The sequence below is a fragment of the Cynocephalus volans genome, chromosome 10, assembly GCF_027409185.1.
Source record: "Cynocephalus volans isolate mCynVol1 chromosome 10, mCynVol1.pri, whole genome shotgun sequence".
Lineage (NCBI taxonomy): Eukaryota > Metazoa > Chordata > Mammalia > Dermoptera > Cynocephalidae > Cynocephalus > Cynocephalus volans.
This window is the reverse complement of record NC_084469.1, coordinates 33,326,888-33,398,976: the sequence shown is the minus strand read 5'-3', so window position 1 is coordinate 33,398,976 and position 72,089 is coordinate 33,326,888.

The window sequence follows — 72,089 nt, the reverse complement described above, 5'->3', positions numbered from 1 at the left end:
GAAATCAAAGTCCTGAAAAAAATGTAGCAGAACTTGCCGAACTGAAGAAGTTATTCAGTGAAATAAAAAACACAATGGAGAGTTTAACCAGCAGGCTTGTCGAAGTTGAAGAGAGAACCTCTGAACTTGAAGATGGGCTGTTTGAAATAACACAGGCAGACAAAAAAAAAAGAAAGAAAAAAGAATCAAAGGCATTGAAGAAAATCTGAGAGAGATATCAGACAACCTTAAGCACTCAAATAATCGAGTCATGGGTATTCCAGAAGGGGAGGAAAAAGGAGATTGCATTGAAAACATATTCAACAAAATAATGGGAGAAAACTTCCCAGGTATAGGAAAAATCACAGATCTTCAGATCCAGGAAGCTCAAAGATCTCCAAACGTATTCAACCCAAAAAGGCCTTCTCCAAGACATGTTATAGTCAAACTGGCAAAACTCAAAGTCAAAGAGAGAATCTTAAAAGCTGCAAGAGAGAAGCATCATATCACCTATAAGGGAGCCCCGATTAGGCTAACATCAGACTTTTCATCACAAACCCTAAAAGCTAGAAAGAAATGGGATGATATATTCAAAATACTAAAAGACAGAGATTGCCAGCCAAGAATATTCTACCCTGCAAGGCTATCCTTCTGAAATGAAGGGCAAATAGTATATTTCTCAGATAAACAAAAACGGCAGGAGTTCACTACCACACAACCACCCTTACAAGAAATTCTCAAGGGAGTACTGGAGTTGGTTCCTGAAAAATAACTACCACTGCCATAAAAACCCAAGAAAAATCAAAACCCACTAGTATAATAAAAATGGCATTCATGAAGAGAAAACAAACAAACAAAAAAGCTCTCTACAACCCAAGGAACCAACAAATACAGAAAACAAACAGTAAATCAGAAAGCAAGGATCAAAAGACACCTAAGACAACCAAACAATAATCAATAAAATGCCAGGAATAAATCAACACTTTTCAATAACAACTCTTAATGTAAAAGGCTTAAATTCCCCCAATCAAAAGACACAGACTGGCTGACTGGATTAAAAAGGAGGACCCAACTATATGCTGCCTTCAAGAGACCCACCTCACCCATAAAGACTCACATAGACTAAGAGTGAAAGGATGGAAAAAGATTTACCATGCAAACAGAAAAGAAAAATGAGCTGGAGTAGTGATTCTTATATCTGACAAAATAGACTTTAAACAAAAAACCATAAAAAGAGACAATGAGGGACAATACGTAATGATAAAAGGATTGATCCATCAAGAAGACATAACAATCATAAATATGTATGCACTCAATGTTAGAGCAGCCAAATTTATAAAACAAACTCTATTAGATCTAAAGAAGGACCTAAATAGACAGTAATACCATGATAGCAAGGGACCTGAATACCCCACTGTCGATATTGGACAGATCATCTAGGCAAAGAATCAGCAGAGAAACACAATATCTAAACAATAATCTAGACCAATTGGACTTGGCAGATATCTACAGAACATTCCATCCAACAACCTCAGAATATTCTTCTCATCAGCACATGGATCATTCTCCAGGATAGATCACAGATTAGATCACAAATCAAGTCTCAACAAATTCAAAAAAAATGGAATTATCACATGTATTTTCTCAAACCACAATGGATTAAAATTAGAAATCAATAACAAATGAAATTCTGGAAACTATACAAACACATGGAAATTAAACAGCATTGTACTTAATGACATATGGGTCCAAGAAGAAATCAAGCAGGAAATCAAAAAATTTATTGAAACTAAGGAAAATAATGATACATCATATCAAAACCTGTGGGATACTGCAAAAGCAGTACTAAGGGGGAAATTTATTGCATTAAATGCTCACCTCAGAAGAATGGAAAGATGGCAAGTGAACAACCTAACACTTCACCTTAAAGAACTAGAGAAACAAGAACAATCCAAACCTAAAGTTAGCAGACAGAAAGAAATCATTAAGATCAGAGCAGAACTTAATGAAATTGAAACGCAAAAAAACAATACAAAAGATCAATAAATCAAAAAGTTGGCTTTTTGAAAAGATAAATAAAATTGACAAACCATTAGCATGGCTAACAAAAAAAAAGAAGATAGAAGATTCAAATAACAAAAATTAGAAATGAAAAAGGTGATATTACAATTGAGTCATCTGAAATACAAGGAATCATTCGAGACTACTATAAACAACTATACGCCAACAAATTTGAGAATCTGGAGGAAATGGATAAATTTCTGGACACACACAAGCTCCCAAAACTGAACCATGAAGACGTAGAAAATCTGAACAGACCAATAACAATAAAGGAGATTGAAGCTGTTATCAGAAGGCTCCCAACAAAGAAAAGCCCAGGACCAGATGGATTCACAGCAGAATTCTACCAAACATTCAAAGAAGAATTGACACCAATTCTCTACAAACTATTCCAAAAGACTGAAACAGACGCAAATCTCGCAAACTATTTCTATGAAGCAAACATCATCCTGATACCAAAACCAGGTAAAGATATAACCAAAAAAGAAAACTACAGGCCGATATCCTTGATGAATATAGATGCAAAAATCCTCACTAAAATACTAGCAAACAGAATACAGCAACACATACGTAAAATTATTCATCATGATCAAGTGGGATTCATCCCAGGGATGCAAGATTGGTTCAACATATGCAAATCAATAAATGCGATACACCATATTAATAAAATCAAACACAAGGACCATATGATCATCTCTATAGATGCTGAAAAAGCATTTGATAAAATTCAACATTCATTCATGATAAAGACCCTCTATAAGTTAGGTATAGAGGGAAAGTATCTCAACATAATTAAAGCCATATATGACAAACCCACTGCCAATATCATCCTGAATGGGGAATAGCTGAAAGCTTTTCCCTTAAGAACAGGAACTAGACAAGGACGCCCACTCTCACCACTCCTATTCAACATAGTGTTGGAAGTACTAGCCAGAGTAATCAGAGAAGAGAAGGAAATAAAGGGCATCCAGATTGGAAAAGATGAAGTCAAACTGTCCCTGTTTGCAGATGACATGATCCTATATATCGAAAAGCCTAAAGCCTCTACAAAAAAATTCTTGGAGTAGATAAATGATTTCAGCACTGTAGCAGGATACAAAATCAACACACAAAAATCAGTAGCATTTCTATTCTCCAATAGTGAACATGCAGTAAGAGAAATCAAGAAAGCTCGCCCATTTACAATAGCCACCAAAAAAATAAAATACTTAGGAATTGAGTTTAACCAAGGATGTGAAAAATCTCTATAATGAGAACTATAAACCACTGCTGAGAGAAATTAGAGAGGATACAAGAAGATGGAAAGATATTCCATGCTCTTGGATTGGAAGAACCAACATAGCGAAAATGTCCATACTGCCCAAAATGATATACAAATTCAATGCAATCCCCATCAAAATTCCTATGACATTTTTCTCAGATATGGAAAGAACTATCCAGACATTTATATGGAATAACAAAAGACCACGCATAGCCAAAGCAATTCTGAGGAAAAAAAATAAAGCTGGAGGCATAACACTACCTGACTTTAAACTATACTACAAAGCTATAATATCCAAAACAGTATGGTACTGGCATAAAAACAGACACAATGATCAACGGAATAGAATAGAGAATCCAGAAATCAACTCACACACCTACAGCCATCTGATCTTTGACAAAGGCATGAAGCCTATACACTGGAGATGAGACTGCCTCTTTAGCAAATGGTGCTGGGATAACTGGATATCTATATGCAGGAGAATGAAACTAGACCCATACCTTTCACCATATACTAAAGTCAACTCAAAATGAATTAAAGAATTAAATATACACCCTGAAACAATAAAACTTCTTAAAGAATACATGGGAGAAACACTGCAGGAAGTAGGACTGGGCACAGACTTCATGAATAGAAGCCCAAAAGCATGGGCAACCAAAGGAAAAATAAACAAATGGGATTATATCAAACTAAAAAGCTTCTGCACCACAAAAGAAACAATTAACAGAGTTAAAGGACAACCAATAGAGTGGGAGAAAATATTTGCAAAATATATATCTGACAAAGGATTAATATCCAGAATATATAAGGAACTCAAACAACTTTACAAGAAAAAAATAAGCAACCCAATTAAAAAATGGGCAAAAGAGCTAAGTAGGCATTTCTCTAAGGAAGATATACAAATGGCCACCAGACATATGAAAAATGCCCAACATCACTCAGCATCCGGGAAATGCAAATCAAAACTACACTGAGATACCATCTCACCCCAGTTAGGATGGCTAAAATCCAAAAGACTCTGAACAATAAATGCTGGCGAGGTTGTGGAGAAAAAGGAACTCTCATACATTGCTGGTGGGACTGAAAAATGGTGCAGCCTCTATGGAAAATGGTATGGAGGTTCCTCAAACAATTGCAGATAGATCTACCATATGACCCAGCTATCCCACTGTTGGGAATATACCCACAGGAATTGAAATCATCAAGTTGAAGGTATACCTGTTCCCCAAAGTTCATTGCAGCACTCTTTACAATAGCCAAGAGTTGGAACCAGCCCAAATGTCCATCATTGGATGAGTGGATGTGGAAAATGTGGTATATCTACACAATGGCATATTACTCTGCTATAAAAAAGAATGAAATGCTGCCATTTGCAACGACATGGATGGACCTAGAGAGAATTATATTAAGTGAAACGAGTCAGGCACAGAAAGAGAAATACCACATGTTCTCACTTATTGGTGGGAGCTAAAAATAAGTAAATAAATTTGCACACACAAAAAAAAATCTGGAGGGGAAGAAGACATAAAAATTACAATTCTTTGAAGTTGATACCACAAGTGAACAGAAAGGACATTGTTGGGTGGGGGGGGGAGAGGGAGGAGGGAGGGAGGTTTCGGTAACGGACCACAATAATCAACCACATTGTATATCGACAAAATAAAATTTTAAAAAGAAAAGAAAAAAATAAGAAAATAGAACAATTATAATAGTATACTGTAATAAAAGTTATGTGAATATGGTCAAAAAATTTTTAAAAAAGAATTGAGACTGTACATACATTTTTAACAAAGAATGATAAATTGTGAAGATGTGAGAAGACAAATGGGTTTCCATGAGGGGCGGCAAACTGTGGGAAAGTGATAAGGAAGTACATGGGAAAAACTAATGAAGGATAAGTGTTGTTTTCTTAGATTTGTTTGTACAGATCCATTTTGACATTGACTTCTAGTCTCCAGTGATAAGAATGTTATTCTCTTCCTGGTACAGGGAGGTACATTTTTCATGGGAAATTTTATGACCTACCCATAGGTAGAAAGGGGAAAGTCAGGAGGGCCCTTCTTGCACCTGCTGCTTCTCAAGTGCCTCCAGCTCAAAATAATCAATATGCAAAAGTGGCATATTTGGGGGTGGTATGTTCTGATCCCCTCCATTTTTCCCATCTGAAACTTCACTGGAAGTTTCACATAAATGCTGAGCTGGTAGCTGAGGGGAGAAGAATCGGGTTAGTAGCCAAGTGCTAAGAAATCTGCAGTGGAAAGAATAACAGATTAGATTGAGATTAAATAAGCAGAAAATAACAAATCTAAGCACATTTCTTCATATCTATTAAACCAGTCTCCCAACCCACAGAACAGGTCAGTCCAACAGAATCGTTGAACCTCATTTATCTGATGAAGAGTGTTAGTCTCTTTTAAAAGGCATAAATTAGACATTACTTGTCCCCTCTGATTCACAGAGAAAAAGAAATTTTTGCCAGTGATTGTGCAAGCTCCTTCTTGCTGGGCAGTGTATAAGGGCACAATGATTTTGGAGTTCAACAGAGGTCAAACTATGAAATTTTAATTGGAGTGTTTCCAATGTTTGTAGATATTGAACTCTTGTTCTATCCGTGGAAAGATTTAGAACTGCCTTTTCCAAATCATAAATTCCAAAACTTGGGAATAACTGAAAAGAACTTGCAGTGACGATACACAAGTGATTTTTCTATGCTGTGTTTTCTGAAACATTTATGTGTCACTATCTTATGAACAAAGGAGCCCCAGTTTGTAAGATGGAGTACCTAGTGACAGAAGGAGCCAGGTATCCAAGTCCACACTGTCCTGACCATTTAGGTGGGAATCTTTTATATACCTTGTTGCCACGTAAGAAAAAAAGAGATCAGTGTGGTTCACAGACAAGGTCAGAGTGTAACCTGCATCTCTCCAGGTCTGATGAGTTTTGCAACCTTTGTCATTGATCATGTTGGCATCTGCACACCTCCATTTTCCATGTGCCCCTGTCAGTTTATAAGAGCAGAACAGGTTGAAAATATCTGATATAGGAAACCTGTGGCCTGGATTTGGCAGCTGTAATGCTTGGTTGTGTCACCTGACAAAGTGAGACCAGATTTTTGGCCTATGCATATATAATTTTTGGTGTTGAGCAGCCTAATCAGGGGAGTAGCTGAGCTATCCAGGTTTCACAGGGGTGACCTGTGAACCAAGTTAAACATGTAGTGATTTGGCAAAACATTTGTGCCATAAAAAGCAGTGCTAGAACCACTTATGACCTCCCTGAGGGGGTTGAGGATGCTGCTGGTGAGATCAAACCACAGGGTTTGATTGCAGTATTGCCTTGGTATTTCACCTAGGGTGGATGAAGCACCATATCTGTTTTCAACGTGAAGTGAAAAATTCCCTCCCAATAACTTCACCTGAGCAGAGGATATTCCTTGAGCTTCCATATAGAGATTTTTCCAGGCCCAATTAACTCACCAAAAGTAGAGATAGGGTGATTTTGTTTTTCTGGTTGTGGGTGGATATATCCCTCTTCCAAAGTTGATCCACTGGATGCTTGCATTGGCAGGAACAAAAATTAATTCGGGTTCTTTAGTTCTATATAGATATTGACATAATCAGCAATCAGCTTGATTAATTACTGTGGCCAGGGTTTGAAAATCTGCCATAAGGAGGTACTGGGTCTGTGCTTCACTTGTTGAGATGACAGTAAGGGCTAACTGGAGCAAGACACAGTTTGTGAGAGAGCTCAAGTGGGTTGGGAGAGTAGGACAGATTGAGATGAGCAATCTCCAGTCATCCTTCAGTAAATGGGAAAAAGTGAGGGAACAGGGATTGCTTAAACAGAGTTTTCCTCTTCAAGAGGGAGATAGACTTCATGGGAGGAAAAAGAAATAAGTAGAGAGGAAGTTCCTTGATCTGTGATCTTGGGAAATGCTGTCTACTTGATGATGTTGTCTGCTGCTGGGGCCCGGGAATTTGCTCTGGAAATCCTTACTTTGAAGTCACCTGTGGGAATGATCTTCCAATTGCCCTGGAGGTGATGATCAGGGTGTAGGCTTGGTGTGACTCACGTGAATCTGGGAGGATTTTTCTTTTATTTTGATGACAGCATAGATGGTCATCAATACTTTGTAAGGTCCTTCCCAGTGAAGTGAGAGTATGTGTTTTCTTCTAAAAACCTTGATGTAGATCTGATCTTCTGGTCAAAAGGGATGGCAAGCCTTGTCAGGTGGTGACAGCCACACCTTTTTACCTGTTGATAACGTTCTCTAAGTATACTAGTTAATTATTGTATATAGCTAGTCATAGCATCAAATTGTTTACTTAAATTTCCATAATGTTCACTCAGTCCAGGAATGAAAGATTTAGAGATGCCCGTAGGCAGAGGGTGACTAAAAATGAGTTCAAAAATAGTTCCATATTTCCTATTTGGAGTATTCCAGATTTTTATAAGGGCCAGATGTAATGCTTCTGACCATTTAAGTCCAGTTTCTTGACAGATTTTCCCTAAAGTACTTTTTATGCCCACATTTTTACATTTCACTTGCTCTGATGATTAAGAAGAGTAGGAAATATGAAATTTTATGAGTAACCTAGAGTTTTTGGAAGCAAGTGGTTCATTTCCATGTAAAATGAGTTCTTTGGTCTGATACAATTCATAAAGAAATGCCAGAATGAATAATAACCTCAGTTACTAATTTCCTTGCCACTGTCATGGCATCAGCCCATCTGGTTGGATAGTATTCAGTCCACCCACTAAACATGCAGACAACAACCAAACAGTGGGAATATCCTGAAGCTGGAGGCAAATCTAAAAAATTCATTTGGAGTGGCACAGGGGGCAATGTGGGCCTGGGAGGACTCCCTGATGTATGTTGGTTTCCTCCATAAATTTGGTGAGATTTACAAAGCACATTGGGAAACAATCTGGTCAGAAAGTTTGCTGGTGCCAGGGCTGAACCAATTATGATTTAGTTCCTTAACTATCCCCTGTCTGCACATTGTCCCATCTGATGGGACATAAGTGCAAGCCAAAGGCCAAAAGAAAAGGGGCTATGGAGAGTCCTTTTGGATTTATGTGTAATCCACTGATAATCGTTTGGCACCTCTTTGTATCCTTTTGTTTTTTTCAGATTGTGGGGCATTTGCCTGATAATCAGTAATATCAGTCAGGGCAAAGGCAAGTTTATAAATGGGGTGGAGAGAAGACAGAGAGGTTCATTTTCAGTTGCATATGTAATACTCTTGTAAGCCCTATTGTTCTATAAGGATGTAGCGTCAGTCTCAGTGTGGGCTGCATAGTGAACAGTATCAATTTCAGTGGGGAAGTCAAAAGCCTGTTATAGGGTAGCAATTATATGCCCATTGGAAACAGAAGTACTGGCAGAGGTTAAGAATCCATGGGATTTCCAGATTGTGCCAAGAGAGTGGCAGACTCCAAAGGCATATCTGCAGTCAGTATAAAGAGAAGCAATTTTTCCTTTGCCAATGTGCAAGCTCTAGGAAGAACTATGAGTTCAGTAGCTTGAGCTGATTTCATAGTGACCGGAGTATTTCAGGTGTTTCAGGTGGGAAAACTATGGGATAACCACTTATTATGTTTCCCCAGGAATTTCACTTACAAGAGCTACTACAAAATAGAAGTAAAATCTAGATTGTCTAAAGGGGTATCTAAGAGATCTTCTCCCTGCTTTGATACTATTTCTATCATTGCAGTTCATGTGGAATGGAGTGGGGCTCTCCGTCATCAGGGATAGGTGGTAGAATAGCCAGAGTTGAAGTGTCACAATGATGTAAAATGATGGAGAGACTGATTCATAGGGCTTGTTCATAGGTGGTCTGCTCTGTGCAGAGAGGTGTGAAGAATTTGTAAGACAGCAGACACAGCATAGGGAACATAGAGGTACATGGGGGAGCCTAATGTAAGACTGCTGGTTTTGTCAATTAGAGGCAGCTGTGGCGACTACATGCAGGCACAGGATCCCTGTGGCCTTATGCCACAGGTTTAATTAACAAGAGAAATATGCAACCGGATGTATCTGAGATGCAAAGGGTTGTCCTAGAACCCGTGCAGCAATCCCATTATTTTCATGGCAATATAGAGGAAAGGGTTTGTCACAATCGGGTAAGCCAAGAACTGGGGTGTGGATGGTGTTCATTTTAAAGATCCTAAGGAGGTCAATGCTTCTGAGGTCTAGGAAATGGGCTGTAAGGTAGCATCTGAGAAAAAGGCATATAGAGGTTTAGCAAGGGCAGAAAAATGAGAAATTCTCAGTAACAATTGCCACCTACCTCTAGAAATTCACATACCTGCTTTATTATTTGGGAGAGAGGAATGGATAAAATTGACACAAAGTGTTTTAGGGTGTTCTTTTGAGTGCCCTGAGATATCTCATGTCCTAAGTGGGTAACAACAGTCTGCAGCCACTGAAGATTAGATTGAAAGGCTTTATACCTCATTCAGCTGGTACCTTTAGGAGAATGAGGGAATCTATATGAGCACCCTATTTAGTTTGGTTACGAAGTAAGAGGTCATCAGCATGCTGAATAAGTGTGGAGACTTGGGTAAAGTTTACAGATTCTAAGACAGATATAAAGACTTGGGAATATATTTAGGAGGATTCACAATACCCTTGAGATATGGGAGACTATGTCAATTGTCTTCCTATAAATGTAAGTGCAAAGACAAATTGTGGCTCAGGGTGCAATAAAATTAGAAAAAACGCTGAGCAGAGGTCAATAATGTACACCAGGTTGCATCAGCAGGAAGTAAGAATAATGGTTGGATTAGGGACTATTGGGTGACAAAGAAATACAGAAGTTTATGGTTTTTAGATTTTGTACAAATCTGTAGATTTGATTCCTGTCTGAATAAAACTTTCCTTCTTTTTTTCACTGGCAATATTGGAGTATTGCAAGGTGAGGAAGTAAAGAGAATGGACACCCTTCTGTAATAGAGGGTCTATTATAGGTTCGATTCCCTGTTCTGCATATTGAGAGAGAGGGTATTGGGCTACTGATTGGAAAGGCACATCCTTTTCCAGGTACTGTGCATGGGCTCTGTACTCAGTAGTAATGCAAGTCCATTTGCATGTGAGACCCACAGACTAATTGGGATATCTTTTAAGATTGCATCCTCTTCAGAAGATTTTAAATCAAGATGGGTCTTCATTAGGGAAAAGTGTGGTCTGAGAACAGGGAAATAAAAACACCTTTCCTGTTATGTTGTATGATGGCATTGAATCTGCATAACAAATCACTACCTAAAAGGTTTTCCAGTGAGGAGTCAGAAACTGGAAAGATATGATGAGTGTTAAGCAGGCCTAAGGAAATTGGGGTATCCTGAGAATGTCCTGCAATAAAATGGGTTGCCTAGGGACAACAAAACTTGAATAAAATAAGAGGTAACAGGTAGAGATAAATCCTCTAAGCAAATAACAGAGAAAGCCACACTAGTGTCAATTTAGAAGTTAGTTCTTGATCATCTATTCTAAATTTAATGCTAGGTTCAGGGGTGCAGCTATGGATTGGCTGACCCCACCAACTGATGGAGAATTGACTCAAAACTCCTAATGCATTTAAAATGCTCCCATTTCAGAAAATACTTCCAGTTTAAGAACCAGTGGAAATATGAACTCTGATAATTCTTATTTACAAACAAAATTGAAAAAAAAATTTGTTTTATGATTTACAAAAGGTATTGTCCCCTTTCATAAAAATTAGTTTAGAAGATTAGCATCTAAAAAAGAGGCTTCCCATGAAAAATATTCCCCATTTGATTTATAAAGTACTTAAAAATAAAATAGTTAATATAATTTCTGTTGTTTATTATAAAAATGAATGCCAAGCTTTAAAAAATCAGCCTGAGATTTACAAGTTGGTCTTAGCCTGTCTGTCCTCTAACACTCATGCCCATTTGCCCCAAGTCTCCAAATACCAATTTTTGCAGTTTTTTGTACATATAGTCAGCATTTATATAAAGAGAAGCAATTCCAATTACATATTTTTCTTTCTTCCTTTTGACATATAAAAGTAACACGGTTTACACATCGATATATGCTTTGCTTTTCTGTTCAATTAGACATCAGTCCCGAAGCTGTTTTCATTACCAATAGGTGACTTCCTTCATTTTTATAAAAGTTAATAATATATGTTTATATAGCCAGTTATCTCTAAACAGACACTGGCTGGTTCTCTATCTTCTGCTACTCAAACCTGTGCAGATGAATATAGCGATAAATTTAAATGGACTCAGTACAAAAGGCTTGAGAATTCCTTCCAAACTAAGACTGATAGCAAAACTGGGGAGGGAGTCAGATAATATGGCAAAATAAATATTTTTAAATTGTACATTTTTTCACATATAAATAGGTCTTCAAAATTTTTTAGTGACGTATATCATACTTAGAAAAGATAACTTAGAATGTTTTTTTTTTTTTTTTTTTTTTGTCCTTTTTGTGACCGGTAAGGGGATCGCAACCCTTGGCTTGGTGTCGGCCCCACCGCGCTCAGCGCACCAGCCATCCGTATGTAGGATCCAAACCTGCGCGGCAGGAGCGCCACCGCTGCGCTCCCAGCGCTGCACTCTCCCGAGTGCGCCACGTGGTTGGCCCAACTTAGAATGTTTGAAGTCTAAGTATTAATGTCGTATAAACTCTGCAGACTGGACACCCAGTAGTGAAAAGACTGGGCAGATATTAGACTCCAGTGTGTCCATCCAGACCTCATTTCTCTCCTTTCCCCAGATGTAGCCACTATCAGAAATTTTACAGTTATTCTTTTTGTCTTTACCATCTATTGTGTATCAGTTTAACTGTGCCCCTTTTAACCTTTCCATGAAAGGATATTAATAGAATTACCCTGAACATGGTCATGGCTGGTTTCTCCGCCTCAGTCTGTTTCACACACACTGGTGTCCCAGACTTTGGGTCATACAATTTACCCACCCACCATTCCAATGCTTATAACTTTTGGGCTGTTTCAAGTTTATTTTTTGCTCTTGTGAAAATGCTGCTCTTATAATTCATGATTGTTTCCCAATGCCCACATATAACAAATTCTCTACACATTGGAGAGAATTTACTGGGTTGTAGATTATGTGTAATTTCAAACTTACAGGAAATGTCAATGAGTGTGTGAATAGACCCACCATCTCTACATGTGATAATTTATTCCACAAGATTGACAATATTCGGATTGCCTCATTATTAATTTTTGCCTATCAAGTGTACCTGCAATAGGATTTCCTTGTGTTTTTTTTATTGCTTTTTATTAATTACCAATGAGATTGAGCATTTTTCATATGTGGTGTTTTGTCTCCTACAAAATATTTATCAGTTATTTTCTTACTTTTAATTCATTTGTATCTTTATTGGTTTCTTTTGGTTTCTTTATATACTCTGGACATTAATCTTTTTCATTTGTAGGTACCGCAAATATTTTCTCCCAGATAGTGATTTACCTCTGCACTCCCTTTATTCTATATTTTAACAAGCCATTAATTTGAAAAGAATTGAATGTCTCAGTCTCTTACGCTGTGGCATACTACTTTTTCTTACATAAGAAAACTATCCCTATTCTGAAGTGTCAAAAGACAAAATTACAACAAATTTAGTTAAAGATCTCATTGTAATTCTATAATCATGCAACTGGTCATTCCATGAAAAACAATAAGTTCCAATGAGCCAAGCAGAGGAGGTTGGTTTTATGAACAAAAAAGGCTGAAGAAAGCAGAAACAAAGAACCAAAGATGGACTGGTCATTTCAAAGTTACTTTCATTGTAAGGTAGGGGACAGAGGGACAGAATAATAGACAAATAACTGATGACTTAACATCAGGTTACTTCTGGTTATCCTTTTTGTGTAGGAATTACAGCAGAGGGAACTTCATTCTTATACCTATTGAAGATTTAAACTGACCTGTTTGGGATATTGGCTGTTACTTCTCTCTCCTGATTGATTTCTCAGGTGATAAGACCACAACTTGGTTTAGATTTGGTGATGTAGAACTTAGCAGGGGTGACTCCATTTTGACTTTTAGTCTGGTCTTTGGAACCTAGCACAGGAACCCCATATGAAACAATGACCTATAATTTTGTTTAACAGAAGTTATTAAAACACTTGCTGCAACTTCTAGGAGTGTTGTAGTTTCTCCTTCATATGCAAACCTTCAATAAGTTAATTATTGTACATGGAATTGATAGGAGGAAATTCATTATTCCCCTATAGATAACCATTTGTCACTGTCCAATGTGTTAACAAGTCTATCACTTCTACCACTTCCTGGAAATGCCTGGTCTGTCATTCTCATTGTGAAATATGAGGATATTTGTATTTCATAATATGAAGACATTTTATCTCCGAAATGAGCTTCACTCCTTCATAGGTATCTAGTATACTGGGAATATTTTGTCTATTCTGTTCACTGCAGCACCTAGAACAGGATCTGTTACACAGGAACACCATGAAATACTTATTTGCCACCCAAGCTCAAGAGAGACACACATACCTGGATTCATACACAAATCTCATGATAGGGCCACTGCCATTTCAACCTCAGGGAATGAACTGTTCTCACATCCACCCCTTTTGGCAGAAGGATATCCCCCGCCCCCCAAATGAAGGTGCTTCTGCCATCCTGGTGGGGGAGGGGACTTCCTGGGCCGTCACATTCCACTTAAAAACCTGAGAACCAGGAGCCTGAGTTTCCGAGTGTCAGGGGCCAGACATGACAGGAGTTATGATGCTGGAGCACATTACATGCTCTAGAATTCTTCCAGGAATGGGCCCCTCCCTTCCAGACCCAAGTAGCTCAGTTAGGGCATCACTGGTGTCTGTCTCTTTGCTCAGCCACCATGTCCTCCTCTGAAGTCACCGCTGATGCCATGTGACACCCTGCATCACTGTAGAGTCAACACCAAAGAAAGTCTTAATCAGATGTGTTCCCTGGACTTCGGACTTCCCACCCTCCAAAAACTAGGCAGTACATTTTCTTTCTTCATAAATTACCAAGTTTCAGGTGTTCTGTTAGAAGCAACAGAAACGGACTCATACACTATATGGCCATGAAGCGAGACTCTTCATACCACCTTGGGAAGCTTCTCTGGAAGAAATGCAGGGCTGGGGAAGGACTTGTGCCTCCTCAGACCCTGTGTGGAACCCAGTCTGCAGTTAGAAAACAACCACAAGGACCACTTATCTTAACTTGTCCCTGCTCAAAAGTCCAAAGTAAAATCAAAACAAGTTATCTACTTCCAAGACACAATTGTGGGACAAGCATAGGGTACATATCCCTGTTCAAAAAGGGAGAAATAAGCCAGAGGAAAGGGGTAACAGGTCCTAAGCATGTCCAAAACCCAGCAGGGCAGGCATCGAACATCAAAGCTGGCAGATAACTTCCCTTCACTTTATATGTGGCATCCTCTGCATGCTGGTGTGGGAGTTGGGTCCCCAAGTCATTGGGCAGCCCCACTCCTACAGTTTTCCTGGTCTCAGACCATGCTTCAGCTCTCCCAGGCTGGTATCCCACTCTGACAGCTCTACAAGTCTGGGGTCTCCATGGTGTTCCTGCTCCCCTGACTCCATTAGGTGTGGTCCTGGTGGGGGTTCTCTGCTGCAACTCCAACCACACATTTCTGCTCAGCATTGCTCTAGCAAAAGCTCTCAGCAATAACTCTGCCCCTGTGACAGATCTCTTCCTGTATCCCCAGGCTTTTCTATACATCCTTTGAAATCGGGGTGGAGGCTCCCAAGCTTCCACAGCTCTGGCATTCTGCGAGCCTGCAAATTTAACACGACACGGACACCACCAAGGCTTGGGCTTCTGTCTTCCATAGCTGCAGTCCAGCAGCACCCAGGGCCAATTTAGCTACAGCCAGGGCAGCCAGGGTATGGGAAGCAGTGTCCCTAGGTGGCCCTGGGCAGCCAATCCATGGAGGGCTCTTTGGGCCTGTTCTCTGAAACCATTCTGTCTCCCTAGGCCCCTGGGCTGTGATGGAAGGGGCAGCCTCAGAGTTCTCTGAAACCCTTTCAAGGTTTTTTTTTCCCTGCTCTCAATGATCCCTTTCTCTGTCCTAATCTCCTTAGCCAACGGTCCCTTGGGCTACACCCTTGGTTTCCTCTCTCAAACAGACTTTCTCACTCTTTATGGGAGTTTTCCAATTTTTATCCTCTGCTTTCTTTTGAATTATAAATTCTGGCTTTATGTCATGCCTTCTCTGCCATAACTCTGGATAGGCAGTCACAAATAGCTGTACCGCTGGCTGAATATCGTGGTGCTTAGAAATTTCATCTACCTAAGAGTCTGGCTCACAGTTCCTAAGGTCTGCATCACATAAAGCTTCTGGACGTGAACAGAATACAGCCAGGTTTACACCACCACAGCAAAGGTAGAGAACATGCATTGCCCCAAAAGAACACTCATGTTCATTTGTACCCAAATCCCCCATCTCTAACCACTGATCTGTTTTTGTTTACTATAGTAATTTACCTTGCCTTCTCCATGTCATATAAAAGGAATGCAGTTATAGCCTTAGGAAATTTTTGGTTTTGATTTTGTTTTCTAAAGTATGATGCCCTGTTTGTAAACTTGAGTAATTATACTTGCCTTCCAGCATTCTAAATTTAAAGGTTTCTACAGTGCCCAATGCAGGTTAAGCACAGATTAAGCCTTCGAACTTCAGTAATTCCATTATGAGCTACATAAGTTTACAAAACTGTGCTCCCTGTACTTCACTTTCTTCATTTTGTGATAAGAGGTAATGAATGATGAGGGAGAAGGTTTAAATGAGATATAAATGATTGTCAAATCACTATACCCTACGCAGCGCTAGGAAAACATAAGTCAGCATGGAAAGTAATAGAGAGAGATTGTGATGTTGGAGGTAGGATCTGAAGGGCCCAACTACCCTGTCCTCAACCCACCCACCCTGTCCTCTTACCAGGTACTTGACCCCACCACAGGAAAGAATTCAAGAGCTGAGTCACAGTACAAAGTGAGAACAACTTTAATAAAATAGATAAGAAATACAGGTTCCTCAGAGAGAGTGCGGCATAGCTCCTGAGACTGAGCAGCGTCCACACCAAGTTTAACACAGAAGTAAGTTCAGTACAGGCATCAAGTCTAACACAAAAGCAAGAAAGACATATTTATCGTTTAGTACAAAGTGCAGGCTGGCTCAGGAGAGTGAGCAGCTGCTTGCTGAAAGTAAGTTAGATGCAAAGTATACACACCTCAGCCAGGAAGTGCAGGTCGCCACCAGGAAAGTGAGCGGCAACAACCCCTTCCACTGGGATTCAGCTTTTAGAGTTTCTCTATCAAGTGAATATTCAGTTAAAGGGGTGGTTCCCAGTAGTATGCACCAGAATGTTCTCAGCTCTCTACAGAGCATGTCCAGCCACTGGATTGTGTAAGCCAGCCCCCTGTGGTCTCATTTTCCCTGTGTTGGTGTTAAAATAGGTCCAACTGGCAACAGTAACTTTCCTCCAGGGGAGAGCTCAGAGGAGGGGACCTGAGCCCTCAGGGAGGAACTGAAAACCCAGAGGCAAGCTCTGAAACCCAAGCCCAGGGAAACTGAGCTCATCCTGTTTCAACTAGATATTGTTTGCTCTTTAATAAAACACTGCAGTATTACAGTACTTTTTCCTCTTCGCAAGCTAGTGCTTGAAGTCTAGAAGTGGAAAGGATACGTGTGAAAAGTAAAAAAGGCTTTGGGGGATGTGTGGGTCATTAAAACAAAAGGCTTCCACCCTCTCCTATAAAACACATTAACATTTCTCCTCTTTGAGGATGTCAAACATGTCTTCTTTTCTACTAAATGTTACTCACATTGATACGCTATGTTCTGGAGCTCATCTCCAAACCACAAAAATGATCAGACATCCCCCCTGTCTCCCCATTATGACTACTGTTGCTATTTTACCAGTTAGTTTTAGCTCCACTCACTTTTTTCTGCCTTCTAGGTAAGAACTTTTAGGATTCCCAGAGAATTACATTCACAATCTGAGAGCAACCAATCCAGACCAAAGCCTGGCTTCCTGGAACACTCAGCAAAACCCCCAAACACACGACCAAATCTGATAATAAATCCTTTCAAACATCCTCTGCCTGATGTAATTCACAGTCCTCCATCATATGTTCAAATCGCTTTGACTCAGTGCAGCCAATTTTCTTTGACTACCAGTGTGCTCTTGGGTTTTGGCTAAAGGGTACTGACAAAACCATTATTTAAGCTTTTATTATTAACAACGAATAAGAAATCATTTTAAGGGCAAATGTACATACATAATAATAATAAATAAAATTTACATAAGAGAAAAGTACCTACACTTGTATACACCCAGTAATACTGATTTGGATTACATAGTGCTTAAATTAATGAAATTACAAAGTTTTTTGAAATCCAGTTAATAATTCTCTCAGCAAGTGAAAAATAGAATAACATGTAAATGTTATGGGTTGAATTGTGTTCCTTCCCCATATTCATTTGTTGAAATGCTGACCCCCAGTACCTCGGTATGTGGACTTACTTGAAAATAGGGTTGTCCTAAATGTAATTAGTGAAGATGAGGCTGTACTGGAGTAGGGTGGGGCCATAACCCAATGTGGGTGATAACAGTGTAAACAGAGCATCACGTGAAGAGATAAACATGCACACAGGGAGCATGCCATGTGAAAACTACTTATGCTGCCACAAGCCAAAGAACAGCCAGAAGCTAGGTGAGGCCTGAGCAGATCCTTCCCTGGCATCTTCACAGGGAGCATGGTCCTGCCAATACCTTATTTTTGGCCTTCTGGCTCCAGAACCATGAGAAACAATTTCTGTTGTTCTAAGCCACCCAGTACTTGGTTATGGCAGCCCTACGAAACTCATACAGTTAAGCATACAACTGATTTGAAAACATGGTAAAGAGGATATTTCTATGAAATATCTACAGAAGGTTTTCCTTGAAAAAAGCATACATTGTTTTGATGATACATTATCAAACATAATAATTAAACCCATATCAAGGAACTACATTCAGCTCTGAGTAACAGAAATCTCCCCAAATCTAATATATGAGGAAGGTATTTGTTCTCAAGTAGGACTGGGTCAGCACACTTAGAAATACAACAGGGGAACAAACTCCAGTGTGCTGTTTTCTTGTTTTCCTGTGACATTGAAGCTTTTTCTTGGTGGAATCAGAGTCACAGAGCCACTAGATTTATTAAGAGAACAAGATGCCCACCACACAAATTAGACTTTATACAAATATGTTAAGATCTAGAGAGGGGAATCAGAACATCTGAGATTGCAACCATTACAGTCTGAGTCAGTGGTCTGAGGATGCGCAGGGTTTGCAGGAAAATTCAAACTGTGGGTTCCTTATCACACAGATGCATCCTTGATACCAAGCTCATGGACAAGTCTGTGGAAGACTATACCTCTGACAGAATGGTAATCAAGCACTGGATGTTTGTTTTGATGATACTCTTGATTAGCAGGGCCAGGAATCCAGAAAATTAGCTGAAGGCTTGTATCCACAAAGCCCGTATGTATCTGTCTATTTTCATTTATTGGGACCTTAAAAACAGTAATGGCTTCTTCAATTCTTCCTTCTAAATCTCATGCAAGTGAGGTTATTGGTAGATTCAAATATGGAAGCAGAAAGGGAAGGGATGCTGGCAAACACAGTTCCTAACATTATCCACATTGACATAACACAATCCAGAAGGACTGTCTCCAACTCTAGATTTTACTGTCATATCACAGGTGTCTCTTAAGTCAAAGCCTATTGTCCAATTCACACTCACAAGCAAGAACAAACAGCAAAGGGCCAACATTGAAAATACCAATTCACTTGAGACTGTACTCCTTGAAGAACGTTGCATAATTACAAATTTCTGCCAATTATTTGTTAGGAAAATGGAATAAGGCTCCCATGACCAGAAAAGTAAAATACTCTCCCAGTAAGAAAGGTAGAAAATATAATAGGCAAGTGATATCCAATAACTACCACACTAAGGAAAAAAAAGAAAAAAGAAAAAGTATCATTGTTCAAATAACCCCTTATTTACAGAACAACTTAAGAAACTAAATACAAATTAGGCCAGCTGCCAAAACTAAAACAAAAAAGAAACTAAATAAAAATTAAACCTACTTGCATATTAAAAATACACATCAAATCACCCATGAGTCCAACAAGCTGTAAAGACAATAGTTTTATTTACAAATTGTAATAAAAAACAATACCTGCCAAAATTCATGTACGATAGCTAAGAGTACTTAGAATTACTTTCCACCTAAATGTTTATTTGTGAATAAACTATAAACACACTCCTTATGAGTCCACTGTAAGGATGAGGTACTCATAAAGGCAATATCATATTTACAGTGTTTATAAGATTACTTTCCTGGTGTGAGTTTTCTGAAGGACTATACATCAGTTCATCTCCAGGAAGACATCCCACATCATACTTGTAGTGTTTTTAGGCAGTGTGTGTTCTCACGTGTCTTCTTCATGATGAGGAACAACTGAAGGCTTTCCCACACTGCTTACATGTACAAGGTTTTTCTCCAGTGTGCAGTCTCATGTGGACTGGTAAAGATGATGGCCATTTGAAGACTTTCTCACATTCCTTATATTTGTAAGGTTTCTCTGCGGTGTGTGTTCTCACATGTTGTGCCAAGAGTTCAGGCCAGCTGAAGGCTTTCCCACACTGCATGCATTTGTAGAGTGTCTCTGCAGTGTGCCTCCTCATGTGTTTTTGTAAGGATGTGTGGCAGTAGAAAGCTTTTCCATACAGCTTGCACACATATGATTTGTCATCAGTATGCATTCTCACATGTTCTCAAAAGCAGGCAGACAAACTGAAGGCTTTCCCACACTGCTTACATTCATAGGGGTTTCTCTCTAGTGTGTGTTCTCATATGCTTTCATAAGGATATGGGCTAATTAAAAGTTTTCCCACACTGCATGCATGCATAGGGTTTTTCTCCAGGGTGGACTCTCATGTGTCCTCAAAAGGATGAGAGATGACTGAGTGTTTTCCCACATTGGTTACATTCATAGGGCTTCTCCCCACCATGAGTCCTTTCACATCTCTGAAAGGACTGGTGATAAATGAAGGTTTTCCCACACTGTTTGCACTCATAGGGTTTCTCTCCAGTGTGAAACTTTTCACGTCTCTGAAAGGATTGGAGGTAAATGAAGGTTTTCCCACACTGTTTGCATTCATATGGTTTCTCTCCAGTGTGCATTATCACATGTCTTCGAAAAGCTGAGGAATAACTGAAGGCTTCCCCACATTCCTCACATTTATATGGCTTCTCTCCAGTGTGACTTCTCACATGACTAGTAAGACTTGAAAAATCAATGAAGGCTTTCCCACACTGCTTACATTCATAGGTTTTCTCAGCAGTGCGAATTTGTATATGCCAATTGAGGGAAGACGTACAAGGAAAGGTTTTCCCACATAATTTACAAGCATAGGGTCTCTCTCCATTGTGGGTTCTAACATGCATTCTTAGGTGTGAATGACATCTGTAGGCCTGCCCACATTCCTGGCACCGATATAGTTTTTGTCCAGCATGAACTTACATGTGACTCTTGAGGGATGAATGATGCTGAAGACTTTTCCATATGCACTGTATCCATCCTGATTTAGTCCAGGAGGAATTTTCTTGTATGAGTTAAGATTTGGAATCTGGCTGAAGGCTTCTCCACATTGATCATTACTTTCACAGAGTCTCTCCACCATGTAATTTCTAGTACAAATAGAAGTATGTTAGTAATGAATTGATTAGTAATTATTTATTAGTATTTATTAATAAGTATTAGGATTGCATTTTAACCATTTTCAATGAAAGTGTACGTTTTCTACCCTACCTGCATTTTTTTGAAAGGGAATAAACTGAATGCTCTGCAAGATGGTTTGACCACTGCTATTATTAAAAGTGTTTCTTATATATGGGGTTTCTAGATAATTATTTCCAACTGAATTGTGTTTCCAACACTCAATGTCTAAGTCACATTTATGGAAATATTTTTTGTAAAAATTCTGTGAATAAATTTGGAGGTAGGTTTATATGAGTTTTCTGTTTGTTATCTTTTTAAATTTCATTATATAGTAAGTAGGATTCACTCCTGGAATACTGCTTTCTATTGAGTGCAACTCACCTCAGATTTCTCCCCTGCCTTGCATGCTGATCTTCAGTGCTAAGGTCTCCCCAAATTTTTCCTAAAACAGAGGCCCAGGAATCATTTCTGGTGAATTTTGCTACTTTAGTTTTCTTAGTTACTTTTTCTCCATAAATACCCTGCTGAGAAACTGACCCATTGGCCATAAGTTGGATTTCATCATCTAAAACAAAAAAGTGAACAAATTTTATGAGAAACAAGGCACCTGTTACACAAAAAAGACAAAAGGCACTTAGCCATTTCAGGACCTCATCAAGCACAAGGGTCAAAAGAGCAAGCAATTTAATGAAATTAAATCCTCACTGGGCTGCAAAAACAAACTTCCCTGGGCAATGAGACATATCCATAAGGATGGCAGTAAGGGCACTTTCTTTATAGGAAGAAAATCTCCCTTTAATACATATATTCTCATTCTCATGGAAAAACTACTAGATTCTAGCTCCATGACAGCTGTGACCGCATCTGTCTTATTTACCAATGTACCGTACTGCCTTTCCACATCCCAAGTCTTGGAACAGGCTTGTTGTGTAAGAAATACTTGATCACTAAATGACCAAGTGAAGGAACGATGCTACCCTTACCTATTGAGGCCAGGTTCTGAAAAGTTTTGAGTGTCACATCTCTGTAGAAGTCCCTCTGAGTAGAATCCAGCATAGCCCATTCCTCCAGGGTGAAGTCCACAGCCACATCCTCAAAGACCACTGATTCCTGAAACCTCCAACATACGTGCAGGAGCGTGGCTGAGACTGGCAGTGTGGGCACTGTACTCCATCCATACATAATGCACACAAGATGCTGTGGCCTCCCAACCTCTGCCCTGTGGCATTTGTCAGGCCTCTTCCTCTGTCTACGCTCACTTCCTCATAGGTTTAACAGCACCACTAACACATTGAACTGTTCTCTACATTTTTACTAGGACCACTTCAAGACATTCATCTCTATCAAAAGGGTTGAGATCACATTGGAGATACCAAAGAAATGCTATGCAAATGAAACAAATATTTGCATTTTAAGGCCAACAATCTCTTGTGACACAAACTCTTTTCAGCTCCCACCCTGCTGCACACTATATCACTCAGCATTCCATGAAGCACAGAGTCAAACCCAGATGAGGTTTTAAGGTTTATCAAAGCACACTGCAGGACTGGCAACTTTTCCTTCTGTTCCCTTCCCCACACATGAGGCCAATGGCCTTTGGGGACCCAGCTTTCAGCAAGGGCTGGGAAGACACAGTGTCTTAAAGAACTGCAGGCCCAACTGGCTGAATGAAAACAGTCTTTTAGAGAAGCATTGATTTTAACTTATTTGTGTAATAATTATCATAGGTTCAGCCTCTAGTTTTTCCTCCGTGTGCATTTTCATGGAAACAGGAAGTTATGGAGAAATTAGACCTCACAAAAGATGAAAATAGGGAGTTTCAAGATGGCGGCGGCTGCGGTGGCTGGCGCGGAGTAGCTGAGGTGGAAAAGGTGGCCACTGGCCCTCAGGAAGCCGGGAAACTTGTGGACCTTCCTCTGGCCATCTCTTAAGGGAGGACTGCTGCTGCTGGCCGGTCGTGGGGGCTCAACGCCACTTTGCCCCCGGCAGGAGAGGCTGCCTCATTTACAGGCAACAGCTTTGAAGTGTGGAGCAGGAAAAGAACTGATTCTTAGCTGCAAAAGCGAGTCTCTAAACAGGGAACACGGCGCCAGGGCTGCTGTGGATGCAGCCAGGATCCCGGAGGCTGGGGCCGCACTGAAGGCGGCCAGCTGCCCTATTCAGGATTCGAGGTTTCAGGCCAGCATTAAAGAAGATTCCTGGGAGCGCCTGAGCGGCGCCGCGACTGAACAGCCCGAGGCAGCAGCGCCGAGAACACGGAAGGCAACAAACCAGAGACAGAGCGAGCGCCCGACCTGGCACAGCACTGTGAGTGATCCCTGGCACAGCTCTGTTCGGGGGGTGGATGCCCACGCGGCTCCCGCCTGCACCACCAGGCCACTCACTGCGCTGGTGCTGCCTCCATTTTCCCAGGTGCGGGCAACTCCGCCCTGCTCGGCCATCACTGAGCCCATTTGCTTGGCCTGGCGCGGGGCTTTCCGGACCCTGCGGGCCCGCCTCCTCTCCCACTCCCTCCGCGGTTCTCTGGCGGGGCTGGGGGTGTGGGGCGTCCCGACCAGTGTTGGGAGGGCTAGGAAGTACGGGCGGGCCGACTGTCACTCCACCACACCCTGGACTCCGGCCCCGGTAAACTTCCTGTTACTGGGAGGCAGATACCATCTCTGCGACCACCAGTTTGGAAAAAAGCCTAACGAATTTCTGGTTGGGAATAGTGTGGTAGGAGAGTTCCCAGGTCCGCTTGAACCTGCCGGAGACCAGGCTGCAGGCGGGCACTAGACGCGGTTTATACCAGGGGGATACAAAGGTGAACAAGACCCGAGAAAGATCTACACAGTGCTACAAAGGCACCCAGAGAGACCGGTCGTCTGTGCCTAGCAGAAACCTGGTAGACTTCCTGGGTGAGGCGGTGCTGAGCAGGGTCTTGAAGGCCCAGCTGATAGACGAAGGGTGCAGAAGACACGCCCCAGCCCAGCACAGTGTGCACAGAGGGGGGAGAAGTGCGGCCAGGGAGGCGGAGACTCGACAGAAACCACACACCCGGTGGGGTCGCCACTGCACGATCTAACAGCCTGGGCCAGAGCACACGGAACGGGGAGAAGTCCTGTACAGAAAGTGAAAGCTCAACAGAGATCACACACCCTGTGGTACGTGATCCACCAGCCCAGCAGAGTCCAAGCTGACCAGAAAGGTGGATCCCCGGAGAAGCCCAAGACCCGAGGCAACCACACACACAAGACACTAGAGGCCAACTGAGCAGTCACGGCGGGAGCCATACCAAATTGGCAACCACAGCAACATCCTAGTTAGTCATTAGTCTCAAACCGGTGGACTGTGAAACCCCCTGCCACAATGAATAAACACCAAAAAAAAGACACCAGAAATACAAAAAATCAAGAAAGTACACCACCAAAAGTTAATAAATCTCATACTCTAGATCCTATAGAACAAGAAGCCCTTGAAATAACTGACAAGGAATTTCGAGTGATAATTCTAAGGAAACTGAATGAGATACAAGAAAACTCAGCTAGACATCATGATGAAATGAGGAAAAGTATACAGGATCTGAAAGAGGAAATATACAAGGAAATCAATGTCCTGAAAAAAAATGTAGCAGAACTTGCTGAACTGAAGAAGTTATTCAGCGAATTAAAAAACACAACGGAGAGTTTAACCAGCAGGCTTGTCGAAGTTGAAGAGAGAACCTCTGAACTTGAAGATGGGCTGTTTGAAATAACACAAGCAGACAAAAAGAAAGAAAAAAGAATCAAGGACATTGAAGAAAATCTGAGAGAGATATCAGACAACCTCAAGCGCTCAAATATCCGAGTCATGGGTATTCCAGAAGGGGAGGAAAATGGAGATTCCATTGAAAACATATTCAACAAAATAGTGGGAGAAAACTTCCCAGGTATAGGAAAAATCACAGATCTTCAGATCCAGGAAGCTCAACGATCTCCAAACGTATTCAACCCAAAAAGGCCTTCTCCAAGACATGTCATAGTCAAATTGGCAAAACTCAGAGACAAAGAGAGAATCTTAAAAGCTGCAAGAGAGAAGCATCATATCACCTATAAGGGAGCCCCAATCAGGTTAACATCAGACTTTTCATCACAAACCCTAAAAGCTAGAAAGGAATGGGATGATATTTTCAAAATACTAAAAGACAAAGATTGCCAGCCAAGAATACTCTACCCTGCAAGGCTATCCTTCCGAAATGAGGGGCAAATAGTATATTTCTCAGACAAACAAAAACTGCGGGAGTTCACTACCACAAGACCACCCTTACAAGAAATCCTCAAGGGAGTACTGGGTTTGGTTCCTGAAAAATAACTACCACTGCCATAAAAACCTAAGAAAAATCTAAACCCGCTAGTACAATAAAAATGGCATTCATGAAGAGAAAACAAGCTAACAAAAACACTATCTACAACCTAAGGAACCAACAAACAAAGAAACCAAACAGTAAATCAGAAAGCAAGGAACAAAAGACACCTAAGACAACCAAACAACCAATAAAATGCTAGGAATAAATCAACACCTTTCAATAACAACTCTTAATGTTAAAGGCTTAAATTCCCCAATTAAAAGACACAGACTGGCTGACTGGATCAAAAAGGAGGACCCAACTATATGCTGCCTACAAGAGACCCACCTCACCCATAAAGATTCACACAGACTAAGAGTGAAAGGATGGAAAAAGATTTACCATGCAAACAGAAAAGAAAAACGAGCTGGAGTGGCTATTCTTATATCTGACAAAATAGACTTTAAACTAAAAACCATAAAAAGAGACAATGAGGGACACTACTTAATGATAAAAGGACTGATCCATCAAGAAGACATAACAATCATAAATATGTACGCACCCAATGTTGGAGCAGCCAGATTTATAAAGAAAACTCTATTAGACCTAAAGAAGGAAATAGACACTAATACCATAATAGCAGGGGACCTGAACACTCCACTGTCAATATTAGACAGATCATCTAGGCAAAGAATCAGTAGAGAAACACAAGATCTAAACAAGACTCTAGACCAATTGGAATTGGCAGATATCTACAGAACATTCCACCCAACAACCTCAGAATATTCATTCTTCTCATCAGCACATGGATCATTCTCCAGGATAGATCACATATTAGGTCACAAATCAAGTCTCAATAAATTCAAAAAAATTGGAATTATCCCATGTATCTTCTCAGACCACAATGGATTAAAACTAGAAATTAATAACAAACAAAACTCTGGAAACTATACAAACACATGGAAATTAAACAGCATTCTACTTAATGACATATGGGTCCAAGAAGAAATCAAGCAGGAAATCAAAAAGTTTATTGAAACTAATGAAAACAATGATACATCATACCAAAACCTGTGGGATACTGCAAAAGCAGTATTGAGGGGAAAATTTATTGCATTAAATGCTCACTTCAGAAGAATGGAAAGATGGCAAGTGAACAACCTAACACTTCACCTTAAAGAACTAGAAAAACAAGAACAATCCAATCCTAAAGTTAGCAGGCGGAAAGAAATCATTAAGATCAGAGCAGAACTGAATGAAATTGAAAACCAAAAAACAATTCAAAAGATCAACGAATCAAAAAGTTGGTTTTTTGAAAAGATAAATAAAATTGACAAACCATTAGCATGGCTAACAAAAAAAAGAAGAGAGAAGACTCAAATAACAAAAATTAGAAATGAAAAAGGCGATATTACAACTGATTCATCTGAAATACAAGGAATCATTCGAGACTACTATAAACAACTATACGCCAACAAATTTGAAAATCTGGAGGAAATGGATAAAGTTCTCGACACACACAAGCTCCCAAAACTGAACCGTGAAGACGTAGAAAATTTGAACAGACCAATAACAATAAAGGAGATTGAAGCTGTTATCAGAAGGCTCCCAACAAAGAAAAGCCCAGGACCAGATGGATTCACAGCAGAATTTTACCAAACATTCAAAGAGGAATTGACACCGATTCTTTACAAACTATTCCAAAAGATTGAAACGGACGCAAATCTCCCAAACTCATTCTATGAAGCAAACATCATCCTGATACCAAAACCAGGTGAAGATATAACCAAAAAAGAAAACTACAGGCCGATATCCTTGATGAATATAGATGCAAAAATCCTCACAAAAATACTAGCAAACAGAATACAGCAACACATACGAAAAATTATTCATCACGATCAAGTGGGATTCATCCCAGGGATGCAAGGTTGGTTCAACATACGCAAATCAATAAATGTGATACACCATATTAATAAACTCAAACACAAGGACCATATGATCATCTCTATAGATGCTGAAAAAGCATTTGATAAAGTTCAGCACTCATTCATGACAAAGACCCTCTATAAGTTAGGTATAGAGGGAAAGTATCTCAACATAATTAAAGCCATATATGACAAACCCACTGCCAATATCATCCTGAATGGGGAAAAGCTGAAAGCTTTTCCTTTAAGAACAGGCACTAGACAAGGATGCCCACTCTCACCACTCCTATTCAACATAGTGTTGGAAGTACTAGCCAGAGCAATCAGAGAAGAGAAGGAAATAAAGGGCATCCAGATTGGAAAAGATGAAGTCAAACTGTCCCTGTTTGCAGATGACATGATCCTATATATCGAACAGCCTAAAACCTCTACAAAAAAACTCTTGGAATTGATAAACGATTTCAGCACAGTAGCAGGATACAAAATCAACACACAAAAATCAGTAGCATTTCTTTTCTCCAATAGTGAACATGCAGAAGGAGAAATCAAGAAAGCCTGCCCATTTACAATAGCCACCAAAAAAATAAAATACTTAGGAATTGAGTTAACCAAGGAGGTGAAAAATCTCTATAATGAGAACTACAAACCACTGCTGAGAGAAATTAGAGAGGATACAAGAAGATGGAAAGATATTCCATGCTCTTGGATTGGAAGAATCAACATAGTGAAAATGTCCATACTACCCAAAGTGATATACAAATTCAATGAAATCCCCATCAAAATTCCAAAGACATTTTTCTCAGAAATGGAAAAAACTATTCAGACATTTTTATGGAACAATAAAAGACCACGAATAGCCAAAGCAATGCTCAGCAAAAAAAATAAAGCTGGAGGCATAACACTACCTGACTTTAAGCTATACTACAAAGCTATAATAACCAAAACAGTATGGTACTGGCATAAAAACAGACACACTGACCAATGGAATAGAATAGAGAATCCAGAAATCAACCCACACACTTACTGCCATCTGATCTTTGACAAAGGCACCAAGCCTATTCACTGGGGAAGGGATTGCCTCTTCAGCAAGTGGTGCTGGGATAACTGGATATCGATATGCAGGAGAATGAAACTAGATCCATACCTCTCACCGTATACTAAAATCAACTCAAAATGGATTAAGGATTTAAATATACACCCTGAGACAATAAAACTTCTTAAAGAAAACATAGGGGAAACACTTCAGGAAATAGGACTGGGCACAGACTTCATGAATACGACCCCAAAAGCACGGGCAACCAAAGGAAAAATAAACAAATGGGATTATATCAAACTAAAAAGCTTCTGCACAGCAAAAGAAACAATTAAAAGAGTTAAAAGACAACCAACAGAGTGGGAGAAAATATTTGCAAAATATACATCTGACAAAGGATTAATATCCAGAATATATAAGGAACTCAAACAACTTTACAAGAAGAAAACAAGCAACCCAATTAAAAAATGGGCAAAAGAGCTAAGTAGGCATTTCTCTAAGGAAGATATCCAAATGGCCAACAGACATATGAAAAAATGCTCAACATCACTCAGCATCCGGGAAATGCAAATCAAAACCACATTGAGATACCATCTAACCCCAGTTAGGATGGCTAAAATCCAAAAGACTATGAACGATAAATGCTGGCGAGGCTGCGGAGAAAAAGGAACTCTCATACATTGTTGGTGGGACTGCAAAATGGTGCAGCCTCTATGGAAAATGGTATGGAGGTTCCTTAAACAATTGCAAATAGATCTACCATACGACCCAGCCATCCCACTGTTGGGAATATACCCAGAGGAATGGAAATCATCAAGTCGAAGGTATACCTGTTCCCCAATGTTCATCGCAGCACTCTTTACAATAGCCAAGAGTTGGAACCAGCCCAAATGCCCATCATCAGATGAGTGGATACGGAAAATGTGGTACATCTACACAATGGAATACTACTCAGCTATAAAAACGAATGAAATACTGCCATTTGCAACAACATGGATGGACCTTGAGAGAATTATATTAAGTGAAACAAGTCAGGCACAGAAAGAGAAATACCACATGTTCTCACTTATTGGAGGGAGCTAAAAATTAATATATAAATTCACACACACACATACACACACACACACACAAACCGGGGGGGGGGGGAAGAAGATATAACAACCACAATTATTTGAATTTGATACAACAAACAAACAGAAAGGACATTGTTGGGGGGGAGTGGGGAGGGAGAAGGGAGGGAGGTTTTGGTGATGGGGAGCATTAATCAGCTACAATGTATATCGACAAAATAAAATTTAAAAAAAAAAAAAAAAGAAAAAGAAAAAGATGAAAATAGTGTGAGAATTTAGACCTCAATGCTCCTGAACATGAACCTCAGTGCTGAAGTCCACCAATTTTTTTCCAATTCAACTTTGAGTTCTCTCTCTCTTTGCCACACACACACACACACACACACACACACAATACACACACACAAGTACACACAGAGTGAGATTATAAAATTTGCAAACAGCTCTTTCCACCAGAGTCATAAAAGTGGATTCTTGCTAACCTCGAGTATAAGGTTAAAAGCCTCATTTTGTAAAGGAGTTAAATGAAGTCCAAAACATTTGACTGTGAATTTACCATATAATAAAAGACATGAAGGATTAAGCAGGGCCTTCCTATAAAACATCCCTTATCTTAAATTCCAAGAGAAAGTGACTCCCCACACATCACCCCAGAAGCTTCACTATTTCTCATTTCCATATCCCATATTGGGCACACAAGCATGACAGCCCAAGCCCTGAACACAGGAACCACTGAAAGGCATGGTGCCTTTAAACTCTGGTTTCTAAAGAAAGATTCACCAACCCACTAACATCCATGAGCAGGGGATAGAAAATACTGTCATGCAACAACTCTGATGCTTGCATTTACCTATTTTGGCAGCAGAATAATAGGAATACCTATTATTGGTACAGGAAATGACAGAAGTCCCCTGGGTCCACCTCTATTGCTCTTAGTACAGTGCATCTGTAGTGTTTTCTCATCATAAAATTCCCTTGCCTAGTGTGCAGAAAAGAGTTAACACTGTAGGCCTTAGACTTCATCTACAGAAAGGCTTGCTGACAAGTTGTCCTTGGCTGGTGGTGTTGGGTTGAACTGTGTGCCCCAGTGTCCGTGTATTAGAAACTCAACCCCTGCTGTGATAATGTTAAGAGGGTGGGAAATCCTATTATGGTCATTGAAAAGTGGGGCCTTGAAGAGGTGATTAGATTGTGAGGACCATGCCCTCACCATGCCCTAGTAAGTAAATGGATTAATAAGCTGATGGTTTAATGGTGGTCATGGGTGTGGTTCTGACAGCTTTAAAAAGAGAGTGTTTGAGGAGCTTGCCCTCTCTCTCTGCTTCTGCCATCTGCCATGTGACACCCTGCTATGCTGTGAAGAGTCACCACCCACCAGAAAGGCTCTCACCAGACCTATTCTCTGGACTTTGGACTTCCCAGCCTCTGAAACTATAAGTGGTATATATTATTTCTTTACAAATTACCCAGTTTGAGGTATTTCTGTTATAAGCAACAGAAACACACTAATACAGCTGGTGTCTGGGAACCTGGGTTTCGGGAGGGTTCACACCAGGCTCACTGATATGCAAACTACACTATTAATGCTGAACGCCTGCTTTCCTTCAGGAAGTCTGGAATCTTGGTACATTCCAGGCAGAGGATGCTTATATGATCAGGCAGCAGTAAGAATCCTGGGTGCTGAGTCTCTAATGAGCTTCTTCAGGAGACATTTCACATGTGTTGTCACAGCTCATTTCTGGGGAGCCAGATGCATCCCGTATGACTCCACAAGGAAAGGACTCTTAAAACTCTGCACCTGCTTCCTTTTGGACGGCTCCCCAGTAACTTCTCCCTTTGCCGATTTCCCTGTGTGTCCTTTTGTTGTAACGAATCAGTCACGAGTGTGACTGTATGCTGAGTCTTGGGAATCCTACTAGCGGGACCTAGGGGTGGTCTTGGGGACACCCGACACAGTTGGCATCAGAAGTGGGATTTGCTTGACCTTGACTCCCTGAAATTTGGCAAAAGCACTGTTTGGGAAAAGGGAGGATGAGGGGTAAGGGGCAGTGACACTTTGGTGCCTGGGTGGCTGTGGAGTCATCCATGTCATGAATCAGCAGCTGAGCTACTGTCTGAGGGTTAAAAGTTGATGGAGGGAAAGATGACAGATCCAGCTCCAGGAGGGAGTGCACTGGCCATGCTGACTGCTTCTGGCCATGCTGGCCAAGTGAGGAGAAAAGAGAGTGTGCCTGAGCCTGGGGGATGTGCTTGGTCTTTGGTCTCTCCACAAGGCAGGAGGAAAAAGGGCCCACATGTTCCCAAAGGTGAGCTTGGAATGGGCAAAAAATGTTACAAGTTTGCATTGCATTGGGGAGGGGAGAAGAAAGTTAAATCAGCTCCTAGGGCTGGAGCAAAATTTTAGATAAAACAAGGGGCGAGGGAGGGGGCACTCCAGCTTCTTTTCAACCTGCTGCTGGTGCTGCCAGAGCTCCTGACCAGCCAAGATCTCCCCTGGCAGTTGTAACGTTGTCCCTGAAATGCCAAATTTACTGCCAGGGGTTGATTGTGGGTTGCACTGTGTTCCCCCAGAAAGACATATCTGTGTCCTCACCCCTGGTACCTGTGCATGTGACCTTATTAGTAAATAGGGTTTTTGCAGATGTAATCAACTTAAGATGAGGTCATCAGGGTCTAATATGATCTAATATGATTGGTGTCCTTGTAAGAAGTGGAAAATGCCACATGAAGACACAGACACTCGGGGAAGACAGCCGTGTGAAGATGGAGGCAGAGACTGGAATTATGCTGCCACAAGTGAAAGGACACCTGGGGCCACCAGAAGCTCTAAGAGACAAGAGACACTACTGCACCTGCACATATGATGAAAAGGAAGAAAATGTCACATGTTCGCGATTTTACAAATGCTGCAGGGATTATCCCGGTCAGTAAAAATATAGATGTCAGCAGGACACACTTCCCTACCTCCTCTAGAGCTGCTAGAGGGTCAGTTGTGACTTCTGTCACTCTCTGACCTGAGTCATGGGGGGTAAACATGGTGTGGCCCAGTGCTCAGGGGCCAGCCACTGGCAGGTCCAGATTCTGGACTTCTGGCCCAGAATGATCCATCTGCACATACCCTGGGAGCTACCAGAAAGTCAAAAAGCAGATTTCAAAACTCACTGGTGCATGTATTGGAATTTAAACTCTAGGTGTGAGAAATAGGATTAGGTCTCTATAACTGATTTTTACTATGATTTTTACCTATTGGAGGATCAGGGAAAAGGGAAACAAACATTAAATAGCAGACTTTTTTTTTTTTTTTTGAAAGCTGGCCAGTACAGGTATCTGAACCCTTGACCTTGGTGTTATAGCACCTTGCTCTAACCAACTGAGCTAACCAGCCAGCCCTGTCTGACCCTGCCATGTCTTGGCTCTGCTGAGGCAGAAGAAAGCCCCCAGTGTCAGGGAATTCTGAAGCCACAGATCCTAACTGCCTGGACTTGACTCTCAGCCAAAACCTGACACTGTCCACTATGGGCTTTCCACCTGAGCGTGCACTGTACTCACCTGAAAGCAGGTATAGGCTCAATGGACAGGACATCAACTTGGAGCATACTGCAGATTTAGAACACTCCCCTATAAGACCCTAAACTACGAAGACGTCATGGGTGCTGGTTGGATTGTCTGGGTCATTTGCAGTTGCCCCAGTGAAGGGCTGGCTTGCTCTCTAATGGAACCATTCCTTCTTCCTGCAAGGGATCTCCTGTGCCACCTCTCAAAGCTGCCCTGAGCACTGTCAATCCTGACTGGCTGCTGAGCCTCCCATCACCTGGCAGCGCTAAGACAGCAGCAGGCAGCCCCGGTCCCTGCACCTTCCATGCAGAACACCTCCTGGAGTCAACCACACTCATGAGGTGGACGAGCAGGTGTCACGGACATGCAGAACAATCTGAAACTCATGCCTTGGGTGCCTCTGAAGCCAAGGACTGAACTGAATTATTTGGTCTCTACTGAGAACCCTAGGGTGGGGAGCCTACAGGCAGAGGCTACAATGGGGGCCCTGTTAGCTCAACTGCCTGACCCCTGTATGTCTTACTTGGGGTGCCCCAGCCTTGTAAACTTTGTGTTTCAGGGGACTGCATGTGCCCTCCAGGGCGGAAGTTCTTTGTATGTGCCCTGACACTTGGACACCCTCTGATCCCTGGAAGACTTTCTGATCAGTTTAACTTACTGGCCTGAGCTGTGCTGTGCAGGACTTGATGTCTTCATTAAGTAAAAAGTAATGATATGGGGGGAGGGGGGAGAATAATTCAGAAGCTGAAGAAACCACCTGGCTTCCTAAGACCTCTGTGGTTAGTGGGATTTGCTCTAACTGGCTGTGTCCAGGACCCCTAAAGGCATAACCGAGATGAGCACTGGAGTTTGGTCTCATTCGTTTTCACAGGGTCCTCTGATAACAATTTTGCTGAAAGATGCCTGTCCAAGGGCCTGGGGGTGGACTCTGTAGGAACATGTTAACCCAGCAGGCCTGAGAGCCCTTATCCTTAGAAAGTCCTGCTTGTAAGTTTGGCCCTTGGGTGGCACCTGGGAAGTTGCATTTTGGGAGGGTTCCCATCTCCAATAGGAGTTGTTCACTGTGCCTAAACCATTTATGCAAATAATACAGTTTCGCTAAAGACCTGCTTTCCTCCTGGGAGTCTGAAATCTTGGCAGATGCCAGGCAGGGGTGCCTATGTGACCAGCCCACAGTAAAAATCCCTGGCAGCTGAGTCTCTGGTGAGCTCCTCAGGTTGACAGCATTTCCCATGTGTTGCCACAACTTGTTGCTGGGGGGATTAAGTGCATCCTCTCTGACTCCACCAGGAGAGGACTCTGGAAGCTGTGTGGCTGCCTCAGGACTTTGCCCCATGAGCCTTCTCCTCTGCTGGTTTTGCTCTGGGGCCTTTCGCTGTCATCAGTCACAGCCATGAGCACACTACATGCTGAGCCCTAGGGGTCTTCCTAGAAGGTCTTCAAAACCAGGGGTGGCCTTGGATTCCTCACACACCTAGTTTGACATCATCAAGTGCTGTAACACTCTTTACAATATTAATTTTTTAATGTGCCATTCATTGAACACACAAAATATGATAAAAACTTTGCAAAGAGCTTTATATTCATTAACTCATATATTCTTATAAGTCTGAAAAGCAGACATTAAAACTGGTTCCCAGCAGAGGAACTGCAGAAAAAGAATCAATACAATGTTGAGTGTAACATCATCCAGTTGTAATGTTTCAGGTCAGTTTCTTGTCAAAGCCTAAACTAACACCTACATGCCCTTTACATAGGCCTCAGTTCTGCAGAGACTGTTATCTCCCAAGGTGATGGGCAGAGAAGCAGGTGGAGAGTAGGCAAAGGAGACATCCTGCTCCTTTCTTACATCTTCAGCTGTGTCCCATGCAACTGCTTTGTTTCAGAAGCAGTTACCTCCGGCTCCTTCATTCAGTAAAATTCATTTTTACAATTATATAGGTCCTAGTATATGCAGGCTCTAGGGCTACAACACTGAATAAAATGGAAAAATTCTGAACTGCATGGACCTTCACTTCTTCTGGAGAACAACAAATATAAGCAAATCAAGTATAAGTTCTATGGGGGCTGGCAGGTTAGCTCAGTTGGTTAGAGTGCAGTGTTACAACACCAAGGTCAAGTGTTTGGGTCCCTGTACCAGCCAGCCACAAAAAAAAAAAAAAAAAAAAAAAAACACAAATGTAAATACTATAGAAAATGTGGCATAGCCAGGGTAATAGAAAGGAAATACACACGTGCACATGCATATACATATGTACACAGTATATGAATATTATGCATACACATGCCTACACATATATACACAGTATATGCATATATATACACACATGCATATATATTTATATGTATGCATATATATATACACACATGTATATGCATGTATATATAAACAAACACGTGCATATATACACACACATAGAGAGAGAGACATACAGTCATGCACCACATAATAATGTATAGGACAACAAAGAATTGCATATATGACAGTGGTCCCATAAGATTATAATGAAGCTGAAAATTTTCCTATCATCTAGTGACATCATAGCACAAGGTTTTACTCACATGCCTGTGGTGATGCTGGTGTGAACAAAGCAAATCCTGGTTTGCTACTAAGCAAACCAACTGCACTACTAGTGATATAAAACTATAGCAGGTACAATCTTGTACAGTACAAAGTACCTGACAACAATAATAAACGACTATGTTATTGGTTTATCCATTTACTATACTATGCTTTTTATTATTATTTTAGAGTCTCCTCTTTCTACTTATAGAAAAAGTTAACTGTAACTCAGCCTCAGGCAGGTCCTTTGGGAGACATTCCAGAAGAAGGAACTGTCATCACAGGAGAGGACAGCTCCATGTGTGTTAATGCCCTGAAGACATTCCAATGGGACAGATGTGGAGGGGGGACACAGTGATGCTGATGATTCTGACTCTGTGCAGGCCTAGGCTAATGTGTCTGTTTGTGTCTTAGCTTTTAATAAAAAGTTTTAAAAAGTAAAAAAAATTAAAAATAAAAAATTTTAAAAATCACTTAATTAATAGAAAAAAACTTATAGAATAAGGATATAAAGAAAGAAAATATTTTTGTACAGCTGTACAATGCGTTTATGTTTTAAGCTAAGTGTCATTACAAAAAAGTCAAACAGTTAAAAATATTAAGGGGCTAGCCAGTTGGCTCAGTTGGTTAGAGCACGGCTTTGTAACACCACGGTCAAGGGTTTTGTTCCCCTTACTGGCCGGCCACCAAAAAGTAAAATAGAATAAATAAATACAATAAAAGAAAAATATTAAAAAGTTTATAAAGTAAAAAATTACAGTAAGCTAAGGTGAGTTTATTACTGAAGAAAAACACATTTTTGTGAGTTTGGTGTAGCCTCAGTGTGCAGTGTTTACAGAGTCTACAGTGTGCACAGTGTGTGCAGTGATGTCCTCAGCCTTCAAACTCACTCACCACTCACTCACTGACTCACCTAGACCAGCTTCCAGTCCTGCAGGTTCTGTGCACGGTATGTGCCCTGTGCAGGTATGCCAGTTTTTATCTTTTATACTGTATTTTTACTGTACCTTTTCTATGTTTAGATACATTTAGATACACAAATATGTATAACTGCATTATAATCGCCTACCTTATTTACAGTACAGTATTTACATGTACCATATGTACATACAGTACCATATTTACATGTACAGTAGCATGCTGTACAGGTTTGTAGCTTAGAGCAATAGGTTATACCATATAGCCAAGGTGGATAGCAGGCTATGCCATCGAGGTTTTGTAAGTACACTCTGTGACGTTCACCCAAGGATGAAATTGCCTAATGACCCATTTCTCAGAAAATATCCATCATTAAGCAACACATGACTGTATACATATACATTTTTATGTCTGTGTTTGTGTGTTTGTGTGTGAATAACTGGTTGCAGGGCAGGGTAAAGGAGAACAATAAAGTAACCATTTGAGAAAACACTGCAAATTGATACCTAAGTTGATTTTTAAAATATATATACATATGTGACAACACACATATGCATGCATAACTATGTATAATTATATCACTAAATATATCATATAATTCCTATAATATATGAGTGGTATATATGAATCATATAATTCAGGATATTGGTTACAAGTGGAGAGCGAGAGGTCTCCCACTGGGGTTCATTTCAAGTGGGGTGTACAGTGTGAAAGCTTGTTCTACATTTAAGGCTGGCTTTCAATTCAGAGGATTACTTTTTAATATTTCTGTTAACTGTTAACTGTTCATATGGCATATGTATTTTTCTGGATCAATGTTATATTTTACAATAGAAAAGTCTAAAATCAATTCATATGATTTATTTGTAATCATCTTAAGAGTTGCTAAAAACCGTTTTATAATATTCAACAGGGAGACATTAAAAAAGAAAAAAGCTCTTACCTTTGGGGAATAGGTGATAATGTACATAACCAGATAAGGGACAAACTGATAAAAAAAAAAATGTTCAAAGAACAAAGAACATATAAATGGTATGAAGTTCACCGTCTTCTCCAAAACGATCAGGTGTATGTTAAGTATGCCTAGCACCTCACTCCTAGTCACCATGATGCAGGATCCAGTCCAGCACCACCAGAAATTAACAGACACACAAGGACTATAAAAGAAAACACTTGCCTATGCACAGCTCTAACAGTTGTGACTCCACAGAACAAAAATATAATCATGAAAAAAATGTTTAGAAGATTTCAAGATAAAAATTTAACATAAAAATAAATTTTATTACCCTTCTAATTAATAGCAACAGCAAGTTGGAAAATTAATTTTAAAAAGGCAACACGTACTTTGGTAAAAAACCAAATTTAATTGGTCACTAAATAATTCTGATGAAAGATATACAAAGAAGATGTAAGAAAATAATCTAAGTGATTCATTTTCAGAAATGACTGATCTGAGGGAGTTTTAACTGACTCAGGCCCAGCCCAAAAGTTGTCTGATTGGTCCGGCCCATTCCTGGAGGGTTTTTGAACAGACAGAGCTCTCCTTGAGATGGTAATTAGTTTCTATCCCCTATTGTTTTCTTCATTCCCTGGTGTTTCTCTTTTCACGGGGCTTAAGCAGGCCTTTTTTGAAGATTTGTCCTGAGCCCCCAGACAAAGGAATTCCTTGCAAGGGGGTAATAAATTTTAGGCATCATTTGGGAAGATTATGCACCCTGTGGTACTCAGCCAATGAGGAACTGGGGGGAGGGACTTGCACATTAGGGAGTAAATTGCTTGCTACAGCCCTCTTCCATGCGCCTGTCCCATTCACAGACACCCAGACTTGCAAGGCTATTATTAAAGTCTCGCTTTGCTGTACCTGGTGTCTCCATGTCCATTCTTTGGCATTGGATGGGTGAGGGCATTTCTTACATTCCAGAAATTTTCTCTCTAGATCTAAGCACATTTTTAACGCAAATGAGAATTGACTGTCCACCTTTGCCCAGCTTGCTTTTTCTCCTTAATGAAGGCTGTATCTTGGAAATTGTTTTGTAACAACATATCTAGATGAGACAGGAAAAAGTATACCCATTTTCCAGAGAAAGAAACTAAGGCTCAACACTTAAGTTGCCTACCAGAAGTCACTCCAGCCACTGTGGTGGGCTGTGATTCAGGACACTAAGTCTCAGGTCTTGGCATCCACTGGCACCCCCCACCCCCATGCAGTTTGTGGAGAGCAAGGGCTTTTCTCATGTCCAGGAAAATATGGAATCGTGGTTATTGTGTTCTCTGTGTTTCTTTACTGTTGGAGCATTCTGGTGTTACTCACTGGCTCTTCCAGGAACCCCCATTTGAAAATCCTCAGTGTGGATTTTGTACATTATTCCAGGAAATGGACACTCCCGGCTGCTCAAACTTAGCCTCCAGGTGGGGGTCCAATTGGGGGCTGGGCAGAGGACCCTGAACCACCCCAGGGTGCATCCATGGAGCTGTCCCTCACCAAGTGACCAGCTGTACATGGGAGCCAGACTGTAGACACACCGGAACCAGGATGCATGCCTCTGGGTGAAGCCCCAGGGCCTCCCTCGCACCCGAGGAGCCGTGTGTGAAGGATTTGAGGTGACGCTCACCATCTGGTCTGGTTTGCCCCTCCTCCCAGGAAGAGGAAAGAGCAGCATCTGCATTTTGTTTTCGGGGCACTCGCCTCTTCCGGAGGGAGAGAGAGTGAACCCAGCTCATTAATGGATAACATGATCTTTATGTTATTTTTTAATTACTTTTAGATCACCATAGGGGAAATTCCAGGGATCCTTTCCTGGCAAGATCCCCCTGCCTTCCCACTCGTCATAATACCCAGTGGTGAGGCCAGGTCATGGAGCTGTGTGGTCTCCACCTGGCCATGCCTAGGATCACCTGGAGAGGTGGGCCCGCCTGGGTAGGTGGTTCTGCTGGTGGCCTGTGCTTCAGTTTAGTTTAGTTAATGTTGATTGGGCCCCTGCTGTGTATGCCAGGGGCTTGGAGCTGGAGAAGGAATAACGAAGGTGACACATTAATGTCCTTGAAGGGTCCCCCATGAGGGAGAAGGAATCATGTCATAGTTAAGATGGTGAAGCCAAGGGACCTGGTCTCAAGGTCTGTGCTGCGTGAGGTGGGCAAGTCACTGCCTATCTCTGCCTCAGTTTCCTCCTCAGTTACACAGTGCCCAGCCTGCAGGAATGTGTGAGACACTGGTGCAGAAATTCCCAGCCAGATACCTGGAGGTGCTCATGAATCACCTGCCAGGTGTGGTGCAGCAGCCAGGGTAGCAGAGAAGCTAGATTCACTGGCCCCAGGCTCTGGTAGGAGTGACATCTGTGGCAGGGGTGGGGGTTAGAGCTGGATCCCACCAGGGGTTCTCAGCAGAAAAGGGATTCAAGCTCACCTTTGCAGCAACTAACTGCTTGTGGGGGAAGAAAAAACCCTTGTGGGTTCCCTTCCTTCTGTTCTAGTGAGCCCACTACCCAGGGACCCTTTGGCTCAGTGGCAGAGAATGGGGGTGGAAGCCCACCCTGTCTTCCAGAGCTGTCTTCCTGTAGCCTGCCCTGGCCTCCCTGTTCCTCTGAGGAGTCCAGGTGCCAGGATGAAGTGAAACTGTGGCCAGAGGTGCAGTCCAAGGGTCACCGGGGATGAGCCCCACCCCAACAGGTGGCTGCGGCATGTGCCCCGGGACCCGGGGGTGGACAAGCATTGGCTGTGCTGGAGGCACTCTCCTGCCTCCCCCTCAGCAGCTGCGTCCCTGCAGCAGTCACCCTGGCCAGGCATGTGAGGTGTGGACTGTCCCGGGAGTACTCCCCTGCCAATCCCTCCCACCCTGGGCTCTGTGTGCTGGTATCCAGGGAAGGAGGGAGGGGCAGGGCCTCCAGGAAGCAGGCAGTCTGGAACCAAGGGCTGGGGCCACAACCTTCCCCCTCCAAATGCATGGTCATTGGCACATGCATGTAACAAGCATGTGAACCTGGACCACAACCCAGGCACTCAGTCTGCGGATGCTCAGGACTCAGGACAACAGGCAGAGCCCCTAACCTCAGAGCCCACAGCCCAGCAAGGGGGAACAAGCCTTAAAGCATGATAAGAGCCAGCAGGTGGGGATGAAATCTGGCTGGGCCTTGAGGGTTGAGCAGGAGTTCACCAGATAGGTGAGAGACAGAAGAACATTCCAGGCAAGGCCACAGTACTGCCTACTTGTCACCACTAACTCACCACCCCGCAGAACATATGTCATCAGGGTGGCACCTGTAGGGTTACATGCTCCATATTGCCTCTCAGATTTCTAATACTGTCCCTCCAGGTTACTCAAGCCAGCAGACTCGGGCAGAGGAGGAAGTGCACAGTCATGTTAATTGAGCCCATGGGTTGGTCCTGAGGCCACACGCCTCCCCGGGAGCATCCTGCTGACCAGCTGTCACTCACTCTGCAGATGCCTCGGGTGCAACCCCTCCCTCTGCACAAAATTTCCTCCTGCCTCCCAGAGAGGGGCTTCCAGACCCTTCCTGAGTAATTAGGACTTGAATGCAGGTGTTTTCAGGAGGCAATACTGTAAGCAATTCAGGGATGCTCCTGTCTCTTGGCATGTGGTCCACTGAGACAAATGGGGGAGAGGTGAGACTAGGAGCAGGGCAAAGGTCGCACACCAGCCACGGAACATAGAGGATTAGTAGGCAGAGAGGTCCGGGTGAGCTCATGGACCCTAGGTCTCTGGCTTGGAATACTGGGCCAGTCCCTGTCCTACCACATACAGGGAAGACATGTGACAGCCCCTGTGTCTAGCTCAAGAAACACTTTGTGATGTTGAGAAGTGACCACAAAGACCAATAACTCAGAGCTTCTGTGGGTTTGGGTCTATTGCATCAGTCCCATGTGCAGGGGATGAAGCTAAGTTCCCAGGAACTTGTGTGCTGATGGCTGGAAATAGGACACACAGTGGAGGAGCAGGAGCACCGCCTCCTTGGTGGCCCTGCCTTTGGGGCCCAGATGGGACCTTTTCCAGCCCCCAGCCCTGCACCAAGCCAGGCCAAGGGGGACAGCCACGGAGGTCTCTCACCCCGTGCCAGACCCAGGCTGATGGCGCAGCTCCCACAGGCAGCCCCCAAACACAGGCAGTGCCAGCAGTGGCACAGAGGCCTTGCAGTTCAGGGGCCAGGGAACCAGATCCTCCACCAGCCACGCAGCTCTCGGGTTTCGGACAACTTACCTGTGAACCCAGCCATCGCCCCTGAGCAAAGCCGGTGTGCAAGCTCCAAGAGTGTCCTCCCCCAAATTCATGGTCTTCCTGCCACTTCGGAGTGTGACCTTATTTGGAAATGGGGTCATTGCAGGGGAAATTAGTTAAATTAAGGTAAAATCAAACTGGAGTAAGGGGGTCTTAAATCCAGTCTGACCAGTGTCCTTTTAAGAGGAGGAGACACAGAAACAGACACAGAGGGAGGACAATGTGAGCACAGACCAGGAGAAACCACAGACAGAGGCAGAGGCTGGAGTGACTGCCTCTAAGCCAAGGAGTGCCAAGAGTCACCAGGAACCACAGAAATGAGGAGAGGAAGGAAGGATCCTTCTCTAGATCCTTCTGTGGGAGCATGGCCCTGCCAACACCTTAATCTTGGACTTGTGACCTCTAGACTGTGAGGGAGTACATTTCTGTTGTTTAAGCCACCCCATGGTACTTATAATAATGGCCCCAGGATACCACCACAGGAAGGGGCACCCAGAGTCTGTCCTAGGAGTCTGTTTTAGCCTGCAGTTTCTCCTGCAAGGGGAGAGGAAGGACACTCTAAAGATCTCAAAAGCTTGTGTCCAGTGACCTCTCCTTCCCAGCCCTGCCCTGGCTGCCCAGTGAGCTGCACAGGCTCTGCTCGGGTCCTCGGTGCCCTCCATCAAAGACCATACCACGTCCACTCTGCTGGCTGGATGCCTTTGCATCCACCCCTTCCCGGGCCTCCACCTTCGTATTCCCAGCATCCACTTGATTGTTGGTCTCTTTGAATCACTGGCTGTGATCAATCGCCAAGTGCTTGCTGGATCCCTTCCTACACTCCCACATGTCACTAGGATAATCCCTGTGGGGTCCTTCATCCCAGTTTCCTAGTCTCTGGGAGGCTACAACACTGGCTGGCCTGTCACTTCCTGGTGGGTGGGGCTGGCTCTGTAGGTGCACAGCAGGGCATGTGGCAGTTCATGCCCTGAGAGGGACCAGTGGGGAGGTGGCCATGTGATGAATTGTCCAAACTGGGACACTGTCCAGAGTGTATTAGTGGGAGCACTAGCGACAATTGTGACAGGACAACAGGTGTGAACGAGGATCATCCCAGGCAAGCTGGGACGAGGAACCCCTGCCACCAAGGCATCACAGCCCCCTCACTGCGTAGTGGCCATTCTCTGAGTCCAATTTGAACACTGTGTGGCTTTGGTGGACAGTGGGTACAGGCCCTCTCCTAGCTCTGGAAACAGACAGAGCCAAGTGATCCCAACATAAATGGGACATAGTCTGTCATGTCCAGACAGACGTGGTTGTGCACTGATGAAAATGTGCAGGGGCACATGTGTATATGGGCACCTGGCCCTGTCAATGAGCTAAGTAACCATACAGGGCTCCTGGGATCGCATCAGTGTCTTTTCGTCTCCTTTCCTTTTTGGAATAAAAAGTTAGCTGGTCCTATGAACTCTAAAGTCACAAAACATGGTTGTCATTCAGGAACTGAAGTATCCAGTTCCATGTGCTAATAAAAATTCTGAACTTAATGTCAAGTTAAATAACTTCATTTGATGCTGTAATGAGTGGTCATCTTTTAGTATGATGATGGTATTGTGGATTTACGTGTGTGTATATATATATAATACACATATGGATGTATATGTCTACATATATATTCTTATCTCTTTGAGGTACATACTGAAGTGTTATGTTACAGTCTATGGGATTTCCTTCAAAATAATCCAAGGGGGGGTATACATAGTTGATAATTGTTGAACTAGCTGGTGAGCTCATGGAGTTCATTATACTAAGATCTCTACTATAACATCTGTTTGCTGTTTGCCATAATGAAGACGTTGAATCTTCTCCCCCTCTCAGCTGCTACTGCAAGGACAGAAGCCCTGGGTTGGGCAGGGGCAGGCAGGGCAGGAGGAGTGAGGGGTGAAGGTCACAGAAGCTCTTCCGAGCCTGGTGTTTCCCAGGCCAGCTCCAGGCTCCCTGGCCTCCTCGCGTATTTGAAACAAGTTCCTCATGTCATGTGCTACTTGTGGACGCTCTTGGGGGTTCCTCATGGCAGATTAATTGAGGCCAGGGGCGCAGTTTCCTCACTCCTCCCCATCCCTGGAAATGTGGTGGTTTCTTCAGCTCCTCTGAGGTGGTGTCTGTTCACACCTCAAGTGTCTCTCTTTACGAGGCCTGGGATGACCGCACATGGTTCTCTGGAGCTCCGCAGCCTCTCTCTGGTTCACTAAAAACATTCGTTCATCCTTTACTCCACAAACTCTGGAAAGCAGGCAGATCCTAACAGCTTATCCTGTTCCTGACCAGACACTAGAGGTCTCCAGAGTCAGAAACCAGTCTCCTGCAACCTCCAACCATGGCAGACATGTAGCAAGCTCCCTTGGTGGTCCCACTGCAACTATACCCACTGGACCTGACACTAGAGGCAGGCACATCCACCTTTCCCCTTGGGGTGAGATGACAGGGGGAGAAAAGCACAGATGAGGTAGAAAACAAATATAATGGCTCTGATATGGTCTACAAGGACTAGTAAAGGGGTGGATGGCTCCCGCCCATTGTGCGCCTGAGATAAATGGTCATCACCAGGAGTTCTTGTTTCCTCATGTTTGGTACATGAGGGCATGTATACGGGCTGATGTTCCGTCTTTTTTATTATTGACTTTTACAGTTATGTGCTGTCCTTATGGAGACAATGTGTTCATTGCTTCAGGAAAAAAAATACCTGCTTCACTCACACTGCTACGGTCTGAATTCCTTGGTTATTTGGTTTTCATCCCCATATGCACCTTTTCAGAGATGACTTTATGGCTCAGTCAGTTTTATCTAAAATCTATTTCCCTGTTCTGTGCCTCTGCCCTGGTGAGTGTTTCAAAAGGTACAGCTCGATCTCCCTTCTACATATCCAGAGCAGTGACTTTCAACTGAGACGACCGCCTCCCAGGGGACACTTGGCATTGCCTGGACAGATTTTAGATTGTCACAGCTTTGGGAAGGTGGTGGTGCTGGCGGCTGAAGGGTAAAGTCCAGGGATGCTGCTAAACCTCCTGCAGAACATGGGACATCCATCAAAATAAAGTGGAAAATGTCAGTGGTGCTGAGGTTGAGAAACCCTGTGCTCAACAGGGAGAAAGAGCACGTCTCAGCGGTGCGATCAGTTACATCCTGGTGTTATAATGTGGAGCAAAGGTGCATTGGGCCTCGCAGAGATGGGACCCAGAGTTTTACTCCTTTTTACAACCGCTGACCTAAAGATTGGTGTCTTCCATCCAAATAATTCACAGCCGCTTGCTCAGTTCTCCTTATTCCAAAGCAACATGCACAGCAATCAAATACCATGTGACCCACTCTGTGGCATTTGCTGCTTCTGACTGTTTCTTCCTTCTTGAACCCTCTCTGGCCCTGGTATGCACTTTCTCTGGTGTCCCCCTGGGTCCCTTCCTCCCCACCTCCATGAGCTAGTCTTCCCCTGCCCACCCACAAATGTTGCTGCCGTCCTTCCCCATTCCACATTCTCTCCCAAGACAAGCTAATTCACTTTATATTCTTAACTCTACCTTTGTGCTGGCAACTCCCAAAAGCACACATCTAGCCCAGAACCCCTGCTGGGCTCCAGACTTAGATATGCAGTTGCCTCCTGGACATTTTTGGGAATATTCTTCAAGCATCTCAAACCCAATGTGAGCAGCAGCAATCTTTTTATCCCGCTTCCCAACCCCATTCCTGTCTTCTCTCCTCTACATTAATGAGCACATCCCTAGGTACTCAAGACCCACCCAGTCCAAATCTCAATTCCAACCAGGGATGGAGTTGTGTAGGATTCTTCTCATTAGCACCTCTCCTGTCCATCTCCTCCCCTCTGTTCCTCACGGCCACTGCCTTCTCTCAAGTCATCCCCATTTTCCCAACAATCGCTGTAGCCATCTCTTAGTGGGTCTTTGGGATTCTAGTTTTTCCTTTTCCCATCAGGGTTCCCCTCCCCGCTCAAAGTGACTTTTCTAAAACAAAAATATGATTATTTCAACCCACTGCTTAAATATTATAATGACTTTAGGGTACCTTCTGGATCAGTTTCAAATGCCAGGGGATGGCCAGATGACCTCCGGGGCCTGCCACAGTCTGACCCTGCCCACATCCTCAGCTGAGACTCTCTGCATCTCTCCTCACACCCGGTACTTGGGTCATAGTGAGCTTCTCGTACTTACCAACTTTCCCTGCCTATTTCTCACCTCACAGCATTTCCTTACACTGTCAACTCTAGCTGAAATCATTACACACACACACACACACACACACACGTGCACACACACACACACGCACACACACACACTTCTTCTAAACCTTTCTGGACACCTCCCCACCTTCCTCCACTTGTAGAACTGGGCAGCCCCTCCTCTGGTTAGACAGCTCTGTCTTGCTGCCTCTGATTTACAGCTCTCATTTGTATACCTCTATATCTTCTTTTACACTGTATCCTCTCTGACAGCAAAGGACCGTGTTGTACATCATATGTGTCAATAAACAGAGCTGACACAATAATTATTTGTTGAGTTAAGAAACTGACTAAACATAGCTTTGATCCTAACACCTCAACAAGTCTTAACCCAGTCAATCTTTTGGAGGGACTGAAACATCAACCACTCTGGCTTCAAATCCAATTTGCCACAATCCTTTTTTGTAATATATAAATCCTCACTTGGTCTTGTGGAAATTGAAAAATAAGTAATACATCAATATCCTTTCTCCATGGAAATAAAAAGCTATGATGAAACACCTATACAAACCAATTTTTTTCTTAAATCACCTCATTTTTTCAAAAAAAAAAGTCTCTGTGAAAGCCAATACCATAGGTGTTTTAGAATTTCCTGACCATAAAGTAATTTGTAATTTCTTACTCACTCATGCAAATCATTATTACTTTTATAATCTATAGCAAAGCCAGAAGCATCTAATACCTTACACATAAGCATGCTCACATACCATTTCTTCACCCTACTACTCTCCACCTCCCCCACCACCAGATGTTATGAGCAACACATCACAGGGAGGGATGACTCTGAAGATTTATTCAAATTTTTATGAATAAAATCTTAGTTAATAATTATCTTTGTTACTCCATCAAAATATAACCAATGACTCAAATATGTCATATTGTATCAACTTCATCTCAGAAGTCCGTTAATCAATGATAAGCATAAAATATAACTATAATATACTATAAAGGAAGAACTAATTAACTATGTAGATTTTACCCATTAAATGGCACAGTAGGTGGATGTATTAATTGGAATTCTTGGATCATAAGCAACAGACCCTAAACTCTGAAATTTAAACAAGAGGGATTCATTGCAATAGTATCAAAAGCTCACAGGATCAGTGGGGGAGACTGGAGACTTAGGCCTGGAAACAGGCAGAAGGAAGGGCAGCTCTGAGAGATGAGGACATCAGAATAGTAGGGACATCCCACAGCAGGAAAAGTCTGGTCAGGGAGCCTCTGCCACAAATGAATAAACACAACTATTTTTATTTTCTTCCCTCTGCTTAAGATCCACTTCCAGGGATAGTGTGTCCAATTAGCTTGGGTTGGTTTACACCTGCCCCTTGTATAGTGGAGAATAGGACATGGTGTTAAAGTGTGTCTTAGTTAGCCGAGGCTGCCATAACAAAATACTATAGGTTGGGTGGCCAAAACAAGAGAGATGCATTTTCTCACAGTTTGGATTGGAAGTTGGAGAGCAGGAAGTCAGCAAGGGCAGGTACTGGTGAGGGCTCTCTTCCCAGCTTGCAGACAGCCACCTTCCTACTGTGTCCTCACATGGCAGACAGAGTGAGAGAAGAAACAAGCTCTCTCTGTCTTATATAAGGACACCGACCCTATCACAAGGACTCCACCTCACAATCTCACCTAACACTAATTACCTCCCAAAGTCCCCATCTCCACATACTGTCCTATTGGGGGATAGAGCTTCACCCCATGAATTTGGGGGAGGGGGATGCAAACATTCAGTCCATGAGGTAGTCCCTCTGGATTATACCCCATGAGGAAGAAGTAGTTGCCCACGAAGGGTATGGGTCTGCCTGGAAGACCAGCCACCAGCCAATGAAATTAGTGAGTAAATTGTCTGAGGGTTTGAGGTCATGATGTCATTATGGAAGAGCACAAAACACTGTCATGTTAAATTAAATATATGGATTCATTAAGCTAGGGATGATTTTAAAGAACACAAACCCTATTTATGCATAAGTCTATAAGAGATGCAAGCTGCTGAACTAAACATTATCATTTCCCTTTCCCCGAAAAATTTTCAGGTTTCCCTCTCCCTTTTATTAGTAGTTTCCCCAACAGAGAAGCAGTGATCAAGCATCAAACATTCAAGAGAAATAAATTGGGGGATGGAGGAGAAAAAACTGAACATTAACAAAATTGTATATATTATGCTAGTTAATTTCTGATTTGGTGGAAAACCAAACATGTTAATTCCTTTTAGCAGCAGAACGCCAGGGCCCCAGGCGAGCACAGTGATGGGGTGAGCGTCTTTACCACGAAGGAAAGTGCAGCTCGATTAGCTGCCAGTGGTGAAATTAGGCAGATGAGGAGAACTGATGGAAAAATGAAAAAGAAAGAAGAGAAAAAGGCAGAGGAGCCTGGTCAGAGGCTGGCGTTGCTAAACACTCCTGGGCCAGGCACTCTGTGGGGTTGCACAGGTCGCTTAATTCACAGGAGCTGCACAAGCTAAATACTATTGCTAGTCCCATTTGACAGATGCCTTATGCCCGCAACATTAGATGTTCCCTCTAGTGTCATCACACTTAACATTGTAACAAGCACAAGTGTGTGGAGGGTCGTGAGGCGGGGGTGGTTCGGGAACACAGAAGCCAACAGGACAGACAAGACCTCTTGCCTCGTGGAGCTGCTGTCGCAGGAAGGGACGTGTAATCAATGGGACGGTGACTGCATGGAGGAGGAAACAAAGCTTGGAAGGGGGACAGAGACTTGGGGGAGGTGAAGGCAGCAGTCTCAAGTAGGGTGGATAACAGCTCTGTTCCTGCTAGCAGCTGACCTGTCGGTACTTCACAAGGGCAAAAACAGGACCCAGGGGGACTGGCCGGTTAGCTCAGCTGGCTGGAGCGTAGTCTGATAACGCTAAGGTCATGGGTTCAGATCCTCATACTGTGCAGCCGACAAAAAGTAAATAGAAATAAAGTTAATAAAAACAGGACCCACGGAACTGTCTCTCAAAGGACCGTGTCCATGAACCTCCAGGTTCCATGGGAAGTGCTGACTTGGTGAGAAGCCTGAGGAAAAGCAGACCACGTCTCCTGCCTCCACCCACCCGCATCCACCCAGGGTTGGGATCAATCACCAGCCATGCTGCAGGTCTTCATCACTTGGCTTGCCCATGTGTAGAGAGACGGCTCCATGTTCTTAGGCAGTGTTCATAGATCCAACTAAAGCTTCTGGTTCTCATCTCACAGCAAGAACCCAAGCGACACACACTGTCAGCAAATCACCTTCCCTCATCACTGTTCAACCAGAGTGAATCGCTCTCTGGTTAGTGTCTCGGGCCCACTAAGTTTTCTGCCTCTGGGTCTTTGCAAATGCCAGTTCCCTGCCTGGAATACCCTTCCACATTCTTGTCTGGATGAGCCTTCTACTGCACAGACATCAGTGTCTTTTCCCATGGAGGTTTCCCAAGTGTTGCAGATTGATTAGGTGTCATGCCATTTTGTCATGCCTTCTTAGGTCAGGGACCTTCCTGCTGGCAGACAGCATGGTGTGGAAGAGACTCAGAGACCTTGGCTCCCAGCATCTCATGCTGAGAGACTTTTGTGTGGGCGAAGGCAAGACAAGCCAGGTCTGCACTTGGAGAAAATGGTATGGGGGACCTCAAGGAAGGGATCACTCCTCCTGGGGCTCCCACCCACTCTGAGCCTAGCCATGTCCCTCTCCTCCTCTGCCACCATAAGCAATGTGGGCCAGGAGGTTGAGAGGGGAGCAGATAAGGCACTCACTGCCTCAGGTGAGGTGACAGCTGTGTAGGGCCTAAGAAGATCATCCCAGTCCTAGTTTCAGCTCCTGTTATGTCACTGTCACCCAAGATCCAAGGGAACAGGATGACTCAATTAGATACTACTGAGCACTTGTGAGATGCAGATGGGACGGGTGTCATTGGACAAGAATCTGACAAAGTCCTGTTCTCAGAGGGCAACGAGAGTGGCAAGAGAGTCTGGCACGAGGCCTCATGGGGTGGTCTCCAGGTTAGGAGCCTGGGACAGATCGGGGTCCAGTCCTGGCTCAGCCGCTGACTCACTGTGTGACTTTGACAGGTAGCTTTCCCTGTCTGAACCTGTTTCCTCATCTGCAAAACAGGGACAGCAAGGGAATCTGCATCATCAGGTGGTTGTGAAAACCTGTTGACATTATAGTATGAAAGTATAAAGTACAAGGTACTTCAAAAAGGTCATGGAAGGATTTGTATTATCCTTTCATTCCATTTTTCCACGACCTTTTTGAAGTGTCCCTGTATAAGAAGCAGCAAGGAAAGGCCAGAAATGGGAATGCCTTCTGCCTGGGGCCAGCCTCACTAGGGCTTTTGTGGTGAATCTAGAAGGGTGGACAGATGCGGACAAGCGTCTGAAGTCTGAAACGGGACCAGAGCACGGGCACGGGTTGCCGGGGATACAGACTGCTGTCTAGCACAAACCTAGGTGCCAGGTCCTGTGTAACTGCTCACAGATACTCAAAGAACCCTTTGGAGGTGGGTCGTCGTGGCCGAGACAGCTAGTCCCCATCAAACATCCAGTGCCCATCCTCACTTCCCAGCCTCCCTCATGGCCAGTTTGGGCCACATAACTAGTTCTGGACAATGGGCTGTGAGCGGAAGGGAAGTCTGCCAGTTCTGGGGTGAGTCAGTTCAGAGACAATGTGTCCTCATCTCTCTACCCTTGCTGTGGTCTCTGGTGGCCACACAGTCCAGCAGTGTAACTACAAAACAGAGGAGGGCAACCAGATCCTCATCAGACTTTGTGAGACAAATAGACCTTTACTGTGTTCAGCCATGGAGATGGGGGGTTGTTTGTAGAAGCAGCCAGTGCTGACTCCTGCCATTTCCACTTCATAGAGGCCCAGTCAGTTGTCCACATCACACAGCCTGCAGGTGGGCACAGCTGGGGCTCAAGCCCAGGCCTGACTCTCGTGGCCAGTTTTTAGCAACTATACTTCCTTCACCTCACAGCAGGTTGTCCCCAAGCACTGTTATCCCATCCGAAATCTTATGAGAACGTCCTGCAGGGACAGGGCCAGAGGGGCAGCTGGAGCCTCAGAACACTGAGCGTGTCTGGTGTGAAATCCTGCCATTCTGGATCACACCAAGCAGGTGCTTCACTCCAGCTTCTCTATTAGCTTCTCTAAGCTGAAGCGATGCACTTGCTTCTCTATTGCTGGTGACAATCACTCATGATAAGCAACATGTGACGAGGAAGTGATGACAGCAGCTCGCTCTTGCTTGGTGGAGAATTCAAGTGGGTTCCGCACAATAACTCACAAGGGAGGGACTCTTCCCAATGTCACCATTGCTCACTCTTGGCTCTTACCTGCTTCTCCCCCACCCAGAAAGGCAGCATTGCAGAACACGCTTCAGAGTCAGACTCGGGTCCAGATCCCTGCTCTGCCACTCCCTGGCTGTGTGACCTCGGAGTCACTTTGTGACCTTCAGAGTCACTTTGCCTCTCTGAGCTTCAGTATCTTCATCTGTAATGGAGACAGTAATACTAATTCCTTCTAAGATGGTTTTAGGCATCAGAGATGATAGACATAAGGCACTTAGCAAAGTGCCCGGCACAGGTGAGTTTGTACGATCCAAGACTGGCTCTTTCTCCCAGGTGTGCTCGGAGGCTATCAGAGGGCAGGGAATCAGCACACACACTCACACCATGATTGCTTACATGTTCGCTGACAAGTAGGATACACATACCTGTGCACAGGTATCACTGGGACATTTCAGGAACCTGACCCCTCTTCAAAAAAGGCTCCCCCCTCATTCAGCTTGGGCTCTCTAGAAAAGGGTTTCTGGAATTTTCTCACTGGCTGGGCTCTCACCGCTTCTCATGTCCACTTCTGCCTGTCCCTGTGGGCTGTGGACATGGGGCTGTGAGCCTCTGCTCAGTCATTCACTTCCAGACCAAATTCTGGATACCACTCTTTGGTGGTGACACCTCAGATCATGACTGAAAGGAAGGAAGGACGTATGTCCAGTGTAGTGAAGTGGGGGAGAGCACAGCCAAAGCCCTGGACCAGCCCACTGCCCCGACCCACTCAGGACCAACATCTCTGGCTCTAAGCCAGTGCCCACACCTGCATCGCCCCTGATTAGCCAGGGTCACTTTCCTCCTTCCAGCCTCTCCCCCAGGCCCTGCCTGGCCACCCCACATGCCGTGCACTGTTCTGAACAATTTACCTATGAGGGCTCCCCAAACCCTCACCCCTTCTTGCAGGGTGAAGCAAGGCTCCCCTAGAATCCAGTTTCCACACACAGCAGCTGGAGTCATCGCTCAAAATGTAAACTGACCATCTCCACACATGGCTCCCCACAGGCCAGCCCTCACTGTCCACAGCCCCAGGTGCTGTCCCTCCTCTGCTCTCCTCTGTTCATCCTTTCCTCCCCTGGACAGGGTTCTCCTCAGAGGCCTCCCCTGACCACCCTCTCTCACCCCCACCTGCCATCCTGCTCATACCTCAGTATTCTCCCCATCCCTGCCCTCTGTCTCCTTCACCACTCAGTAGTCTCCAGATATTTCCAAATAGCCCTGAGGGACAAAACCAGTCCTGGCTGGGAAACTACTGGTCTCTTCTCACAATGGCAAGAGAACATTTCAATATGTCCTCATTAGTTATTTTAATCGGTACAACTGGTCAGAGAGTTTTTTCTCTTTCTTCATTTACAATATCTACATAGCTACACCTTTCACTACTTTTCAGAGATTAACTCAGAATTATTTTATTATGAAGCACAGAGAAGTTCCTGATGCAGATTTGGTTGGAAATTTTTCTGCATCTCATGGCTGCATTTAGAAAGATCTAAACACATCTTTGTTTTGAGGAGTCTTTAACCCCAAAATTTGTTTATATAATCATGAAGGTGACACCTCTTTCACTTTATCAGAAGACACGTATCACTGTCCTCACATAGATCCTGCACATGGTGTTAACCTTATTCCTCAATATTTTATATAATATGTTTTTTATATATATTGCATATATCTGATAAACAACTAAGTTGTCTTCTGCCTCAGTTCTAAGTTTTACAGTTGTTTTGTCTTTAGTTTCTTGAGAAAGCAATACTGTCACCTCCAGTAACAATATTTACTTCTTCCATCTTATTCTTTATATCATTGTGTTTTCTGACATGTTATAGAATCAAGCATGATAAATAATTGAGGGGAAAACAGACATTTTAGCTCGGCTGTTCCTTTCCGTTGGAAGCCTCACTAGCACCTGTTCTTCAAGTTCTGCTGTCAAACACCTTCTATGAGTAGGAGGCTGGCCTGGCAGTCAGTTGTGTCTGCAACTGATCAGAGAAATTTTAGCACTTGAAAGTGACTGAAACATTTGTGGCGCCTACTTAAGATTTCACCCAACTGTAAGGAAAGATCTGTTCTCCAGTGGGGAGTTGAATAGGGATAGTGGGAAGAGTAGAGTTGTTTCTGATTCACATGAAGGAGGCCATCCCAGTCAATGAACCATTTGTTCCAGTTTTGTAACAAGAAGGGCAGTGTGTCTAGTGGCTAAGACTGTGAATTGTCATAGGCTTTTTTCCCAATAGTGCTTATTAGGTCAGGGAGACAGACAAGAGCCTAAATGAGCTCATAGAAAATGATAAGGGTATGAATGCTAAGAAGAGATTCCTAATAGAGCCAGTGACAGTAAAAAAAAAAAAAAAAAGTTTCCAGGGGACACCTCTCAAAAGGCAGTGTGAGAGAAACCTTAAAACCGAAGCCAAGGAGTAAAAGAGGCGCCAGGCTTGTGGGGAGAGGGAGGAGAAGCCTCCTCATGCGGAAAACCTCACTGATTTTGTAATTGATTAATTGGATCTGAGGGTGAGACAATGCGGGGGGGGTGGCTCTATCCAGACCGCTGTCTACTGACTTCCCAAGCGGGCAGGTGCAGTGCCACATATAGAGAATAACAAAATAACCGAGGGAAGGAAAGGGAATCTAAATCGAAACATTGACAAGAAACATCCCTATTATATATTAAAATAATATAAATCTTAAAGCAAACCAGAGTCATATCTGTTTTAAGTGAGCCTAATTTTAAAAAACAACAAATTCCGATAACAAACTAGGAAATACAAGGATTCCCTGAAAATCCAGCCACAATATCAATTTGGGTTGTAGGTGTTGATGAGTTAGAGGCAAGGAGAGGGCCTGCAGCCGTGCCCCTGGTCCCCAACGCCCCCGGCCACCCGGACCCTGCAGGACCCCAGCCCTACTGTCCCGTCCTGTCCCCCTTCTTCCCGGGACAAAGGGTCTCTCGGTGGGGAAACTGAGTCTGGAATTCCCGTGCACACAATCACCCCCGCAACCAGGAGGCGGACGCAGGAGGCGCCGCCAAGCTGCAAGGAGAGGAGGTTGTCCCTCCCGAGGACGGGGCGAGTTCTGCCCAGACCCGAAACTCCCCTGCCAGGTGGGTCGTCGTCCCAGGGCGGAAGCTGGCAAGGAAGGGCTGAAGCCGAGAACGTGCATTTCCGCCCGGCTTAGCCTCGTGCCGTCAGCCCCGCCTGTCACTCAGAATGGGGGGAGCTGTGTACACCTGCCCAATCAGGGCCTGGGGGCGGTGCTCGGAGCATTGCCCAATCAGAACTTGGTGGGCGGAGAGTTCTTGGACACTGTCCAATCAGATCCCCGAAAGCCGGGCTCGCGAACCGCTTCACCGAGCACCCCGGTCATCCGCATCCCTGTCACTCTCACTTGCAGCGGACGCGGCCCGCGGGGAGGATGCCCCTGAGAGCCGGCAGCTGGGCCGGACGTGGTGAGCGCGCGGAGGGCCGGGAGCCCGAGTCTGTGGCCGGGCGGAGCTGATGGATGGGAAGACCCCACGCGGTTTGGGGAGTCCTGGCGGGCGATGCTCTGAGGATCCCCGGCCAGGCTGAAGCCCCACTCGGTCCGTGGGGTCTGCGGGGTCTCAAGACTCCAGGACCAGGCTGGGTCCCGGCAGCATGGTCGGGGATCCCTGTCCCGCCCGTCTCCCCAGCCCCGCCCCTCCTGGGACTGGCATTAAGTCCCCAAACTCCAGGCCCCTCGCACCCCGGCCCTGCCGTGTGCGCAGCGTCCGCGGTGACGCTTCTCCCCCTCCCGTCGGCTGCCGCGCCTGTCGGTGACTGTCGGTGCGCAGGCGACAACGTGTGTCTCCTGAACGTTTCACGGGAGTGGACGCAGAGAGCGACCCCCGGGCCCCCGTGGGAAGTCTCTGCGCCTGTCCTCGCAGCTTCTTCCCTGGGGACAGATATCCTAGCGGAAGCGCTTCGGGTCGAGGGTCCTGGGGGTGACCTGCGTTCTCAGCCCACCCTCCTGGGTCTCAGAGCTGCCTGAGACAGCCCGAGACGCCCCTCAGCTGCCCTCGCTCTGGGGACACCGCTGGACGCGCCCCTCCCACGGGACAGCTTGTTGCGGGAGGGTGGGAGAGGGGTGTCAGAAGAGCTGTCCCGTGCCCTGGGGCGGGAGGAACCCCTCAGGCCCCTCTGTCGACTTTGAGCTGTTCCTCCCCGAATCCCAGTTTTCCTTCCTGGAGACACGATGGTGGGTGGTGTCCTCTGACCTACAGGATGCTGGTAGTAAGGGGGACAGACGGACATGATTTCTGGCCCCTGGGTTCTCACCGAACCGAAGAGATCAGAGAAACCCAAACCTGAGAGTGAGTGTATCCACCCGAAAAGCAAAATGCACTCAGACACCCAGCGGGGACACAAGCCGGGTCACTTGGGAGGTTGGTGTATGAATGTCCCAGGACTGCTGGACTAAATGACCACAAACTGGGCGGCCAAAACAAGAGAGATTTATTCTTTCATGGGTTCCTGGAGAGCATGTAATAAGTTTGTCAGGTCTGTTCTTTTGAGTGGTAAGTGGAATTCAAGGGCTTAGCCTTGAGAATGCTACTGGGGAAAAGACTCTCATAGAAATAGAGAAAAATCTCCCTTCCAATATGACTGCAGAAAAATGAACACAAGTCCACCAAAAGAGTGAGGGAGATACATTGGTGAATTACACAGATTCACAAAAATATCAGTTACTGTCTGTGTGGTAGAGATTTAGTGATTCTCTGTTTTCTGTTGTCTTGACTTCAGAAATTAATGCTAAATCCTAGGAGGTGAGACTTGTAACACTAGACATGTTCAAATATGATAGTTGACAAATAATTGGTTATGATGGAAACAATAACTAGCTGGCATCTTTATTTTTTTGAAAGGGATAGATGTGGATTTTCATCTTGACCTATAAAAACTGCCTTAGAATTTTCTTCCCTCTTTAATACATAAACACTGGATTTGTAGTTTGTCTCTTTTAAATTATCCACGGGGGTCTGACTGAGTGAGTAACCTGGAGTGGGGAGCAGGGGCCTGAGGCCAGTGACTCCGAGCTAAGGCCAGTCATGAACCTCCAAAGGGAGGAAAGTGAAGGTGTTTCTTCCCGGGGAACCTCTCCTGCAGGTATACCAGCCTGCCTGCTCAGCCATCCGCAGAAGGAGGGGAGATATGAAAGAAGCTACAGAGTGTGGAGAAGCTGTGTGTCCACGTGCAGATGCGGGTGGGGTGATGCTGCTTCTTACCTTTCCACTGTAGTTGTCTTGAGAGTGAGTTCTGACACCAGTTTGATTTCTGCATCCACAGAATTGGTGGCATTGAGGTGCATATTGTACAGATTGAGGAAGGCTATGACAGTCAGACTTAGCCATTTGGTTCTGTCGCCTGGAGACAGTTTTTAGGAATTAGAAACATGGTTCAGTGCAGAATATTACACTGACACTGGGCGAGGATATTGTCACTCATAAGGTTTGAGGCCCAGGAGGAGGGAGCCTTTCTATAGTTGGGAGAGAAGGGAGGGGTGTCCCAGAGATAGGTCCCCTGGCTGTCCAGTTTTCCTTCCCTCATGGCTAGGAACTGAGCCACCCTGGGGCTGCATCTCCACAATGAGGGTGTGGATTCCAAGCTTGGTTTTCACCTTGGTGGTTTTATTCATGACCCATGGGTGAACCAGGCTGCTTCTCTGAGTTAATTCAAGTGTTTACTTTTCTTTCCTCTTGAGAATAATGTAGCCCTGTAATCTCCAGCTTGACCAACATTTAACAATGACTCTGCTTGAGTGGGTAAGGGTTTTATTTCTTTGGTTGAGAATCCAAGTGAATGGAGAGGCAGGGTATCAGGAATACAAGAGTATTTTGGAACACAAAGTAAATTTGGTAATATTTCTGAGACTATCCAGTAATGAGATGGGCATATTTAAATCCTCAGATGTACATTTGCAGCTGGAAGAAAATTTTCACCAGATCAGTGTGAGTGTGTCCCTAGAGAATTTCTAATTCTGAAAGGCCATGAAACCTCTGTGATCACTGAATTCCTATTTTAACCAATGTAAGATTAAAACTTTTTAAAATCTTAGCATGGGTCTTAACAATCCTGAAAAATTCACCGAATCAATCAAAAATCCTAATGCTTTTAATATACTGCACATTTCAGAAAATACTCTCCAGGTTGAACTAAAGTGCAGATGCCAACTCTGATATCACTTGTCATTTTATTTACAAAGAGAGTTGAAAGAAGGCATTTTATGATTGGAAATAAATCTGTCAAAAAACTTCCATAGAAATTAGACTTTGAGAGGCTTATGTCTTAGAATGATTTCCTGCATAGAAAGGTTGCTTGCAATTAAAAATTAATCGTTTGACTGTAAATTATTTTGAATAAATTTATAAGCTCTTTAAAAAGTATAATAAAATTAGGTTTTTTTTCAAATAATGAACACAGAGTTTCAAGAATCAACATTATGTTTAAAAGTCCGCCTTATGATTTACTTCTAGCACATCTTCCACTATAAGCCTCTTGCCCCAGCCCAACCCTAGATACCAATTTTATTAGTTTCTTGAACATCCTGTTGGTATTTCTTTGAGTAAAACCCAGTGTCTTAGTTCTGGCTGCTCTAACAAATACCACAGGCTGGGTGGCTCAAGCAGACATTTATTTCTCATAGTTCTGGAGGCTGGATGTCCAAGATCAAGGTTCTAGCTGTTTGGTTGCTGACGCGGGCTCTCTTCCTGGCTTGCAGACAACAGCCGCCTTTTCACTGTGTCCTCTCATGGGGGAGAGGTGCACTAATCCTATTCATGGGGCTCCACCCTTGTGACCTAATTACCTCCCAAAGGCCTCACCTCCTAATGCTATCACCTTGGGGGTTAGGATTTCAACATATGAATTTTGGAGAGACACAACCATTCAGTCCATGCTGCCATCAGTTATGTATATTTATTTTCTTTTCCTAGAGGTACCAGGGCTGATACCCTGCAGTACACTTTGTTGTTCAGCTATCAACAAGTCCTTCAGCTCCTCATCTATCAGCACGTGACCTCCTCAGTTTTTATTAAGGTCAATAAGATACCACTGTGTGACCAGTTTTCCTTAAATGATAAAATAAAATATGTAAATTATGTTCTTTGCAAGCTTAATTCATGATTTAATATTTGAAATACACTATCTTACTTGCAAAAGAAGTTTTATATTAAGTTTAAGTAATGATGACACATACAAGTACACGTTCTCAGATTTACCACCCAGATCAGCAAATAGGCCATGGAAGTTTTTAGAGTCTCCCCTGGTGCCCTCCCTGATCTCATCTCCCTCCTGCCCCCAAGGTGACCTCTGTCCTGACTGTTGTGTTTATGTCTTATAGCTTATTCCTCTTACTTATTTGTATTGAATCCTATTTTCTTTTACTACTGTTACAGCTTTTCCAGAAAAAGAAGTTAGACTCGGTGCTCCAAGATTTTCAATTTTTTAAAAAATAGTTGGACTTTGCTCTTATAAGGAGCCAAAAATCAGTGTTGCAACGAGTGACCATTTCTTCCCAATTTTTTGGAGGTTGGTTCCAATTTCAAATAATCTGTCACAATATCTATTTAGCGTACGTGAAGCTGTAAGACCCTGCATTCCCATTTTTTGGTTTGGAAAATAGTGCATAGTTACTAAAACAGTTAACATTTTGTGGCAAGTAACTGAACCCAATACAGTGAAGGTAATTGCTCATTCTGGACTCTAGAAAAGTCTAGAAGTCCTGCGGTCTTGGGGTAAGGTTTGGTCAGGTCTCTGGCTTCGTTGCTGTGAGATCTTCTTAGCTCTGCCCACCGTGTTTGTTGTCTCCATCTGTAGGCTGGGTAATCCTCAGGAGAGCCGAAGCAGAGAATTTCTAGGTAGGTCCACAGCCATCTCTTTGCCATGCCTAAGCTGTACATTGTTTACTGTTCCCTCTTTTGAACGCTCTACATAGATAGTAGTGGAGTTAGTGAATGATTTCTTCTCTTGATTCTTTGCTGTGGTGTGTCTCATACATACTGGTGTTTGGGGCCGTCCAGTGCACTCACTCATTCCAGCACTTATGGGATTGGGTTTATTTATTTATTTACTTGCTTACTCACTTGCTTACTTGCTTACTTACAGAAGGCAGTGGTTAGACAACACTAGATAGCAGTGTACCAAGAGTAATTAGGGATGCCGCAGACAGCTTACTTCACTCACCAACCTCACAAGAAGACAGTTCCCATTCTGGAGCACCCTCGCTCTGCTGCTGTTTATCATACAGGCAAATGGCAGCAGCTGTATTGCAGTGTGGCAGCCTGTATCCCCACCCCTGCACGTGGAACCCAAGGCCATGATGCACTTTCTCAGAGGCCAGGCTTTCTGGGATCCTGCAGAACTTCAATTAATTTAATTCTACATGGACTCATAACCTCTGCTTCCCAGGCAGGAAGGAGCACTCTTTCTGGAGAAGACAGGGCTATTCTGGCCTCTCATGACCACTGTCTGTCTGTGTGGTGAGGGAGTCATCACCCATGATTGGTGGTTAGCCACACCCAGGCCCATGAACATGAGTTTATAGTAAGGTCTGAATCCTTATGCTTCCCTTCCTGCCTGAGCCCAACTTTTCAATACAGTGCCTGTCTCCTGGAAGAAGATGTAGAGAAAATGGAGTTGCTGTTGATTTATTGAAAAATTCAATACAAATAATTTGATACAAATATTAATGCTTCTCATAAAGACTATTCTTATTCCACCAGTTGGACCTGTCAGTTTATAAAAGATTGGGGTTCTTCAAGGACCTGCATCTATCTCAGGGCTTGTGTTGAAGGTTGGGCATAGTCAGGCCTCTGAGAATCAAATTGTTCGTTGAGGATAAAGAAGGAAATGATCCCAGGCCTCAGTGTGTTTTCATTCATTAAAACCTTATTTAGGTCTGACCCTTGCTGCATGTCGTGCTGAGAGCTATAGTGGACAGTTAAGAAGGAGATGAAATCATTTTTACCACAAGGAATTGATGTTGTTAAAGAGGAAATAATTGTTTCATTTCTCCAGCATTTCTTTCATTTCAGTGGTGTACTGTGGACTGTTCTGGACCCTTCAGATGGAGAGGAAGTGTGGAAGAGTAGTAGTAGTCACAGTCAAACTGCAGAGAGATGAGTTTACTAGACATGCTGTTAAATCTCTGAGGCAGGATGGAATCACTGCGGAAGTGAGTGCTAAAACAGAGGGGAAACAATAGAACGGCAGAGCCCTAGAGCAGATGGGAGACCACAGCCCTGTGTGTGAACTTGCTGCGAATTGTGTCCCCAGTGCTGTCAACCTCATCCTCTCTCATACACACCCTGGTGGAGAATGGTTCCTTGTTAAAGGAGAATTCATTGGATGTTTTAGGACTCAGTGGTCTTTGAGGATGTGCCTGTGGACTTCTCCTGAGAGGAGTGGGCTTTGCTGAATCATGTGCAGAGGAAGCTCTATAGAAAAGTGATGCTGGAAACCTTCAGGAACCTGGCCTCGATAGGAAAGGACGACATCATTCCTTCACTTACTCATTTAGATAGAGTACAAGTATTCCCTAGCTATTGAGCTTGTCTCAAAATTTGGGCTGAACAATGAGCATTTACTGGTAAGTAAGGCAGACATGGTTATCTTGCTTAGGAGCATGTCACCTAAGAGCTTTCTCTTGGTTGTACTGAACCTAGTACTTCCTCTCTTAGATGCTATTGGCCTCCTGAAGGGTTATTGCTCTGTGCCTTAGAGAAACAGCTGTCGTTGAAGATCATTACATTTGGAAATATTTGGAAATATTAATGAGCAAAATAAGTGAATCTTCTCACTGAAGATGTTGAGTTTGGCAGATCCCTCGGCTTCCTTGTTTGACTTTTCATCCATCCTCTCAAAATGTCCTTGTCCTGTGTGGAAGACCTTCTGTATAAAGTTAGGATTTGGGCATGTGCCTTTGTCTACTTCCATTCCATGTTGCTTTCCTGATAAAAAGGCATTTATTTATGTCACCACTAGTCTCAGTCTTCTTGGAAGTATTTCCAGTTCATTGTCCACCATTTTGACTTCTTGTCCTTTTTATTGTCGGAGTCCTGAAACAGCTAAAACTCCTCAGAGTCGTCTGTTCCTGGAGTGTGCATTCTTCCTCATAAAATTTGTTTATTTTTGGATCACTATTTGAAAATAAATGTACATGATGTCTACTTATTTTCTTGCCTTCATCCTACCAGTTCTTTCCAAAGAAAGCAAATTTTGTTACCATTTGTTTAATGTTATAACACTCAACTTATAATTAATGGGTCAAATCCACTATAGTATGTATTTGGAAAAGAAATACAAAGTGAACAGAAAATAGTATGATTCAGAAAAAAATTATTCCTGGTTCTTCATTTTAAGAGAAAACTGGGAATGCCATGGCATAGCCCAAGAACCAGGGGACACATTTGAGGTGACTGACGTTTACAGAAGGGAAAATAGTGTCTCAGAAGAGTATTAGAGTGCCATAATTGTGTGTATGTGTGTATGTGTATAAGTATGTCAGATATTAAGCATTCACAGAAAAATTTCATGAGATAGTTTTATACAAGTGATACAGATGTTGATTGAGAAACAGTTCAGTTGTAAACAATTGTCAAGGAAAAAAACCCACATATAAAAAAGACTGGAAATGACACCTGTGGTTGAGCCTTCTGTTACAGCATTCAACTCATACCACTTTGAAACAATTCAAAGAGGTAAAAAAAAATACTTTCTCTGAAAATGGTGACAATGTAATCATATTAGTCATTAAAAACTGTCAATGAATTGTTAATAAATAAATTATTAATAATATGATTCCTATTTTTACAGAAGTCATGTGGTGGAGATGTCCTCAGAAAATAATAAAAGTAATCACCCTGGAGCAATCCTCAACCAGATTCCAAAACTTAATGAACATGAGAGACTTTTTACTGGAGTAAAATCCTATGGAAACAATAAGTTTGAAAAAGCCATCATGGATACTTCATCCCTAAAGAGTCACACAGCATCACCTTAACACAGACAAAAGCCCTATCAGTGTAAGGCATGTGGGAGAACTTTTATGTGTTACTCCTCCTTTAGGGCCCACATAAGAGCTCACACTGAAGGAGAACCTTATGCATGTAAAGAATGTGGAAAAGCCTTAAATACTTTTCCAAACTCGGAGTATGTGTAAGAATTCACACTGGACAAACACCATATGACTGTGGAAAAAATGGGAAAACCTTCAGATCTCCCTCAAACCTTTGGGCTCATAGAGAAACTCATACTGTCGAGAAAACTCATGCTTGTAAAGAATGTGAAATATCCTTCTCTTCTCCCTCTTCACTGAGAAAACACATGAAAGTCCACAGTGCAGAGAAAGCTTATGAATGTAAGGAATGTGGGAAAGCTTTTCTTCATTCTTTTTACCTGATCATCCATGCAAGAGTGCACACTGGAGAGAAAGCCTACAAATGTGTGGGATCTGGGAAAGCTTACAGGTGGCCCTCAGACCTTAGGATTCACATGAGAACACACTCTGGAGAAAAGCCTTATGAATGTAAACAATGTGAGAAATCCTTCAGTGCTCCCTCATCTTTTAAGGGACACATGCTAACTCACACTGGGGAGAAACCATATGCATGTAATGAATGCAGAAAAGCCTTCAGTAGTCCTCCATACTTCAGAACACATATGAGAACTCACACTGGAGAGAAACCCTATACATGTAAGCATTGTGGGAAAGCCTTCAGTTGGTTTTCATCTTTTCAAGGACATTTGAGAACTCACAGTAGAGAGAAATTCCATGCATGTCAGGAATGTAGTACAGCCTTCAGGAGACTCTCATCCTTACACAGACATGTGAGAATTCACACTGTAGAGAAACTCTCTAAATGTAAGCAGTGTGGAAAAGCCTTCAGTAGTCTGCTATCCTTTAAAAAAGGACCTGAGAACTCATACAGGAGAGAAACTCTGTCAGTAAGTAATGTGGGAAAGCTCTCAGCAGATTGTTTACTGTACACAACAAACTTCACACCATTAGAAATGTTTATCAAAGTCCAGAATATAGTGTTGGCTTTATTAGTGCCTTATGCTTAAAATAGACCTCTGCCATATCCAGTTTTTTCTGGGAAAAACATTTAGGAGATGAACGTTCCTTTAGGTATTACTTTGCAGGGACTGCTATAACAAATTGCCACAATGTTGGTGGCTTAATAAAATAGATTTATTATCTCATAGTTCTGGAGATTAGATTCCAAAATCAAGATTTGTTTTAGATCAGTTTCTCTTGGAGATTCTGAGGGAGAATCTGATCTCTCCAAGCTTCTGGTGTCTGCCCGAAGTCCCTCAGCTTATAGGTGCATAACTCCCATCTATGCTTCCACCTTCCAGTCAACTTTTCCTTTGCATTTTATTCTTTTCTCTTATAAGTCATTGGATCCCGGGCCCTCCCTAGCCCAGGACGATCTCATCTTGAGATCCTTAATTACATCTGCAAAGACTCTTTACCTTATTAGGTTGTGCTCACAGGTTTTGGGTGGACATATCTCTTGGGGGGGGCCACCATTTTTCCCACCACATGCACAGCCAGCCAAATTCTATAACTTTTGGTATATAGAGTTTTAATCATGAATTGCTTGAACAAAAATTTATTTACACTATGAAGTCTTTTGGACCCATAGATCTTTTGGAAGTGTGTTTTTAATATGTAACTGTTGGAATCTTAGATGGTTTTATTTATTTCTAACTTTTATTATGTTCCAAACATGTGGCTATTATGATAATGATACTTTGGAATCATTAGGACTTTATTTATTGGCCTAATGTCACAGATACTGGAATTTATATACCTGATATCCATCCTCTCTTTCCTCCTTTCTAAGAAAAGCAATATTTTGGGGACTCTTAGTCTTTAGTGTTAAAGATGTATATTGAGTGTGTTTTTCTAGTCAGTGGGCATAGCATCTCATTGTCCTGACAGGAATTGCTCAGTGCCAGGTTGTTGGATGAGGACAACTCAGCCAGCGTATTTTCCTGTTTTACCCTTTTCTGTTCATTTTAGTTCCTGGCTGGGAATTGGAACAAGGTTTTCAGTTAAAAAGAGACCTAAGGGGCTGGCCAGTTAGCTCAGTTGGTTAGAGTGTGGTATTGTAATACCAAGGTCAAGGGTTCAGATCACCACACCAGCCAGCTGCCAAAAAAAAAACAAGAGAGAGAGGGAGACCTTGTTACTTGAAAATGGTAAAAGCTAGAACAGATGTGTTGTGCTGGATTACCCACATCCACATGGGTACATGTTCTACATTTCACAGAATTTCTTTCCTGTATTTTTCCAAACTGGAGTTGGTCAGAAGCAAGATTTGCATGAGATTTGGAAGGCAGAAATGAAGAGTACATCATACTTAGTTGTTGGAATTATCATACAGGGAGATAGGTGCAGAAGGGCTTGATGGGCACACATTCCCAGTTGATTTTGCTGCTTCCTCGGCCTGCTGATAAAGTGTCAACAAACCAAACACAAGGTGCAGTCCTGTGTCACTTAACAGCAGGGATATGTTCTGACGGATGCATCATTAGGTTTCGTCATTATGCAGACGTCAGAGTGTACTCACACAAACCTAGATGGTAAAGCCTACTACACACCTACACTATATGGAATAGCCTATGGCTCTTAGGCTACAAACCTGTACAAAATGTTACTGTACTGAATACTGTAGGTAACTGTAGCACAATGATAAGTATTTGTGTATGTAAAAATGCCTAAACATAGAAAAGGTACAGTAAAAATATGGTATAAAAGATAAAAAGTGGTACACCTGTGTAGGGCACTTACCATGAGTGGAGCTTGCAGGACTGGAAGTTGCTTGGTGAGTGAGTGAGTGAACGTGAAGGCCAAGGACATTACTGTGCACTGCTATTGTCTTTGTAAACACTGTACACTTAGGCTACACTAAATTTATTAAAAAATAAAGTAATCATGCTATGATGTCACTAAGCAATAGGAATTTTTCAGCTCCATTATAATCTTATGGGACTGCCATGTTATATGTGTTTCATCATTGACCAAAACATGGTTATGCAGCACATACCTGTATCTGGTTTCCACCCCCCAGTGTTGGTGTATCCCAAGGTCATGTCCAGTAGCTTCCCTGGTCAGTTGACCCACCTCCATACTTATCCATCCACAGTGTCCGCACAGGCCACTAATTTTTACCTGTGTGGTTGGTGACCTTCTCTGATGCTCTGACTCCTCTTTTCTCCAGTTCTTACCATGTTTGCATTTGGTCTAATTTCTGTAGTAAATATCTTCTTCCTGCAATGTGTCTAGTGGCCTTGGGTTCCTGACTCAACCTTGAAAGTTACAATTCTGGCATCGGGAAACACATAGTAAGGCTTTGTTTCCTGACTGAAGTGTCAAGTCATTGCACTTACCCTGTATTTTTTTTTTCTGAAAACTTCCATGTGAGAAATAGGCACCTTGTAGATATATGAAGCAGACTGTAGGAGTTTTCTATTATTCACAGCTGAATGCAGTCTCTAAACAATAAACCCAATATGTATTAAATAATTACAATAGTTATGTTTGCAAAAACAACCTACTTTTTTTTTTTTTTTTGGCCAAATACATAGTTCCCTATGTATTTCTTAGAAAAGTCATAATAAAACTGTTTTTGTATTTGGTGTATACTTAAATTTTTAACTTTCATGTACTGAGAAAGGATTTGTTAAAATATCCCAATATAATTATGAATTGTCAAATCAAATTTGTAATTTTATCTTTTTAAACATTATGTTCTGTGACCATACTGCATAAATGTTTTAGAATTTTTATGTGAATTTTTTAATTCTTATAATGCTAATTTTCTCATTAAAATGAGTTATTCATTCATAAGAAAAGCTAACATTACTTATGTCAATGCCCACCAGCCAAAACCTGTGAGAAACACCCATAACTGAACAAAGTTGGGTTTGTTGACTTATTTCAGTGGCGCAACCACAAGCACGCGGAGTGGTGGGATGTCTCAGAAACAGCATATTAGAGAGGACTCACTGGTACTGGATTTCTATTGATTTGGGGGAGGCGTCAAGGATCAGACTTTGCCCTGGGTGGATGTTGTCAGGAGATGTGGAGTAAAGCACTAGGTCAAAGGCTTTGGTTGCTCAAGCCCGGTACTTTCCACAGAAAGCACTAGTCATTGACCAGCTCCTGGCTGACAGCCACACCTTCACCAGATAGATTTTCCTAGCAGTGACTTAGGGTGAATACCTGTTTCTGTATCCCTGAGGCCATAGATAATGCTGTGTGCGTTAGATAAAGTCATGTGGGTGCTACGTGGCTACATGACTGACCTCCAATAAAACCTCAGGTACTTAGCCTCAGATGAGCTTGTATGGTAGGGAACATTACATGGGTTGTCACTCATCATTGCCGGGAGTGCCACTCATGTGACTCCACTGAGACAGGACAACTGGAAGCTTGTCCCTGGTTTCTCCTGAACTTCACCCTGCGTGTGCCTTTCCCCATTGCTGATTGTAATCTATATCCTCTCACCATAAGCATGAGCATAACAGCTCTTGAGAATCCTGTCAGTCCTTCTAGTGAATCATCAAGCCTGAGGGTGCTCTTGTGAACTTCTGATACAGGAAGTGAATGTAATTGTATGATTGAGAATTTTAATAGTTATTGTCTAGAAGGCAGGAAGCATGGACTTGGGCTAAAACTGACTTGTAAAGCAGCAGAAGTCAGTTTTATTAGCTAGAGTAGGGGAATGTTTCATCATTTTGTGGTTTGCATAATTCTCTTCTTATTCTGTGTAATAACATAACTGCATAGAGCTCTTTGTGAAACAGGCTCACTGTGCCCTGGTCACCAACTTATCTGAGTCCATGGAGACAGAACATCCATATGCACAAGTTGCACAGAGTAGGTTTATTACTTACAGGTAGGCAGCAAGGGACGACAGAAGCTTAGGATCTATTGTGAGCTGATCCCCCAAGGCTCAGAAAGCTGCCTGGGTCAGGGGGAGTCTTGACAACATGTACCCCACTAGCACTGCCAATGAGGGACTCCAAAAGGCAGCCTGCCCTGGGTTATATACCTGAGAGGCAACTGGACACACTGGGCTAAATTGTGGAGGACGTGCTCCACTGGGGGGATGGAGCAGAGCCTGGGCTCTTCCAGCCGGCTCCCTCCTTACCTCAGGATGTTACATTCCCAGCACATTCTAGTGAGTTTTGAGAACTACAAGCCAGAAGGGGGTGGAGTGGGGGGAGTACTGTCCTGCACTCTGGCTTTTGCATTGCTCTGTCTTGATCACCCAGTGGCCCTGTCTGATGTTAGTGTTTTGCACAATTGTTTCTGTTCAACAGAACACCTCAGCCCAGAAGTGGGTGCCAGGACAAGTCCCAGTTCTAAGGCACTGGTTTTTCTTTCTCACTGTGTAAACAATTGAATATTGCTTTCTATAAACCTGGCACTGTTTTAATTGTTTCCCATAAATTAATCGAAGTAACAGACATCAATTCAGTTAATCCTCCAAAACTAATATAGATATGTTTATCATCTCCTTTTTGTGAGTTAACTGAGGCCTGCAGATTACAAGCTAGCAGGTAATAAGACAAGATCAGGATGGAAAGTCAGTCTTATAGCTCAAAGACCATGCTCTTTACTTGTGAATGTTTGAACCTCTCTCATATACCAGGCATTGTGACCTCAAAACAAAAAATTAGGCATAAGACTAATGAAAGCATGACGGGCTCTCAATGTAGTAGCAGTAACAAGTCCATGAAGTTCTGGTGCATGTACTTTTGTGGGAAAATAGATGTAAAAGAAAAAAAGTAAAGATTTTAATGTAAAAAGTAGAGATTTGATATAAAAGATATGAGTCTTCAAGGAAAATAATCCACAGCAACAGGGGTAATAGGGAAAGCAGGGGGTGTGGTTTGTGTTTTTCCTACAGAGGGTAGGGGCATCAGAGATTGAGGACATGTTCATTTGTTTGTATTTCCACCATCTAGTATATCCTGAGTAAACACTTACAGGGACTGCTCAGGGGTGTGTGGGGCAATACACAATCCTGCATTCATGGACCTAACAGAATAATGATGCTCTATAAAAATAACATCCTCATAGTTCAGATTTGTTTTTACAATGGCCAAATGCTTTAGGTCAAGTAATAAGTATTTATGAATTGGAAAGGGTTTCTGTCACCAGAGTCCCACCATTTATTTGGGCCACAGAGTGTGGCTGTTTATAGTCCTTTTGAGTGAACTGTAGATTGCATTAAATAGGTGGCGTTATTATTTTGCCGCTGGAATAGTCTGACAGAATTTGTATCCTAGAAAACCATAGGTTTGCCCCTAGTTTGGAAAAGAGATATTGTCACTGGCACTGTCTTACTCCAGCATGTGCCTTCTCTACAAGCAGAACGGTATCTGTGCAAGCTCTTGGTGATGTGGCAGATGCAAGAAGAGCTGTGGATGGCGAGGGGAGTTCTAGAACAGTGAAGGTCGGCTGCAGACACTGTCCTTTTGAGGACCATCCCAATTTAGCATCAAAGGAAGGGTATTTGGTATTTGGTATTCTCAAACATGGAACATTTTAATACCCTTTCATAGAAGGAGATGGAAGATTCTTGTTTAGTGATTCAGGAAGCCCAAAAGTAGCACCTTTGCTCTTCGCAGGTATGATTTCCACATGCTCAGTCTTCCGGTACAGGTTATGGCAGAGGAAAAATGTGATATCTTGTTGCTTAATTAAACAGTAAAGGAAGCCAGCTTTCTGTCCATTTTTTCCAGTATTAACATTTTTATAACACTGCAAATATTTCAGTGTAATTTGATATTCATTATTTCACTTGCTCCTCCCCCTCCCCATTTCTACTAACCTCCACAGAAAGTTAAGCACAGAGAGCACAGTCTTGCATAAGCTCATGGAACGAATGATAATAGCAGGATGTCAGTTTTGAAGACAATGTGCTTTATGACCTACACTGCCACTGTAGAAACTTCAAACTGTGGAAACTGAAAACTCAGAAATTTAAAATTCACTGAAAGGCAAGTATAATTACCCAGTCTTACAAATAAGACATCAAATGTTATAAATCTGACTCAAAATGCTTACACAGTGCTGATTCCATTTATATGGTACTTTGGAAAAAACTAAACTTTAGACATCTAGAACAGATAAAAGCCTAAGGGTGGGGGAAGACTTGACCACAAACAAGCAGCCCTAGAGTGATTATTTGGGGTGATGACCTAGTCTTTCATGATTGTGGTACCACTGTACGCACTTGTGAAAACTCATGGAATTAATCTAAAAAGGCTGAATTGTACTGTTATGCATATTCATAAATAACAGAAAACACACTATGTGAACTAAGAGGAAATTTAAACTCACCTGAACCTTGATTTTTAGCTAAGGAAAACCAATTCTTTCCACCTCCTGCAACCTTGCAGACAGTGGTAGATACAGGAAGGAATGATCTCAAGTCATCAGGCCTTTCTTGGAACCCAGTGTGACAGAGGACACACCCTGGAGAGCCACGTCTGCCGTCACCTCAGACACATACCCAGAGAGATGTGAGAAGGCATCTGTGCCCCCAGGTTCCGGGGTCTGAGCTCTGGAAATACTGTGGGTCTGGAAAGTAAAGTTCTCTATGAGGGGTCTCCTAGGTGGAATTCTGATCCTTAGCTTCCCAGGACCCTCAGTTCTTTAGGGATGGACCAGATGCCTGGAATCACTGCTTTCAAGTGTCCTGAACTTGATGGTGCTTGTGTCAAAAAATACGGTTTATATTTTTTATTTTGACTTTTAATTCCATTTTTCCATGAACTTTTTTGAAGTCCCTTGTATATGTATTGCAAGTTTCTTCTTTTGTTCTGCTGGTGGTCTTTTCACTCTTGTTAAAATGTACCCCAATAAATGGAGAAAATGGGCTCCCTGTGGCTAAAAAGGGACACTAAAACTCTCAAACAGAGTCAAATGTCCATAGCAGAATGAGGGGTTAGACACACATTCCTCCACTTACAAAATATGTGTTACTCTCATGAAGATTTTCTTTTCCTGTAACTAAGTGCATGCTCTCAGGGAAGGTGGCAGCTTCTCAAGCTGCAACATCCCAGGCAGGCATTTTCTGAGGAACCACCCGGAAGCTGAAGCCACCATAATCAATCTACAAAACACTCCATCACCTCACAGAGCAATGCCTAGTGCTCTTTTGTAGACAAGCCTTCCCCTGTTCTTAATGCCTGACCTGTTCTAGATTCCCATACTTTTGCTATTTCCAGAATGTCATATAAATGTAGACTTTTGAGTACCATGTTTAAAATTTGATGACCATTTGGAAAATTGTATAATTATATTTGTCCAAGTTGTCTTGAGATTGTAAAATTTCCACAGTGCTCAATACATATGGTAGCATACATTAGGCCTTCAACATGGAGATATTTTATTATTATCATGGGGTATGTAAGCTTAAACAGGACTCTGCCCCCTGTGCTTAACTTCTGTCATTTGTACAATGAGCAGGATGCTGGGGAGGGGTGATCAAATGAGGTGATGGATTATGAAGTGACACCAATGTCTATAGTGCTATGAAAGCCAAAGTTAACATTGTAAAATGGGCAAAGACTGGATTTCAGTTGTCCTTTAATTAAACACAAAGCTTTTTATATATTTTTATTTTCTAATATGTGCTGGAAGTCTAAGCATATGGAAGCAATACCTGTGAAAAGCAAAATGGGCATTTGGGGGTTTGTGGATCATTAAAACAAAAGTTTACACTTAAACAATTAAAAAGCATTTTTTTAATTTTTGAAAATTGAATTTTCCCTAATTGGTATATTACTCAGAATAATAACACTGTCTGCAGCTCCCTTCAGTCATTCCTCACCTAGTTCCCTTTCCACTATCCACAGCTCTTCCTTCCACTTGCTTCTGCCAGGAAATCAGAGTGGGCTTGTGCAGACAACACTCTCATCTCAGGAGAAGACTCACTTGGGCTAGAGCTGTACAGACCCTTCCTCAAACTGTGAAAACTCTAGTTTTCTGCAGAACAAATTTTGTCCATGTGTATGAGTAGCAGAATGAAAATGCCAAATATATATGACAACTTGAAATTAAATTTGACAAGAACTTTCATCACAAACACCGTGCTGTGGCCCGAATCAGTGTAAAAAGCATCCAGTCCTAGACACCAGTGTCCAATCTCATAAATACGTAGGACAGGCCCTGAAATTTTTCACTTTTACAAAAATGAGGCCAAACCATGACTATAATTTCATTTTTATGGAGACTAATTACTGTTAACTCCATGAGTGGAGGACGATTTCTGGATCACTACCCACTACTTACTAACGCTCATGAGAAGTTCTGGAACTAGTGTGTAAGACACACGAGATGACATAAGTATAAATGAATGAATGATGACATCCTCACCCGCTGAGCCCTGTCCTTCCTCCTGCATTCTCCATGATCGCTCTTGTCATGGCTCATGTGCTCCTTCATTCTGCCTTGGTATTATCCAATAAAATTTCAACTTGTTCAATTAGGATGTTTTTATATCTTTTACTAGCCATATGCAGTACTTAATTAAACTGGTAAAACCAATTTTTAAGTTTTTACTATTATGAATGACTAAAGTTATTTGATCAACTTGGAACAATATAAGATAAATTTACTAGAGAGAAAAATGCTTAAACCTGAATGTTCCTGGGAATATTGATTCAGAATGTGTAATGCTTCAATTCACAAAGTTACAACATTGACTTGAAAATTTATAGTTTTAATATTTTATCATATCCTTTCAGTAAATGAAAACTACAGATTGACGTTTATATACAATTTATTTGA